This window comes from Aythya marila (genome assembly GCF_965140915.1).
Source record: "Aythya marila genome assembly, chromosome: 4".
NCBI classification, from domain to species: domain Eukaryota; kingdom Metazoa; phylum Chordata; class Aves; order Anseriformes; family Anatidae; genus Aythya; species Aythya marila.
This window is the reverse complement of record NC_139045.1, coordinates 51,723,520-51,795,608: the sequence shown is the minus strand read 5'-3', so window position 1 is coordinate 51,795,608 and position 72,089 is coordinate 51,723,520. Positions and strand designations below refer to the sequence as shown.

At 36.4% G+C, this 72,089-nt stretch overlaps 1 protein-coding gene across 1 annotated transcript; it reads left to right on the top strand.

Moving 5' to 3' along the window:
• Positions 1 to 26,537: 26,537 nt before the first annotated feature.
• GRXCR1 (glutaredoxin and cysteine rich domain containing 1) lies at positions 26,538 to 64,255 on the top strand (the record flags this gene model as incomplete). The annotated part of the gene is made up of 4 exons (XM_082758636.1): positions 26,538 to 26,984; positions 53,054 to 53,293; positions 61,099 to 61,164; positions 64,076 to 64,255. 4 exons carry the CDS (start codon positions 26,538 to 26,540, stop codon positions 64,253 to 64,255), a joined length of 933 nt encoding a protein of 310 aa, XP_082614762.1.
• Between the last annotated feature and the right edge of the window lie 7,834 nt (positions 64,256 to 72,089).

The following is a 72,089-nucleotide window of genomic DNA, read 5'->3' as shown; positions in this document are numbered from 1 at the left end:
TTCACCCTTAATTAGTGTGAATTGGAGAGAATTGGACAATTCTCTCATTGGCTTGAGATGCTGACCGCTAGAATAAGAGTCTAAGAAAAAGAAGAATGATTATAAAATAACATTTAAAGATGGTTGGAAAAAAAGCACAGTCATGAGAAAAGAGGAGATGAAGATCTGAATATGTGGCAAAGACAGAGAAGATTCACTGCTTCTGGAACAATGAAAAAAATGTTGCAAATGAGATGAAATCATCTGAAAATGACTATAATGCTCACTCTAAGGCAGTCTCCTACTAGGTAAAAATATCAAGATGAACAACTTAAAAGCATATGAGAGAAACCTGCTGTGTTTTTCATTTCAAGACACAGAACACATTCTTGTAGAAAACCCAACTGTTTTTTGTTGTTTTGTTTTGTTTTTAAATTATAATTTCATTTCCTACTGCTCTTTTGTGGCTCATATCTTCTATGCCATAGACAAACTTGTACAGCGTTCTCCTACCACTTTTGTAGACAATGAAGATGGGCAAATGATAATGTGAAAACTGGCCTAGGGATCCCATAGGGATCCCACATTAGATGACTCCACACTAAGCTGCAAGGAACATTCAGGAAGCAGGTAAATTTGCTTAAAGGTAAACTGACATCTATGAGCAGAACAGGCATGCTTTAAAAGCAAAGCTATAACTACTACCACTGACATAACTATTACCACTACTACTACCTCCTCCTTCAAAAAAAAAAAAAAAAAAAGTATATAGTAGTTATAAGCAAAAATTGTTATCGCAGTATTTTAAGGTGTCTCATTCCAAACTTAAGAATCTTTAGAAAAGAGATTCTTGTAGGTCAATGTCTAGAGGAAGAGCAGCAACAATCCCATAGGTAGATAATTAGGTAATTGTTTTCTTGGGGGAAAATCTTGTAGATCTTACTTCATAGTGCTTAGTGAGGGAAGCAGTAGCTAGAGAACTTATGGGTTATTGTTATGAAGAGTCATCTTTTTCCTGAATTTGTGCTTTTGAATCATCCCTGCCTTTGGTTATTATCATAAAAGCCTGTCCTTAATTTGGTGGCATGTGAAAGCTTTGTATATCCATCAAGGGCTTGAAAGAAAGATCATTGCCCCAATTCTTTCTGAACTCAGAATTCGTCTCCAGAACATCCACCAAAGAGTAACAGCAGAAAAAAAGATCAAATAATTTTTCTCTTGACCATGGAAGTACTGCAGATGAAGAACTGTTTTTCAATTTGAGCTTCTGTGTGGAACACACACTTTCACTGTGAGCAGTGGCTTTGAATTTTCCTGTATTTAAACACACGCACACCTTATTCATTAATCACATAGGACCCGCGGGAATGGTGTCAAGCTGAGGCAGGGGAGGTTCAGGCTAGACATCAGGAAGAGGTTCTTCACAGAGAGGGTGGTCGCACACAGGAACAGGTTCCCCAGGGAAGTTGTCACTGCACCAAGCCTGCCAGAGTTTAAGAAGCATTTGGACTGTGCACTTAGTCACATGGTCTAAAATTTTGGGTAGACCTTTGTGGTGCCAGGAGTTGGACTTGATGATCCTTAAGGGTCTCTTCCAACCCGGGATATTCTATGATTCTATGATTATGCTGCTTTCTCTTATGGAGGGGAGACATACTCAGTGATTTCTGTCCACCAGGGCTCACTCCAAGAAAGAAAAGAGATGAAAGATTCCAAAGATCACAACTTTGAAACCAAATCAGAATTCAGATTGTATTCAAATTCACAATGCATTTTTTTAAGTACACTTTTATTTACATACTTTGTAAACTGAAAAGTTTTGCGGTCATCCAAGAAATGGTACGGCAATCAATGATTCTGTGTCAACATAATCACTCGCAAAATAGTCTCCAGTGATACATTAATTTTTGCTTTATATAGCAAGAAATTTTCCACAAGAAAGACAAAACCTTCACCTTCTCTGTTATGAAGCAGCAAGAAACATTGCCTGCCCACTGTGACTGAAACAGGCAGTAAGTAGCATTGCTGTGAACAACAAACATTCTCTAATCTCATATTAGGATTGTAAGGGAAGAAGTTAAGAAGACTTTTGATGTCAGAAATTTAATTCCAGTACATTGACCTTATTTCCACAGGTTGAAACAGAGAGCCAGCAACTCTGAAATATTTGTATGAAAGAGATTATCACACTTAAAACATTTGTCCTGAGTGTCAAGAAGGCACATGCTGCATCCTCAGCTCTGTCATATTGACATTATCCTGCCTTCTATTAAATGAAACTTTTAAAAAAATGTATCAGTGGAATTTCTCAAGGGAAAAACTATATATTTTTTGTCAGTAAGCTGATGTCAATAGAACTAACCTACAATTACTCTGGCTCATGTGTGAAGATGGTGGAATTCAATAGTCATCAAATCAGTGAGACAATTTCCATTGGTTTTCATGGATTGGATCAGAACTTTTTTTTTTTTTTTTTTCCTGAATCATTCCACTTGGCCACAAACAGGCAAAAATAAAGTCAGAGAAAAGAATTAAAATGGTGTTTTATCCTTTTTCTCTGGGTTTACATTCTTCCTCTTGGGAAATAAATTGTTTTGGAATTTAAGAAAATGTTACTGAATCATGTACATTGATATTTTTGTTCATATTATCAAAATATATCACCATTACTATTTTTTTTTTTTCTGTCAAGAGTTCCAAAAAATAAAAGAGTTCCACCTTGAGCTATGTCCAGGTATTGCAGATAACTGATAGCCTGCTTAATGGTGTATGAGACATTTGAAAATTGAAAAACTATCTCAGAATTAGTGATGGTTTATAACTTGTGATGGCAAAGTGTATACTCACTGAAAGGAAAGGAAAGAAAGGTACTGCTGTTTTATTGCAATTTCACATCAGAAAAGTGTACTGTAGAATTTTTCATTTCTTCCAGTTGCCACATAAATCTTTTTTTTTATGGCAACTTTCAGCCTTGATTCTACAAAGACAGATGGGAGTGTCATATACTTTTTGCAGTCAGTGGGACTCCCCATAATGACCAAAATTATGTTTATACTTGCAGGTCTGAGCAAGCAGGTCCTTGCATTCTATCTAGGTTTATATATATATACTTTTTTTTTTTTTTTTTTTTTTTTTTTTTTTTCAGATAAGAATATATGAGTTTGATGATGGGTACAATTCACAGTAGTGGAAAAATGTAACTACAGGATGTTCTATGTCTCCTGTGGCACTAGATACTGCAGTACCGCAAAAACATAATATTGACAAGTATCCTGTCAGAGAAACAGTGTCATAAAATCTAAACATTTTGTTTGCAGGTTTGCTGTTTCTTGAGTTTGGTTTTACTTGAGTTCCCATTTTTTAAATTCTAGATATCTATTTAAATTCCTGTATTTTTAGTTATTGCTGTCGTCATAAACTAAAAATGCTTACAAAATCGGAAAAATACTGAGCAAATACTTCTCTTATAGTAGTCTTACCACATTCTTACATTTTTTTTTCTTTATGAGCATTTTCTTTCTTTCTTTCTTTCTTTCTTTCTTTCTTTCTTTCTTTCTTTCTTTCTTTCTTTCTTTCTTTCTTTCTTTCTTTCTTTCTTTCTTTCTCTCTCTCTCTCTCTCTCTTTCTCTCTTTCTCTCTCTCTTTCTCTTTCTCTTTCTCTTTCTCTCTTTCTCTCTTTCTTTCTCTCTTTCTTTCTCTCTTTCTCTCTTTCTCTCTTTCTCTCTTTCTTTCTCTTTCTCTCTTTCTATTTCTTTCTCTCTTTCTTTCTCTCTTTCTTTCCCTCTTTCCTTCCCTCTTTCTTTCTCTCTTTCTCTCTTTCCTTGTAAACTTGGCAATTTAAATTCTTTTAAATCCTTAATGTTCTTGATGTATTTTTTTTCATTACTTCTTACTTTTGTTGCTGTTGCCTTTTGTATTTTTTTTTTCTCTCTAAAATTAGATAGCCTGATAAGTTTTCTCCATTTCATTCACACTGGATATAGCAACAAAGTTTTTTTGTTTGTTTGTTTATTTGCTTGTTTTTAATTATCTCATATCATACGCACATAAAACCTGGATCCTTGACTGAATTCTAAACCGCTAAGCTGTTACTTTATGGCTTTATACGCAGTCTCAGGACACAAGGAGAATCTCAATAAAGCTTTCATTCCTGGAGTTAGATTATGATTCTCTATCTGGAGAAAAAAAAGGGGACTACAAAAACTCTAGAATTCACAAAGTAAAAAACTTCAGTGGTGTTTTAACTCAAGTTTTAAACCGGTCTGTCTAAAGGCTCAACAATTATGAAAGAGATGGGTTGCTCAACCACCATTTCTTCATGGGGAATCTCCTCATCTGTAATGTATCCGTGGGCTCTCTGGTTCCCTCTTTTGTACAGGGTTTGAGTTTTGGCTCTAAGAACTTTGTCCGTTTAACATAGATAGCAAATATATATATATATATAGCTCTGAGTTAACATGAATCCTATATTAATATTTATAATTTCTTGTGTTGTGGTTCTATATGTAATTACAACCATATTTATCACAATGATTTTACCATTAGTTTTCAAATCTGAATTACTTTTTGCAGAATTTAATAACAGAACTGAAACAATTCAGGGGTACCTGATCCCAGAATTAGGTATAATGTGCCATTTTATAAATCTGAAGGTTTGAATTAAATGCAGAAGGTGTGACGACAGTCCATAGAATAATAAGTTTGCCGTGTCCATTATATTTGGCTTGGCACCTTCTAGAAAAAATAATTCTTCCCTTTTCTTAACAGAGAAGACCAGTCACATTCTGACTATAGCTCATCTGTTTTGCTCTTTTCCTTCTTTCTCCTATTGTTGCACTTACTGCTTTCACTCCTATTTTTCAAATGATGCTGCAGTAGAGTGAGTCATTGGCCAAGGACAACTACTGCCTAATATTGGAAAAGCAAGTAAGGAAAACAAAGGCAGAAAAGAAATTATCCAATTTGTTTCCTAGCAGTGACACAAACCTTTAATAATGTTTTCATTGATTACACTCTCTTCCTCAGCATTTATGCTAACAGAACAATTATTACAGGACTTTAGCACTGATGAATGATTTACTCTGTCTATCAGCTACTTAATTAGAATTAATTCTTCATATACTTTCCCGATGAAAGACATAATTATTACAATAATCATATAGCATAGGTTGTCAGTGCTTTCTGAAATACCTTGCCTAATGGGGCTATGGAAATTACTTGTGATTTTAGTCTAGCAAAAACAGAGATTAGAAGGAAGCCTTGAAATGTGCTCTGGCAGAATTTTCTCATTGGTCTACATCAAGACAACCCAGCAGATTGCACAGCCTGGTGCCTGGCCTGGACCATCATCTCCACAGAAGTATGCGGTGAGGACAAGCCATCATTAGATGAAGCTGTGAGAGATGTGGTACATTCCTACTGAGGCTGTAGTAGGACCTCAGCAAGCACATTGTAGGACTGAAATCTGGGGAGGAGAGGAGAAGGTGAGTGCTAGCTCTATTTGCAAGCAGACCTCTGCAGACTGCTGAAGCACCAGGCAGAAATTTTTAAGAAGCTAGTGCTTTTCTAGAGAATGTCAACTGCTGCTGTCTGGTATTAACTAATGCTAGCAGATGTTAACTTGTGGGAGGCATGAAGAGGAGAGAGAGAGTAGCATGCTCTCTAAGGGAGCTCTCATGCAGCATGAGAGTTCTCAAAGTGAAAGCCCTGAAATTCCAGGCATTACACACCTGCAGGTCCACATGAGATGTCTTTGTTAAAGACAGAATATGATGATGATTATTTATTTATTTATTTATTTATTTTATTTTCTTTGGTGTTCTTTGGAGTTTCCAGTTAATTTTAAAGAGCAACCACTTATTTTGGAGTTGAATTCCTTTATTTCAGATGACAAAAAATATCTGAAACATGGTAGGACAAAAATAAGCTTGCTTGAAAAGAGTATTTTCTCTATCAGGTGCTGCCTTTCTCTTTTTCAGCTACATGCTATCATGTCAGCAGCCCCTGAAGAGAGGTAAGTGATTAGCAAATGGCACAAAGAAAATCAATTTGTAACAGCTACATAGCTGTATATATCATAGGAATTACAGAGCTATTAGCTTTAATTAGGTAATTAATAAAAAAAGATATTGTTCTCATTACACATTCAAACCTTTACTCTCTCATTGCTGAGAGGACACTGAATTTACAAAAGCTGAGTAAACAAGGCTTAAGAGCATTCATTTTAGCAATGTGCTTAAACACAAACTGGAGAGAAAAGACATGTTGACAAGAAGAAGTGAAATTTTGATGCTTTCTCACTTTCTTGTTCATGGTGATAGCTGCAGTTCCTTATGTTTACTTTTAACCAGCAAAAAAGCTTTCAGAAATCCTCTTCTGCATATTTTAAATAGCATTTCTCAATGGAGCATGCTATGGTATCTGTTGTGTCAGACTGGAAAGAAGAAAACAAGATGAGTTTGTTGGCTCACATTATATCTGGACCAGAGAAAGAGACAATGAAAGCAGGCTGGGAATGTGGCATCTTACGGATGAATTGAATTGAATTTCTGCCAAGAAATCTAAGGTCTAACTACTTATTTTATCTTGATGGTCTCTGGGTAGCTGCATCTTTAATGGGAAATATCCCAACAAAGTTGTATCTTATATTTTAGATCTACTAGATTTGTTTTCAAGCTGCCTGGAACAATCTGAGACAGGACAACCTGCATCTCTCTATTCTTGGAAATGAAGCTAAATTTACCTAACTGATGCTGTGGATTAACTGGAATCATGGGGGAGACCTCAACCTGTCTAACCAGTAAATAGTCTGAAATATTTTCTGTGTCATGACTGATGATTGCTGTCAGGTCAAGCTGATGAAGTATCTCACTTAGACACTTAGGGGTGAGATCTATTGTTCAGGCTGGGCTTCATTGGGAACAAACTCCTAGCACATAACCAGAAATCCCTGGTGAGAACAAAGTCACAGCTGGTTGCTCAGGTGATTACTAGAGTGCTGGCTATTATCTTAGTGCTATTGAGTTTGTGAAGGTAGCAGTTATCTCTCACATGACACAGAAGACACAGAAATGGAGGAAGAAGGAAGGACAGGAGAGGGTTGGGAAAGAAGGGGAAAGGAAGTGAAATGGAGCAATCCCCTTCCCTCCTCCTGAGAAGAACATGAGATACTTTGTGCAGCTAGCATTGTTCATCTGACAAAAAGCATTTAAACAAATTTGAACTTTCTGTGAAATCAGTATAAAATAGCAGTGCTTAGAATAGCACACCATTATTAATTCTGAAATTGTTTCAAAGTCCCCCTTTCCCTCCCACTCCACACATTACATAGACACAGCTACTGTTATTTTTATGCTTAACTGCCAGTATATCTGAAAATGAACAATGCAGTATGCTTATACAAGAGAACTGGGAAAAATACATACATTATTGAATTGTGCCATCAGCTACACAGATCTATAGCATGTATTGGAAAGGTGGTTTGTTAACTCTGGGCTGAAATAGGTAACAGGTATTGTTACCTATTATTGTAGGTAACAATAGCCCTTTAGCTTGTTCAGTATTTGAAAGTGTAGATATCAAAAAATAATAATAATAAAAAAAATCTACTGCCTTTCTTGCATGAAATTGTTACACTCTCATCTATCTGCTCTTCACAGAAGTGAATGTAGAGGTATAGATTTTTGTTTGAGGCTGTCAAATAATCATGGTCACCTCCTCAATGGCAAGATGTTGTTTTCATCTAAGAGCTGCAGTGCTGTGATTGATCTGTTTGTGCTACTAACACAGAGCTGGTGGGGTTTAGATATTGCTGACTTCATAAAGTACCCCAAGCTTCTAGTCCCGTCAAGGTCATCCTAACCAGAAAAATTGGTGAAGAGTGTTTGTGATGGAGTCACCACTTCAACGTGTTTATTTACTGGGATGTGTGCCCTCCTGTGGCAGAAGACATGTATTGCAATTGCTACCGAAAAAAAATAATTTGAAATCTTAAGAGACCTTTGCCAATTCCATGGCAAAATTCAACAACACAGAAATGATCTGACAGATATCTACAGGGAAGACTGGCTACAGAAGAAAGGGGAAAAAAAAACTGCTCAATAACTTTCCTGCTTCTTTCAACAAGCTTGAATAGAGTTGAATTAGGCCTTTTGGGTTATTACTTTTCCCCAGGTATTTGGGAATGATCATGATCAATCAGTCCAAACAACTCTTAGTTTCCTACAGGAAAAAAAGTATTTGCACTTATGCATGTGACTCAAATTAATTTCACTTACCGTATGAGTCAAATATGAATCATGATTGATACAAGCATAATTCCTGATCATCTTGTAATTATTTGTTCTCTCTGAAAGCCCCGTGTATATGTTTGGCTAAAAGATTTTTTTTTGGTATGTCAATATATTTTAATGTCATTACATTTTTGATCCACATTTTTTTTTTTTTTTTTGTAGTGACTATGATAGTATTTCTAATATCTTTGTTCTAAATCTGTTCATAACTCACTATATTGCTTTAAAAGCAACCTAGAACTATTTTGAGGGACTGAGGCACATTCTGGGCCTCAGCATTGATGGGACTGGGTATTGTAATAACAACATTGCAAAATATTTCAGCCACTGCTTTGAATATATATGTATTTACTTGCGCTGCATTTTGTAACATACGTTCCTTAGGAGGGAGATGGGAAAACCATGCAGTCATAAATGAATGAGGAAGAATACACTTGGTCAAAACTAGCATGGTCAACAGGTCTGGGGAGATGAAAAGCATCATAAATATGATGATTTGTGCTGCTGTTTTACAAAATTAATAGTTGACAGTAACAAGATATTTGTCTTTGTATTCTTAACCCATGACAATAGAATTCTTATTTAACTCTCATGAAATAACGTTCTGCTGGATAAATTTGTTTCCTCTATACATTTCAGAATTCTCTTTGCCATTACTGAGAAATTCATGTTTTACTGGGACTATTTACTGATCAATATATGATATAAAAATATGTCTGAAAATATTAAATTCAGGCTTGATGCAAAAGCAATAATTATAACTTTTGTTCCAAGACTCAGTGATCACACTGACATTTTTCCAGTGTGACAGGTGGTCATCGCAGATTGGGAATGGGGGGACTATGTTTTTATGAAATCATATGTCCATCTTCAGTGATGCAGGGACACATGATCACTTGTTTTAACATCCTGAATGCATCAGACACCATTCAAGCCATTATGTTTCTTTTGTCTACACCTGTACTAAGTCCAGTCACTTGGGTGATCCTGAAAGGTATTCAACTTGATTTTGGGACATTAATTTGCATTTGACTTCAATTTCTCATATCCCATGGTGTCTTTAACAAGTTACCTCACCACCTTACTTTCCAACAGCTCAGCAGAATATTGTCACTTTGAAATAATGTGGTGATGTGCCTGGTTAGTGCTCCCTGGGTTATATTTGAGCAAGCTGGCATGTGCTCATGATGTAGGGCAACCTTCTGCTGGGGTTCTAGCACAAAACCTGGGTAGGAAGACACAGAGAGAAAATAACCCTCGACCCTCACCTGGGCTTGTTTCACTGTGCAGTTGTATGACTTCCCAGTGCTAACTTAGCAAACACTGACTGGTACCCTGGCCAGTGCTGAAGCTTGTCCACATTCTTCTGTTCTAGAGCATTTCCTCCTGTTCTGAATCAGTTCTTTCCTTCTTTCCTGCACTGTACACAAACTTGCATATGAACTTTATTACCATACTTTAACACTGTGTTTATCAATACCAGATCCACTATACTTATACTCATCCAACAGTCTAGATGAATTTCTGAATTTAGTATTGTTCAGAAATATTTTTTCGTTACCATTCTGATTCTTTTGGGTGCATAGTTTGTATTATTTATTTATTTATTTATTTATTCTAGATGTAAAAAACTGCATTCAGCTGAGCTGAGCTGTGATTTTAAGGCTTTTTTTTTTTTGTGTGTTTTTTTTTTTTTTTTTTTTTTTCTTTTAAATTAGATTTGTTAGCTGTTTTTAAATCTTTTTACTATATATTTTATCCATATTGAGTAATAATGATTTGTGGTCATATTTTGTCATGTCACAAGAAGTAAAATACCTTACAGAGCTGAGGGGATTACATCTGTTCAATCAACAAAACTTCTGCTCTTAAAGGGTGCAGTTAGACTTGCTTGACAAAACTAATTTACTCCACTTACAACTGCGTTGACTGACATTCATTAGATTCCTGTAATCTTTAATCAATTGAATCTTGTACCAGCTCCTCCCTGATCAGTCTAGGGCTGATGTCATTCAAAATTATGCTCTTTTTGAATCTTTTTCTTTTTCTGTTTTGCAAACACTTCTTACCAAGAAACCAATAATAAACAGTGAATTCGTATGGAGCAGTTGGGCAGTTGAGAATGCATTAATTAGTATATTACAACAGTGGCACTTATTACTTATTATGCTATCATCAGAGTACATAATTAAGTTATTGTAGAGTTGCTATGGTTTCCAAAGGAGGTACAGTGCAGACTAATTACCTCAAGATGCCAGATGGTGCTAAATAATTCCTGAGCAAATGCCCTATCACCTCTGCCTCTCCTATGTTTGTATAGTAAACAAACCATTGATAAAATGGAGACTGAGGATGTAGTGATTTCCCTTTATAGGTCTCTGCAGGTTTCTATTTGCCCTTAGCATATTTACATTCTTCAGGCTTTATTGTTTAATTTTCTCCCATCTGTGCAAAGATCCTAATGAATGAACTGCAAACAGAAACAAGTAAGAAAACTCTGCTGCTGGACATTTTGACTGCAAATGCTGTATCTGCTCTATGCCAGCAATTTTGTGCTGTGCGTTATGGTTAACACTAGGATATGGTGGGTAGAAAGATGCCTGATTCTGTCCACACTCCAAGTAAGCTATAAGAGACATTTTTAAGCACTGTCAACACTCTAGATTTCCCTTTAGCCTAGAAAGTCACCACTTTGAGGATCACAGGGACATCCTACAGGAAGGTGATATGAATGAAAATTGGACTTTAATCCTGACCTATGGAATGCTCAAAAAATAATTTGTCTTTTAAAAAAATGAAAAGCTTAAAGAAAGTGAAGTTTGAGGCTGCGTAGTCAACAGACAAAGATTTCTTGCATATCTGTGGCTGTTTTGTCTTAATTTTTCAGGCCGATCGGTTAGTTGGGTGCTTGCAAAATCTTCTACTATACAGCCTGAGAGATAAATAAACTCCAGGTCTCTATCTGTAGGAAATATTAAAAAAATAAAAATTTTACCATCAAGGGAAACAACAAAATAAAAGGCCAGATGTCATTTGCCACTAAGAAAAATCTTTGGGGTAGCATAACACAGAGGCGTATGCCTTAGACCAGAAATTCTGTCTGTGTTGAATATCAGCCCACAACCAGCTGACCTGCAGCATCGGGTCAATAACACAAGTAGATCAGGCTCTGGGCAAAGCCTTTTATGCCCCACTTCTTCTACCAGTGTCATAGGATTGCCAACACACTACCCTAAGAAAAAGCCTTTTTATTTAGTATAGCCCCAGTTCACAGTTTAATTTAAGATTTTCAGCATGGTAGGTCTAGGAAAACAGCTGTGGAAACCAAAAGAGAAAATGTTTTCCTGTCAAATTCAGAGCTTGTCTACATACAGCTTGCACACGCTTTTCTAGATATTTGGTTTTGTCTAAACCATATTTCATCTCTGCACATCTCCTTGGGCTTTGCTTCTCTCATAGGTCCAAAATGGTGTGTCTCTAGGCTTTTTACCTTCTGTGTGGTGTTTCACAAATTCCTCTTATGGGAACTTTTACCAGCATAACTGAGACATCTAATAGATACAACAGCTTGCTCAGCAGACTCTGCACATTGTTTTAGGAGCCTGAAGACCTTCTAGATACTAAGTCTGAGATCATCAGGGAATACCTAGAAAAGAAACTTGAGGGTGTCTGCTGCTGCTAGACAACAGTGAGGTAAAGGAACCCATAAGGATTTGGGCATGAGGAAGCTTTAGTAGCTTCTAACAATGATGATCAGCTGCCCTTGACCCAGAGTGCTGCAGGTCTTTGTTACAGCTGCCTACTGATTAGTCAGTGCCATGCACCCTTTTAGCCAGTGCTTGGGAGAGGTCTACACAAGAGCTATGCCCAGAGTACATCATCCCAGAGCCAGTACGTTGCAGAGCAGGGTGTGAAGAAGGAAGCCTCAGTAGAATTCACACCACTATTAGCAGTATGGTGGTGGTGCTGCAGTACAGAGCAGTTTTCCCAGCAGGTGTTGGACCACCTCTCTGTGCTAGGATGGAGGCTTCAACACAGATAAATCTGCAGATGATGGATGCAGTCATCCAAGTCCCAGGGGTTACTGGGACCTCTGTCTGATGTCAGGAGAGATGATCCCCTGTCCTACAGGAGGTATACAGTCATGGAGGACCTATACTGCTGAATGGAGGAGTTACAGAAGGAAGTGAACACGCTGTACAGTATCAGACAAGATGAATCACAGAATGATTAAGGTTGGAAAAGACCTCCAAGATCATCTGATCCAACCATCCCCCTACCACCTAAGTCACCCACTAAACCATGTTCCTAAGCACCATGTACAACCTTTAAAGGGAGATAGATGAGATCTTCTCTGATGCAGTGGCTTGAAGAGCCTGTGACTTCAATGGAAACAGAGAAGCAGGCAGTGTCCACCCCCAGCGTTAAGAAAGTGCAGCCTCTGGAGAAATGAAGGATGAAAGCTGGTGACTTCAGGCACCAAGAGGAAGGCTCCTATCCCACCCAATGTCTTACAGTTACAAAATAGGTTCACTGCCCCTCCAAGCTGATGAGGAGCCAGAAGTGCCTTCAAGCAAAAGACCTGGTCCACCTCTGGCCCAGAGGGAGAAGTTTGGATGGAGAGAAGGTGGCGCAAGAGTGGCAAAAAGATGGGTCTGGAAATAGAATAACTTGGGATTAAGGTATAAACCAGGTAAGAAACAAAAGAGGGGGTAAATCTTCTGATACTAGTAGTGTAGATGTTTACACACATTAACAAAATTGACTGGTGAACAGGGATGCTGATCCACCCAGTGGGATGCTGGAGCAAGCTCTCTTAGACAACATGCTGAACTTACTATTTTCCTGAAATATGTAGTAACAACTGATGGACTTGCAACCTAGTGCTAGGTGATCAGGAGAGAAAAAGGTGATAAAGCTGCAATTCAATGGTAGGTGTGTGCAATTTATAGAAATCTATAGAGCTAGAGATTGATGACTAGCAACTTTAAAATTATGTGCAATAATTATGCAAAATGCTATAACTAAATCAGTAGTAGCAGTATGTTTATTAGGTTAGTTATATTATTGATTAGGTAACTATGTTATTTAAAATGCATTGCTTAATCAGCAAAAGCTTAATCACTTTTTCTTTACACCAATGATGTTTCAGGCCTGCAGGTTGGAGGGGTGAATTAGACCATGAAATAATGATGTTCAACAAATCAGTAAAGACAAATACCATCGTTTATTTTGCAATGTTGGGCCTAGGTACAAAAATAACTGTCTGCATTGTCAGATTGATTAAACTAATTTATCTTTTAAAATATTTAAACAATATGAATTGCAGTCATTGCTTCAATACAAATTCCATTTGAAAAGATCCTTTAATTTCTTATTCCTGCATAAATTTTGGGTTGTTCTTGATTCCAGCAAAGGAAATAACTAAAAAGCCTAGATCCAATGAAATATTATACTTCTCCCCTGAAAGTACTAGCTTATTGGAAACATTGAGGCAAAATTTCTTTCTCTGGTCAACAAATTGCAAAAGAAAATACTGTTAAAACATCAGCTAGTTCACTTTAGAAATATGTATGCTTCCCAAGATAACACATTCAGCAGTGCAGACAGTTTGAGAATAATAGATATAATTCTGGTATAATAAAATTATTTCATTATGAGAGTCAAAGAGGTATGAAATCACTTATTTGCACAACACAATCTATTGAGCACTCAAACTATGTGATGTGCTGTTTCAAATATGTTACGAATGACTTGGCTGAAATCCACCTTTCCCATTTCTCCTTTCGAGATGGGCAAGGACAACAAATACGGTACTAAGCAAAGAGCACAAACATACATGCACAAACATTTTGTCATGTATTTGATCAAATGCCAAAGAAGTTATAATATCAATATGTTTTATGTTTATATTGCATTTTCTAAAAAGATTGCTAACATTGTCAAATGTCTCTGAAAGCTTCAATAATACTAAAGTTAGGTGAGGCTATTCTGACCCCGGTTGATGACACTAAATGCAACTAATCTGCAACAAGGAACAGCTCTCAAATCTCATAAATCTCATATGCTGATTAGTGGACTTGTATGGAAAAAAAAAGTGTGTGTGTGTGGGGGGTTACAACTGTGCATGGAGGAAAGCATCATCCATTTCTTCCAAAAAGGAAAATAAGATGCATCCAGGCACTTCATTCCAGTGTTCAAGTACTACAGCTGTAGTACAATGAAAACTTGGATCTAAACCTCATGTTTATTACAATCTAGTATTTATCGGTATAAAACAGTACTTTTAGAGTAGGTATGTATTTTCAGAAGTACATTCATGGCTTTCTTGTAAGCTGTATTTACTCCCTGTATACTACCTATTCTGAAAAGGTCTGAAAAGATTCATTGTGGTATGAGCCATATTATATGATGACTGAAGTAAAAAACATAGAATCAGAGATATAACAATTTTTATTTTTTCCAAATATGTTTGTCTAAAGTATTGTCTATAATTATGGGGTTGGTTTATATGAAAATGGACATCTTTCTTATGTCTCAGAAAAATAATGAATCTTATAATAATAATAATATCTTATAATAATAATAATGAATCTAATAATAAACTTTCTAATAATGAAATAATACAGAGCTAGTAAAAACATGGAAAGCCAGTTTTGGAGTGTCTTTTTTTTTGTTTTGTTACAAATTTGACAGACAAATTTTGGTAACAAAATATATTTTCATGTTAATATATACTTTAAAAATACCTCTTAACATTCCTGACATGAATTTCATCCTATTTAAAAATACCTCCTAACATTCTTGACATGAACTTCATCCTATTTGTCCAAGTGAATGGTAACTCAGTTCCCTGCTGCAGCCTGTACTGCCCTTCAGTGTCAAGCTGTCTGAGGGAGGGAGAAGAAAAGGACACCTTCTAACACCTGAACTTCTTTTCTCTGTGTGTTTTAACCTGGTGGCTTACTATGGGCTGCTGATATTTTTAAAGGAGAGTAGGACTGAAACAACAAAAATAAAATTTGGCAGGAGGTCTAGAGTTCAACTTCTTTTATCGGGAAAGATTGGGAAGCTGATCTGAGGGTTAACTGTGGGCCATTTCAGGTCAAGACCCTGGACTTGCTGGCTTTGAAATACTCAGACACCTATCAGTGAGGCTCACTTCTGTCAGCAGGAGTCAGGAGCCTCAATATTGTACAAGGTCTGGGGCATGACACAACATATATAGTTGTTTTGCTGAAGATCAGAGTTTCTGCCATGGCTGCTGACATCCATATTGTATTTAGATTCACCTTCACAAATACCAACTACTGTTGTAGCAGGCAGCAAGGGATTCCCTCTGAGAAAGGTCCATAATGAAATATCAAATTACTATCACTTAAATGCTAGGTAGGACAACTAAGGCCCTGCAGACTATAGATGCTACTGTGACTGGTATCTGTAAAGAAGTTCACCCCTGAGGTCAATCCAAATCCCAAATCCTCCCACAGCGAAGGGCAGAAGTTCTTACATAGTTCTTAGAAGACTCTGGTAGCTTTACAAGGGTTAAGCAATGGGGATGACTGATGGAAAACACTTTTGCACCTCAGAAACATTGTCAAGTTATTCTACTAAAGATTAGTGAGAAGCTTATTTGTTAAGGACCCTGTAAGTACTTCCAGTAGAAATCCAAAGGGCTGAGGGATTAGAAGATGCCAGATTTTTGGGTCTTTTCTCACTGTAGTGCATAACTTTTGATGTGTGGCATAAACTGGTAAAAGATTTTGTCATTATCATACACAACTAGCTGTACTGTGGCTGAGGATGTTCAAGAGGGATGCCAAGTGCTGCATGCACCTTGAAGCACTGTGCACCCTGAGACAGATTTAGCATTCCTTGCAGTTTTTATGTGAGCATCACAATAACTGGTGTTCTTAACCAAAAAATGTGGAGATATTTGAAACACGACTGGACGTGGTCCTGGGCAAATGCAAAACAACTGAAATACAAGGATTGCATGAAAATCTCATCTTCTGTGAAAAATGAGATTAGTCTCTATGTTATTGTGGGGCAAAGTTTGAAAATAGGAGTGCAATAACAAGATCAAGATCAGAGAGGACAAGAAATATGCATGTGTTCAGATAGTACAATAGTTACTCACTCTGAAGATTTTAGGGGACTTGACTCATGATTTTTAAATGTTTAGGGAATATTGTTAGTGACTAAATTTCATTCAGGTGACTCTGGGACATGTTAAAATAGTCTGATATCTGTGCTATAGTTTAAACCACCAAAATGCTTCACTTATTTAAAAGGAATGCTCATTTGCGCAGCTGATTTGTCTCTCACCTGCATTTTTATTTCTGAAAATAAACAAAGCCTGCTGCAGAGAAGAGAATCTGCCCCAGAAAATGTAAGATGCGGAAAAACTTCAAATTATCTACCTTGGAAGAGAAGTGACAGCAGAATGGCAGAAGGGAGACTTTGAATCCAATAAATGCAAGTCTTTGGAGATTACAATAAAATGGGAGTCTAGTGACAGTGCATGTCTATGAAAATTCACTGTGGTATCAGCCCTCCCAGGTGCCTATTTTATCAGGAATCGTTATGCTGCTCAGTGTTCCAGGAACGGTTCTGGACAATGAAATAGCTTTTGCATTCAGAGAGGTGACATTTAGTCAGCAGGCATTTAGTTGCCTGACATAAAGGCCACTACTTTTGTTCAAAAAAGAGAGTGTCTATGTGTATTATTAACAGGAGACTACAGGTAAATTTCTAAATTAAATATTCAACAGTTTAGTCAATATCTTGGGCTTGACGTCAGTGATGGAGAGGTGATAGGGAGACCTGAAATCCTCTGAGCTTATTTAGACTGCCACTTACTTAGATTGCCACTGAGCCTTGCCAAAGTCTTGATTTGAAATCTTGCATTTGTGTAAACGTATTTCAGATGTAGGAATGTAATAGAGTGAGAGTGCACATTTGAATTTGCCTCTGATGAATACACATCACAGAGGAAATAATAGTCGTTTATGTACGAGTGTTCAGCTGAAGGATGTGTCCTTTGGGAACAGATGCAATTCAGCAGTCTTCTCAGCTCTGGGGAGCAGAAATAGTAAACTAACAACTACAGTAAAACTAATCAAACCAAACCAAATACAAAAGATACTCTGATCAAAACAAAACCAAAAAAATATATATATAAATTAAGGAATCTTGCATTAATGGGAAGAGTCTTGTAATTAAAAGGTGGCAGTACCACAAGGTACTAATAATGTTGTGAGGCTGGATGCATGGAACAGTTATGATGGGGGGATTCAGCACACAGCCATCTGCAGCTGACATACATGCCTGCTGGAAACACAGGGCCGAATGCTGTTGCTGTCCCTCAATTCTGACAGAGATAGAGGTAGAGTTAGAGAGAGACACAGAAATAAATAATTTTTTTTTTATTTTTAAACACCTTTAAGGCAAATAATAATAAAAAAAATGTTATTAAGAATAAAATCCAGTAGGCATGTCAGTCATTATTATTATTATTATTCACAGTGAGGGTGACGGAGCATTGGAACAGGCTGCCCAGGGAGGTTGTGGAGTCTCCTTCTCTGTAGATATTCAAGGCCTGTCTGGATGCTTACCTGGGCAGCCTGCTCTGAGGAACCTGCTTTGGCAGGGGGGTTGAACCTGATGATCTTTCGAGGTTCCTTCCAACCCCTACAGTTCTGTGATTATGTGATTCTGTGATTATTTGTCGAGATTTCACTCAGAAGCCTGTAGATAAATTCACATGCAATTTAGCATTTATTGAGAAAATAAAACATTACAAATTTCATTTTGGTTTTCTTGCCACTTTCTCTACCTGTTGGATCTTATTTTGGATTTCAGGTTTAAGAAAGTAGATTGGTGCTGCATCAGGAGCTCCTGAGGTTTTAAAACCCAGAGACTGTTTTGACATTGAGGATTCCTGTAGAGACACACTGTCTTCTCCTTTCATTTGCAGTCTGGTTAATGGGCCTGTAAATTGAATTAGCTCAGTCTAAGTGCTCAAAATCCAAGCAAAATGAAAGCAAGATTAGAATAGTGTATGGAGGTTATTTGTGTTTTGGTGTCTTTGATTTCCTGGGGAATGCAATAAGACCAACGTAATAATAATAACATGAAAAAAGGATATGTGATTGAAGACGTATGATTTGTTATAATGTACAAACCAGCATGTTACAGTGTTCAAATATCTGAGTGTTGGGTGCTCAGCTGGCAAGTCAGTGTTTCCTTCCTTCCTTCCTTCCTTCCTTCCTTCCTTCCTTCCTTCCTTCCTTCCTTCCTTCCTTCCTTCCTTCCTTCCTTCCTTCCTTCCTTCCTTCCTTCCTTCCTTCCTTCCTTCCTTCCTTCCTTCCTTCCTTCCCCCTCAGTACTCTGTTATGTGCATATGCCTTTGGACAATATCTGACATATTTTTTTAGTTTTATTTTTTAAATAGCAAATGAGTGGCCCAAGGAAGAGAGTGAAAATTAGAGCCATGAATAACTAGATTTACGATAACAGCAATGTGCTGCATCACTTATTAGCAAAGGATTTTGAAGCTATCAGTGCTAAAAGAAGTCATCTGTCCTCCCAAGCTTTTTCTTCCTCTATACATCAAAAAGTACCCATTTTTCTGCTAGCAAACAGAAGAGGAAGGCCTCCCTCCTCTGGTGGTGGTGCTCCCTAACCCATCTTACACTTACCTGGGGGTGCCCTGTGCCTGCCCTTCCCAGAGTATGGGTCCCACAGCTCCCTAACATATCTATGCTGACGTGCAGATCATTACCTCTCTTTCATTTACACAGGCTAAGCTCTGAATTTGTCAGTATAAGGCCAGGAATTTCGTTCAGCATGAGCGTGATATCATCAATCACTCCAGATAGTACTTGTAAATGTTATTTCCCTCCTTATACAAGGAGTTTTGCCTGGATCAAACTGAGTGAGGTAATCCCAGTTCAGTGGCTGAGATCTGCAGAGCCAAAATGACTTAATGATTCATCTGTCTTGCAATTAGCTCAGCCATTAAGGAAACCAATACCCCAAGCCTCTGCCCTCTGCATTCTTTCTCTGCTCACCTCTAGACTCACTAATCGGTTAGTCAGGTGGAAAAATCAAACCAGTCTCATCTGTTCTGTGTCTGTGGATGGTCCTTCTGCCTCCAGGCCTCATAAAGAATTGACTGTGGGAATTCACAGCTATTAAAATTTCCTCAGGGGCACACAAAACAAAGCTGATGTGTTCCTGTTATACTGAAGGGTATATGAAATGCTACCCTTTTCTTTCCATCCAGGATTTAATACATTTGTACATACATAAATATTTCCTTCATCACTACTGATAGGGACCATATTTATAAATTAAAAATAGCACATCAATCCAGGCATTGAGCTACATTTCTTATCAACGAGAAGCCAGATGGGAAATCACAGTGTATGCAGATCATCTTCCTTGTACAAGAGTCAGGCTACGTAGTTGAACAGCAGTGTACACTGTTGAAAACCAAACAAAACAACTTCACAAGATTTTGGAGTTGTGGAGTGTGTTTTTTTTTTTTTTTTTTTTTTTTTTTTTTCTCCTCGGAAATGATCTGGAGACATGGCAAAATAACATGTAAGGATTTATGAAGTTTTGAATAAAAGAAATCCACAGAAAGAATGTTAGTGGTAACAATAGCTAGTAATAACATACCCAAATGAAAGTCCTTTATCTTATTTTCATCACTCCTATTCCCACATGTGAAGTCAGAACTAAGTTGCATTATTATATGTTATTGTCTCCAGAGTATCTAACATCTACAATTACAGTAATGATGTGGTTTTCTAAGGAAAAAAAAAATGATAGGAGGAAAACACTGAATCTGATTTTCTCTTGTGAAAGCCAGAGATGCAAACAAAGATTCTAAATCACTATTAGTTATATTTTGGCTCAAAAATATATCTTAAAAATGCTGTATGGTGGGAAGTCTGAGAGAGGCTTGCAAGATCTGTGCTGCAAATCAGATATAAGATTTTGGTAGACATTTACATGCTCAGCAACAGAATTTCCATACAGTCTGTGAACAGTAACTGGTATATCTTTCTGCAGAAGGATAAATCTGGACAAGAAGAGGCCACTTACACATTGTTAGCATTGACTCCCTCAAAGGTGAAGTCCAAAGCCAAGTATTACTAATCAAAAACTTCATATCTGTTATACATGTGAATATGCATATATGCATTTAGGAGTCAGAAGATTGACAGAAGTGTGCTAGAATTTTTTATATTTTATTTAGGTGATATTACCCAGAGATGCTGTCTGTGAACACTGAAGTCCTTGAAAGCACACCTGGGATACTTAACAAATGGTAGTGAGTCATGTGAGAAAGAGCAGTACTACACTGAATTTCACCAGATTGTTCTTCCTGTTTTATTCTGGTGTAACAGAATGCCAGATTTTCTTATTTCTTATACTTCTTTTTTTTTTTTTTTTTTTTGTTTGTTTGTTTGTTTGTTTTAATTTAATTTAATTTAATTTAATTTTTAGAATAGGAGTTAAGATGAATAGATGTATGAGGCAGCTCAGGACAGGGTTCAGGTATTTCTGCTGTTTCCTGTGGAGCTCCGAGAATGGAAATGATGCTGTGAAATTATGATGTTGATTTTCTTTTTTTCCTCAGTGAAGAAGGACTCTGCAATCCCTGAAAATTCGCCTTGAAAAGTATGAGTGTGAGCATCATTATTCTTCCCAAGAGAAGAAGATTAAATGCTTTTATAGTCCTGGATATTTCTTAGGTTTTGAAGTCATTGATAAAATTATAAATTTATATATATATACATATATGTATATATACACATATATATATACATATAGATATAAATACAAGAGAGAATCTTCTTTCTAGTGAATCAGTGCTTCCTGTAGAAGGTTCTTCTTCCAAATATTAGCTAATTTGGTAGAATTTGGAATGTAATATTTGATGAGGAACTATCAGATTTTAGTCCAGATTTCAAAGATGTTATAAATCACACCGAAATAGAATGTTTTCATATTTGAAAGCCTAAGCAGAACTTACAATAAATATGATATATAAATATTTCCCTTTAACTGTAATGTTCTCTAATCTCTCATGTTTTCTTTTGCACCTTACCTGTAATTTCCTATATTAATGACAGTAAAGCCAATCTGAGATGGGCTCAAGCACAGCCCCTAAGGAATTTTCAGACAGAAAACTGAACTTTATGTCATATGTTTTATGGTTACTCCACAGCCCAACAACCTTTTAGTTTGAAGACAATGACTATGCTAGGTTCTGACATTCAGACCTAGCACTTTAGGTGTAAGTGGAACCTCCTTCCTGGGGAAATGCTTGTCATGATAGCTGGGAAGTGGCTTGGGAGACAGGTGCACACTGTTCTTAGTCCTACACTGAGTAGGACATGTCCTACTCAGAGAGAAAATATACCAAAGATTTTAATGAAGCTCAGCATATAAATTCAATCCTGTTCTTAACACTAAAATTTATGATCGTTAAAGACTTTGGCGTCTAACTACAAGCCAAAGCTTCTGGAGAGACAGCTAGCACATTCCATATCCAATGATGACAACTAACATGACCAAAAAAAAAAAAAAAGGAGCTACAAACAATGAACTTTGAGACTGGCTATGTAACAGAGAAAATAAATGATTCCGCCTGTTATCTGACATATGACATGGGCCAAAGCTTCCAGTCAGTGTTCTTACTACTGCAGTTAATATGCTAGAAGTATTTGCAAGCTCTCTTAAAGAAAAAAATCTGGTCTGTATCTTGTATAACTCAGATATTTAACATATTTAAGAACTGATGTTTTACTTTGTTCAGAATAAATAAACAAAATATGTTTTCAGCAGAAGTTGGACTACTTCATAAAGACAGAAACTTTTCACGAACCACTGTTTCTGCATTTAACCCAGCAGCCTGGCTCCTACAGATATATACCATGGAAAAAGCAGAAATGAAAGAACTATGCTGAAATGCCTGTCAATTTCAAATCAAGATAATTATTGAATACCTTTCCAGATACAACATAAAGTGTGTCTCCTCAAAGAGTTTGGAAATGAAAGCTTTCTGCTACCCTGGCAAAAAGGGTAGCAGAAAGATGCCATAACAGAAAGATCCTCTTTCCTCCTTGTGCATTTGTGTGCACAGCCTAGATGCATGTGTTGGTTTATTTCCTCATTCATTTAAATCCTCCATTATATAAATTGAACCAACATACCCAAACCACTATTGCCAACAGAAATATAGTCACAGAAGCCCTGTCATTCTGTCTATCAAGTGTTTAACAGAAGTTAAATAAAACTTACAAACAAAATGAAATGACACTGTAAAGCACTTGTCATATGAATAATTAGGCATTATAATAGCAACAGTCTGCTCAGCCTGCTCTAATCTGTAGTATTTTTGTTTAGCAGCTGCTATGCCTGACAAACAGATGCATGTTCTCTGGTGGGTATCTGTGTATATACTCTGTGTGTCCTTCTGAGTTTTACTAAAGTTAAAATATTACCCTTGACCTGCAGAAAAGTAGGCAGATGTTTTACAGGGCTAGCAAATGGGAATATTCCTTTATGAGCAAGTGGGAAATGCACTAAATCTGGCTCAGCTAGCAACATGTTTATCCTTTATTATCATCTACTTTTGTAATCTCTAAACCTTCCTGTTTGATGTTATTATCCACAAATACTAGTTCTTTGTAACAGAATGAACAAGTTCAGATTTTCAAACCAAGCTACCTGCTTCCCAACAATGGATGGGAAATCTTTGTCTTTTGAGTATCTGGGTGCTGATAACTGTTCTAATTATGCATTAACAGCTATAGATTGCAGTAATATGCTTCTGATTACTATCAGTGTAATAAAGTTAAAGGTAGTTGCAAACAGACTTTGTAGAGTGAAAAAAAATTAATATCACAAGACGAGTCACTGTGAATTTATGCCATCTGTCTAATGATGAATGACACCAGTGTAAATGCTATCAAATCAGCCTACAGATTTGCTATATATACTTAGTAACCTGCAAATACACAAAGGAAAATGGCCCCACTTACACTGTGCATCAAAACAGAGAGTATAACACTTTGTCACAGGGTAAATTACTCTATTAAAATTATCACATATTTAGAAATGAAAAAGACATTTGTTGTTTTCAACCTGATTTATTTCTTTTTTGGACAGCTCTTTTCTTCTAAAAGTTTTGTTTTCATGATTTAGATTCCACTTCACTGGTATTTTAAAGCTACCAACTCTGGCATCTTTTTATTACCTTGGTCTTCTATTCTACTAATGGGAATGTCATGAGGTCTATTTTTACTGTAGTTTCTGATAGTATAAGCTACATTTCTTCAGGAAAACAAAATGAAACAAATCTTTACTGCTTAATCACTTGCCTAGACTATCTTTCAAACATTTTGCTACAGTTAAATCTTGTTGATGTGTGGTCCATTTCTGAGATGAAGCTGTTAGTGCTCCAGACTTATGAGAACAAATTATGTGGGACAGATTCTCTACTTGCATAATCTGCTGAAATAAAAACATATAATATATGTGTACATATGATGAACACTGACAAGTGGATGTTGTCTAGATATTAAATAAATTGTTAGGGTTATAAATGAAACTATACCTTCTTTCTATTCTCTTTTCTTCCAGTCTGATACAGTTAGAATAGCAATTTTTGACGTAATATCATTCCTCCTTAAAAGCACTAAATAATTTGCCTCACTTGACCTAATTTCAGTAATTTAAAAGGTAAGTATTTAGGCTAAACTAGTTAGTTGGACTTTCATACTGTCTTGGAAGGAAAATACAAGAGGCTGCATACTGCATGTACCTTTCTCCGCGGAGTGTGGAAGATTCTCAGATGTCTATCTGGGAGCACTTGTTGGTCTTTTAGGCTGCACTGTACAGCACTTGTCCCATAAGCTTCCTCCAGTACAGTTATCTGAACTTCATGCCAAGAAGGAAGTCAGTAATTACCAAAATCACTGTTTTCTTTGTTCCTTTCAACTTAGCGATAAAGTTGAAGTCTGAGAATTTTACTGGAAACTATTATTTAGAAACAACGTCAAGCTAATGGTCTTTTCCAGTTCCTTGTGTCTCCTTCCTTCTCCAGACTCAAGGAATGGTTTTAGTACTTACAAAACTGTAGTACCTACACTTACAGAGTGCTTCTTTATACAGGAGAAATCTCTGTAGTGATAACTTTTTCTCCATGTGCTTTGACTTTATGCTTGCTGATCCCCTTGCCTCAAGTTAATCAAAAGTTGATGAAGAAGGAACATAAAAAACAATAGCCAAATGTTTCAAGAAAAGTCATAATTACAAGTAAGAAGTATGTCATTACTGAAATAACCTGCCACATTAATTTTAATTGATATCGCTCATTAAAAGAAATAATCATTTGAATTAATATAACTTTGTATAGAAAAACTAAGGAATGAGGAACACAAATATATCAGCTGGCAGGATGCAGCAGCAAAGTGGGTAAGTGGGGTTAGTGTCAGTGTTTATTACAGGAGTTAACAAATTTAATTCTACAGGAGAGACAGAGATGCTTAGTCAATTTTTATCCATTCTGTGTTTGTTGAGAATATGCACCCAGCAGATGGTACAAATCTGTGCATTTCAGTTCTTTGAACTCTTAGATGTCATGTCAAGAACACAATCAGTTAAGTCCTTGTAATCTGTTTCCTGCTGGTTATGTGCACTTGCCCCCAAATGTCACATGTTTGCTCAGAGAAGGTCCACAGCTGGAATATAAAGATGAAACCTTATGTGTGTAGACACCTTTGTCAAAGGGCATTCTCTAGTGTGCTTGCATGTTTTCCTTCAGATAAAATTGTCATGTAGTTTTTTGGTTTTGTTTTGTTTCTTTCTTTTAATCAGAAACAAAAATATTTTCCATTGAGTAATGGAATTGCCATGAAAATAGTGAGTTTATTTCCTACTAGTAGAGAACAAGTTGTTAACAGTATTTGAAATATTTTTAGAATGTAGTACAGTTTAATTCTGCATTTCTTCAATGCTACATTAACTTCTTAAATCACTCAGGTATCATCAGGTTCTCTGCAATACAGACATTAGGAGCTTTTCCCATTGCCTACAATGAGAATAAAATTGTTTTTATGTTAAAGAATGTATAACATTAATTGGAGGAGATTAAAAATATAGTGAAAGTGTGAAAAATATTTTTGTTATAGGAGCTCATCTTTCTTAAACAGTAACAATTCATTGCAAAACACTAGGATTTTATTTAATTAAAAATATTAAAAATAATTTAATTACTGCAGATTTCTGAGGAGATCACTCAGATATCATGGCATGTAAAGATATAGTTAACTTTGGAGTAGGCAATCTGTTAAGTGATTTCTTTAGGTGCCTTCTAGCCCTATTTAGATAATTTCAGAAGCTGTAAAGAGTGTGTATGGAACATTTTTGCTTCTCCTGTTGTGTAATCCATCTTATCCTACATTTCTTTTGTTTGACACATATTGCCCCAATTAATTAGCTTTCTCCTATTCTTCTGTTCAGTTTCCCTTATTCCAGTCCACTGAAAACCCAAAACAGAACAGAGACCATAGTTGCTGTCTGATGACAGCAGTGGCTAAATTTTGTTTAATATCACCTTGTTATTCTGCAACAAATTGAGACTAATTGCTTCTCCACTGCTCTGTTAGTTTATGTAAATGCCAGCAACTCCAAGTACTGTCATAGCTCCCCTCCTAATCTCTGTAAGCTTATACAGAAAGGAAACTGGCAAATGAGGTCTGACTGGTAGGTGAATGAAATATCATGATGAAAGATGTGCCCATCATTGACTCCTCTTCGATATTGAAATTCGTGATTTTCACCTCAGGTGTCATGTACATGAGCAGTTGTGACTCTATAAATCTCGTGGAAAGCTCTTTCTTCCTTTTTGCCCTCCTCAGCAAACAAAAATTACATTTATATAAACTCATGTAATGTCTGTTATTGGGTTTATCATGGGTAGGTTTGAATTTTTATTCAATTAATATAATTTCTCCCTTTCTTCTTTAGTGCTAAAAACTACACAATGGCTCTTTAATATTTAATTGAAGATATCGTTTTACGGGTTTTAGTTTAAAGGTAACCATAGCACAAACACATCCATTATTAACTGCCGAACAGCAGTGTAGGTTCTTGGGGATCCTCTTTGGCTTAATATGAGAACCCCTGTCAGCAGGAAACAGTGCTGGTATTGTTGGTAAGCGTGACAAACTGGCAGATCCAATGGGCACTACAGTGGAACAATGCAAACTGCTTATATCGGTAGAAGAGAAGATGTTTAAGAGCGAGGTGAAGGCGGAAGGCGAGAGACTGTCGAGGAAGGTTCGGTTCCGTGTGGCATCCTCTCACAGCGGGAGGGTGCTGAAGGAGGTCTATGCTGATGGGGAGGCCACTGACTCGCTGGACTCTGAATATGCCAGTAGCTCGGAGACCGACCAGACCAGCCGTCTGAGTGAGGTGGAAGGGCAGCAGAATGGACACGTCGGGTCTGAGTGTGATGAGAATGAAAACGAGCAGGATGACTTGCTTATTTTAGTCAGAGCTGCTAAAGAGAAGGGTTTTGGTACAAAGCGAGTCAACATTCTCAGCAAAAATGGCACTGTCAGAGGTGTCAAGCACAAAGTCAGCGCTGGTCAAGCCCTCTTTGACAATCTGTCAAAAGTATTTCAGGTAAGTGATGCAGTACAGCTGGCTCTAGGCCCAGTATCTGTCCCTTTTACTGTTGCACGTTATTCTGTTCCTTTGTCCAGATCTCTCTCTTTGACAATTTCTCAGGCTCTGGATTCAATTCTGCCTCCTCCCCTTTGTTGGCTGCTGGCTGCTCTTTCTCAGCACAGTCTCATTCCTCTTTTTGGCTCCACCCTCCAAGCTGACTGTGATATTTTTCTGTCAAAATTGACCTAAAATTTGCTTACGAGCACTGGGTATACTGTGCTTCTCACGTCAAGACCAGGAAAGAAACAAAATAGAGGAATTAACTGGGACTTTACCAAAGATCTGTATAGGGGATATGTACAAGGATGTGTCATGTTTCCACCTCTCTTGTATTAGTTCTAATGAGTTTGCAATGCTATCTACTGTCCCCTACATGTAAATATGTATACTTTTAAATTCCATTGTGTTTAATCTGCAAAGTAGATCAAATTAAATGCAGGATGGCAGCAATGACTGTTTTCCCACATGAAAATTTCAGAGGAATGAAATCTTAGTCACATTTATTAATTTATTAGTCTCTTTTATTAATGTCTGTTTTCCATTCATTTTATTGAAGGAGTAGAATATCTGTATTTGAAACAGTATGTGATATGCTGACCCCTTAGGCAGAGAAATACAGGCCTCAGAAAATTCAAGATAAAGTTCTAAAAAATTTAGTTCATATATATAATTTATCTACATAATTATTCAGGTCTTTCAGTCATTAATATTCAAACAAAGGAACAGGTATGCAACCAAACTCTCTCTAAAGTTTGTTAGAACCCAGAATTATGATGCCTATTTAAATTAGCCTATAGTGCCTTCAGTGCCTTCTTTTAAAATAATTTATGCAGCTTTAAATCATGGGGAATTTGATATTAGTAACAACGGCTTTTTGTATTAAAATTAAATATTCTAAAAGTTCTTTGTTACTCTGAAGCTAAGTCATTTCATAATATTTTAGGAATGGCTGTGGACTAGCATTCTCTTGCTTCTGAATACGAACTCACCCCTTATGCTGTACCTATTTTTTTTGTCAGTACTGATGTTTCTGTGTGAGATGACTCTTTCTTCAATGATGAATCATCTGTAATGTCTGTGTTTTGTTCTTTATATCACAGAGCACTCAGAGAAAGCACTGCTTTCTTTCAAGCTACTCACCAAAAACTTTGCTCTTGAGTTCCCCGCTCTGACAAACTCACTGGGGACTTTTTCTAATCCAATATGAGTTAAGAAGTGTTAGCCGGGACTTGTCTGTGTTCTTCTCCCACCTTGATTCCAGACCCTGCTCCATGTTATTTTCCTACAAGATCCTGTTTCCTTAGAGATAAAGTTTGAAGTGTAGTGAAAATGGGTGGTTGTTTGCATATCTTTTATGTCATATTGTGATACAATTTTCTGTGCTACTTGGTGAGCACAGAGAAGAGCTAAACAGAGAAGTTGTCTTTGGGGCTGATTTGGAATGGCCTGATCCTGATTTGAAATAAGATCATACTCTGTCTAGCTACAAATGGAGTATAATTTTTTAGGATAACATTGTAAGATAATTTCTAGTTTTCTGTAAGTATGTTCCAGACATTGTATGTCTACATGGTATTGTGCAGCAATACCATGTAGAGAGCAACAACCATTCTGGATTCAAAAATATATTAAGATAGAAATATGTCACTGTAAAAAGATATAACTCAAAATCCCTTGATCTGAGCACTTTCCTAAGTTCACTTGATTGATGTGAGAACATCTACAATTACATGTTTTGCTTCCCTTGGGTAAGCAACAGCAGATGTATAACAACAGCTAAAATGTATATGGAATCTCTTATCCTTGATGAGAGCCTGTTTCTGCCCCTTTGTTGATTCAGCAGTAGATGACCTCATCATACAATTCTCAGAATCAGTGTCAAATCAGCTATTTGTAATCTCAAAGTATGTTCATGACCTCTTGACAGTCCTAAACTGAATACTGATAAATTCTTGAATGCAAACATTTATTATTTAGTTTTAATAGATCACTTATTAACTAAAATATGTATGCAAGAAGTCAAATACTGTGTATTTGCGAGTGTCCTGTGACCGTGAAAGTACTTTTTTGTTTTTCTGCAGTGTCTGTCCTTTGATTCTTCAGACTACACCTGCACATCTCTATTACCCTATTATCCTGAATTGAATGGGATAGGAGAGAATAGGATAGGATAGGATAGGATAGGATAGGATAGGATAGGATAGGATAGAATAGAATAGAATAGAATAGAATAGAATAGAATAGAATAGAATAGAATAGAATAGAATAGAATAGTTCAGTTGGAAGGGACCCGCAAAGATCCTCAAGTCCAACTGTCCTTTAAAATAAGTCACTTTGTTCAGATATTCTAAGGGTAAACAGGGATTCATTAAATGGTCCTTAAGTCACACAGTAAAGGTCTTTGATGTATGATGTTCAGAAAAACTTCTGGTATGCCTGTGATGAAAGCATTCCTACGTATTTTTGATATTCCATTGAATACTTGACTTTTTGACTAATTTTTCCTCATTTACTAACTACAGCCTTTCTACAGAATTGGTTTAGACAGCTCCTTCCCACAACAGTCTCATGCAGAAACCTTACATCTTCTGGAGCTTTTGGGAATGTGAATACTGTGAGACATACAGGCAGTATTTGTAGAGGAAAAAAAAAAATATTGTTATTGTATGATACAAGATTGGCTTGAGAATATATATATACCACCAAATAGACGTGCAGCCCCAGCTACATCTTCCTGCAACCACATGCCAAGCACTTCCATCACCAGCACAGCCACCAAATTCCAATTTCAGGCATTTCTTAAAATGAACTAGGTCCCATGCATTAGCCTGGCCAATGACTGTCCCTGGACACGAGCTGCTGCGGCATAGTGACAGTAGGAGCTGCATCTCCCTTCCCCCTGGGAGGAGCCTGGGGAGCCCAGCAGGAGCGTCCATGCACAGCTGTGGGGCAGAGGTGTGGGGCAGAGGTGTGGGGCAGAGAAGCATGTGCTTAGGGTAGCATCTCTGCTCCATGGCAGGAAGTGTTAGGGACAAAAATGCAGGAAGACACCAGCCCCGTTTATGGGGAATGGTGTCTTCCCATAGAAGACCTTCCCCAGGTCTTCAATCCCTCCAGCCTTTTTCTTCCAGGGGTGATGCCACAAGGAGAACATTCCCATAGCAACCATCTCCTGGAGCAAGTAGGCTTCTGGGGCTCCCCTGTGTCCAGTCTGTCCCACCACTATGTCCATCCTGTCCCACCACCATGCCCATTCAGCAGCCAAATCCACCTCACTTGGGACCTGAGGGGTGGCCTCAAGTTCATTTGTACAGGCTGACACTACAGTGGTCAGATAGTCAGAAATATTTTATCCGTGAGAAATGTGCATGGTTCAAAACCCTGAAAGGACCATGAGCTCTTGGTATTCCTGGTCATCCACCTTCTCAGAATGAGTGAAATTATCTTAATTGAAATATTAAATCTGACCACACTGGCAGTTCCAGAGCTAAGTAAGTGACCTTCTGATTACACAGGGGCATAAGCTCTTTTCTGAATATATAAAGTAATTATTTTCTTCATGTAACTAAAGTGTTTGTTTTCTAATACTGAAACCTGGACATTGTTAAAATATGAATAGGTTTGAATGCATCCTATATTTTCCCATATGAAACAGAACAGAAATTATTATTGTTTCCTTGAAATAAAATTAATTCTTTTCATAATTACTTTGCGTGTGTGTATGTGTGTCTGGGTGTCTGAACAGGCTGTCCCTGTGATGGCTTCCAGGCGATGCAGAGCAAAAATCCTCGGGTTGCCCAGTATATTGCTAAGTAGTGCAATGTTTGTTTCATGTGAGACTTTGCTGTGCACAGCAATGGAGCTCAGTCAGAGCTTTCACACAGGTCTCCTCTCATTCCCAGTTTCATCACGGGTCCTTTCCTCTAATCCCAAACTTACACACTACACTGGCCTTCCAATATGCTCTGAGAGGTCACTTTCTGTTAAATTAGCTACAGATCTCATTCTCAGGCAGGGCCTGCTGACATCTATTATGGCAGGGCAGGCCTGGTTAACAGACCTGATTAATGCCTTTCTGAACATTGCATGAGAATGGATATGGGTGAAGAGGGACATAATGTGTTTGGTCTTAATGATATTTTCCAGTGCAGTATCACAGGTAGAGCTAGCATTTAACATTACAAAGTGCAAGTCAATATTCAGCCAGATAAAGAATTAGCTTATTAATATTTAGAGGGAGAGATGGGAAGGAAGAATCAGATAGAGTTAAGAATCAGATAGAGTTTGTTAAGAGAATGAAAGCTTCTAGGGTGGTTAGATTCATTGCCATCTCTGTTTGTTAGTGATCTGGAGAAGTGAACACACTGCAAGACATGCAGATCTCACAAAACCAGAAGGGATGGCTAATACCAAGCCACAGAGAAAATAAAATGAAAGACAGCGACAAAAGCAACAGTCTTCCAAAGAAGGCAGATGCTGAAAAGTACTGGTAAGAATGTTTCTGGTGTAACAGTAAAAGCAAAGGCCTTAGATTGGGTGGCACACTGTATATCAGTCCATCCTCTGAAGTGTAGCACTGCAATCCCCAAAACTATGGGCAGAAGAGAGAGGAAGAGGTCTGTGGTTTTACTGGAGAAGTCATGATGTAACATCATTCCCCTCCATGCTTCTTTGGTGGATGGTCAGTGTTGGTTGTGCTCCTGATTCTCCAGCATCATTGGACTCTCTGAACTCAAAAACTTATGCCAGGAATGGACTAAGTTTGTTAGAGGCCTCCTGAGCTTTCTCTTCATATTCTTATCCATAGACACTGTCCTGTGACTCCCAAACAGGCATAGTTCGCAGAAGGAATTGACATGCTGGATTCCCAGTACCTGTCTATAGCAATGGCAGGGAAACCTGCTCATAACCTAAAGCCACAGTTTTTTCCACCCCAGTGAGTTACCTTCTCTGAGATATAAAGTTCAAATGTTTGTTCTTAGTATTCATGAATCTGGAAAACTAAGTATTGAGCAGCATAGCACTGAAATCCACCTAAGAATAGGAAAAGTTATAATTACAGAGAGTCAAATGACTAAAAAAAAAGGTGTTTTTTACAGAAAATTAGTGTTAACAGGTCATCTGGATCACTACTGGAATGGTCAAACTGTCTTTTCACCTCCTCCTTTGTACCTTCCTATGTACTTTTATCTTCAACCACAACACGTGGGACAGTGATTCAATTAATTCAGTTGATTACGTGATGGCTAAAAATGGTTGTTTCCAGAGCTGGTTGCTGAACAGCCACACTGATTCAAAAAGACAAACGTTCAGGTCTGTCAGTTTTTAACAGGAACCTGGGGTTGGTTTGTACTTAGGATATTAATATTGTTATTACATTGTCCTATAAATCAGCTCTCATATTCTCCTATAAATCAGCTATAAAGCACCAAACAAAGGATCCTTAAAAGAAGTCTGTATTCTTGAGACACTCAGAGCAGAGGCAAACCCCATAGACAGTTCAGACAATTAAATCTTTCTGCTCAGTGTAAATATATGGTTCTGCTTCAGATAAGCATGTACTTTGCTTCTGAAATCACACTTACATTTGCAGTTGAGTGCAATATGTTATAAAACTGAACTGGCATTTCCCCACTGGTTGTACTGTTTTTATTAATTTAGCACAGGTAGACAGGATCACAAAATGCAAGGCAACCGAGAACCAGCCTTTGTGCATTTTGCATCAGAAGTCAGGCATCAGTGATGTGAGTGGTGCAGTTTTGAACCTCAACAGGCTTATCTGTGCACACCAGCCCTCCCTGAAACAGAGACTGTATTGACACTTCCTAGCACTGGTCTGTGAACACCCTTGACACTTGAGTCTCATGTACAGCCAGACTCTGGCAGGAGCAGGATGGGAGCAGCAGTGGGGAGATCATTTTGCACTTTGTTTTCACCCTCTCCCTTCTGCTGATAGAAAGCAACTACTAAGAACTAACTGGTACTGAATAGAGATGTCTCAGACTCACCCCAGCTGGGGTCTAAGTACCCGTGGTCCAAGCAGATTGAGCAGCCTGTATGAAAAAGCAGAGCTGTTGCCCTGGGCTGTGAGGGAGAACACAATTACATTTTTCTCTCTGTGAAGTCTACACCATGTGGCTACTTTCCCAAGCAGAGTGATTTATTAATAAGTCTCACCCTCTGGCTTTATCCTTTGCATAACAAAGGGCAGAGCAAAGAAGATATGCTTATACTGCAGTGAATACTTATATATGGAATACATATAAGTAGTATTAGAGTGAACCAAGACTTTAGGTATAGATTCAAAAAAAGATAGGCTTCTGAATAAGGACTTACAACTAAATTGATTTTCCAAACCCCTCTTTTGTTGCCACCTTGTGTCAAAGGCAAAAAAAAAAAAAAAAAAAAACAACTTTTATTAATGAAAATTTGACTAATGATCTGCCTTGGCCATGTGCCTCATTATCTTGGTATTGACAGGACGTGACAGGTACCTCCTACTCATGTCCTGTGGGAACCACAAAATAGGCGTTCCTTTGCTTGTCTCAACTTCAGGGCTTGATGCAGTAGGTGTCCTCTGAGCATGCCTGGTGGATCGGATCCTACACAAAATATACATAAGCAGATGCTGCTTTGTTACAAAACGTGTCTGCAGGAGGCAGTGGTGGGAGTAGTACTTTCAGTTAAGCAGTCATAAGACAGCATGAATAAGTTGCTGGAGTGTGAGTGGGGGACAGGCTTGCTGAGTCCCAACTTGTCATCCCAAATACTATACTTGACTTGCATTTCTCTCTCTCTCTCTCTCCAGTCTTACACATTATAAGGTGATGGCATTACTACAGCAATAAAGTGTCCTAGAAAAGCTTGGAACCTGTGACTTACTTGTCAGGGACAGGAGGTAGAGAGCAGACTGAATCCAGGTAGACACGACCTGAGAGACTGCAAGTAACCATGTTCTGCCACTCTCTGCCTCCCTTTAAATCTGAAAAAAACAACCAAACAAACAAATAAACAAACAAAAAAAACAAAAACAAAAACATTTACTTTCTTTTTGAAAGAAAGAACTAATGTGCTTGTTCTCAGGCAATGAACACAAATGCCAAATGGAAAAAAGTGCCTCCTGGTTGTAGGAAGTAGTATTCCTAAAAATATTGCCCTCAGGAAATTCTCTGAGCTGAAAAGGATCATAAACTTAGAGAGTATTAGGGGGAAATACCATATATATTTTCTATATATATTAATTATCTTAATTATCTCTCTTAATTATCTGTCTGGTAGATGACCTGGAATACTAGATGAACACTTGTGCTGAGCCCAGTTGCGGCTCTAGTATTCTTACATAATGTCACTTTGCAGAGCTGCTCAAGAAGGTGCTCAGCCTTTGAATGAATGTGGAAAATGCCTCTTCTTCCTTTAAGCTGACCTTATTGGTGATTGAAAAAGAGTAATGTTAAGTAAACTGCTTATCAAAAAATTCTTAGGATATTAGTGCAGAAGTTCTTTCTGCTTATTATAACAGTATGATTATTTTTTTTTTTTTCTGAGAGTTGGCCTCTTACAACAGAGATAAAATGATGAACTGGTTAAACTTAAATGTTAATCAGCAGCAATAACTTTTTTTTTTTTTTTTTTTTTTTTTTTTGTTGTGTGTCTATGAAGCTCAAATTGGTAACTCAGGAGGACAATTAGGAAAAAATGACTTTCAAAGTATTCTTAAAACTAGGACCATCAAGAAGAATTTAGGTTATTCTCTCTTCTTAGATATGGTACAACATGCTGCCTGCTAGCTCATTTGCTCTGTCCTCTTGCCAATAGATATCTTCATCCCTTTGACACAGGACAAATGAAGTCTGTGGAACACTTAAAGCTGAAAGTTGAAATACAGTTGTCTACAAATACGAACCATCCTATATGCTTAGTTACTAGCATCAGTCTTGTTTATTTAGATCTAATGATTATGTTCAAATAAACCACCTTGCAACAAGACATTTAAGGGTCCTCGTTGTACGTCTTAGGTGATGTATATTTTAGTTACATTTGCAAACATGGAAGCAAATATTTTAGGGCTACTAAGATGATTAAAGGACTGGAGCACCTGTTGTATGAGGACAAGATGAGAGAACTGGGCCTGTATAACCTGCAAAAGAGAAGACTAAGGGGAGACCTCATCAATCTGCATAAATATATGAGGGGAGGGTGTCGAGCCTGTCTTTTTTCTGTTGTGCCCTGTGACAGGACAAGAGGCAATGGGCACAGACTGAAGCACAGGAGGTTCTGGCTGAATATGAGAGGGCACTTCTCTACTGTGAGGGTGAGAGAGCACTGGAACAGGCTGCCCAGAGAGGTTGTGGAGTCTCCTTCTCTGGAGAGATTCAAAACCCATCTGGATGCCATCCTGTGCAATGTGCTCTAGGTGATCCTGCTCAGTAGGGGGGTTGGACTGATGACCTTTAAGAGGTCACTTCCAACCTTCATTCTGTGATTCTGTGATTTTGCTAGAACAGGCCAATTTGTCATTAGTTTGCACAGCAGTACAGTTGTGCAATTGTAAAAATATATTAATGATGAGGATAGAGCTCATTTATTTCAAATAATTTTAGCTTCAAAGAGTTAGAATTTTTCTTCACCTTAGCAGTATGGTTCTCCAGGTGTGTACTGATGTTTTTCATTTCATGCCATAAAAGACATTAACAAAAATACTTATTAACAAGTTAATTACATTATGATTCCATGTAATTTACAGATCTCAGAACTACTTCAGATCTGAATTAGGATTTACAAACCCTTTGAAATACCAGTATTTGCAAAGACTAGCTAGTCGACATTAAATGTACACATGCTTTATTGGTACTCTGTTACAATGACCCAAGTAAAGTGTATTTTAGTAGTTGACCAAAAACACATTTCAGGAGTCACCTGCTGCCAATTTAATTGTCATGTATGTGTCATCTCATTTCTTAAGAGAGAAGAAGTGAAGCCATGTTTCTTTGCAGATAATGCTTGCTAGACTGTTCTGGTCTGTCAGCAGCCTGCTCTGACATTTGTCTAGTACTGTTGACAGTTTATTACACACTACACCAACACAAGGTTTGTGATTAACAGTTTGAAAGAAAGAAGTGGTTATAGAGATACCTCTCTTTTTGGCTGGAGCTTTAGCCTGTGGCTGTAATGTTCAGCAGCATCATAAGTTTGTAGCTAAAGAGCAATAAAATATGCTTAAGAATGTAATTTGCAGCCAGAGAGAAAAAGGTTTGACTTTCAGGCATGAAAACCTTCTTCATTGCAACATCCAGTGCTACTTATTACAAAGCATAAAAGTTAAATCTTGCTAAAATTTTCCACATCTTATAAGGTAAATAGTAATTAGGATAACATCCCTAGCCTGTTGATTTTGAAAAGGAGTAGGAAAAATATAGCTTCCCAACCAAAGAGGCAGTCTTGTGCTTTTGCTTGGAACGGTTAGTCATATTGTAGAGTGTTGGCCACAGTACAGGTTTTTACAACCTCCGTCATACAAAGCAACAGAAATGGTCACAGATGAGCAACTGAAGTCAGTGAGGTAAAGACGTATTTCACACATGACAAGAAAGATGACAGAAAAGCCATCTATATTGCTAGTATGAATTGTGGAAAACATTTTAACAACTTTAGCACAATTTTGCTTTGGAACTATATCTAGAGACACCATCCATCAATAATGTCAGAGAAGTATGTCTTCCATACTACAGAAATGCCACATGAAAACTCACTCTTCCTTCCCTTGTCACAAAGAAATATGGGAAAGCTTACTGGCCAATAACTGCACAAGTTGATAACAAAATGCAGTGTTATCTTCCGCACTGACAAATCAGACAATACTGGTGCAAAGGCAAAAAAATATTTGTTTGAGATTGACCCTGGTAAGATTTTTGGAATGCCACTGATTGCTAATATTTTAATGAATTTTAACAGTTGTACAATATTATTTAATAAATAAGTATTTCCCCATGCAACTTGTGCATGTACATCAGAAAGTGGACAGTTTCTAAACCTGCATACACAATTGCAGATTTTAAAAGAAAATATGTTCTTTTCCTGCCCAGCTGCTCACATCCTGCTCTTGATGTAGTGCACCTAAATGCAAAGGACTCTCCCTTCCCACACAGGCATCAGTGAAGCATTTCATTGGTATTCAAGTGCAGAATGCCACAAGAGACAGGAAACATCCTTTCCTGATTAAAGAAGGGAATAATGAGTGATTTAACCATTACTGCTAGAGCTCATTCCATCTATTGCAGATCTTAATCTGCATCTTGAGAACTTCCCTTTCCAGGTGTTGGCTGATATTTTCAATCAGATTTCCAAATGTGTAATGGAGAAGTCATTTGTTCTTCTAAATCCCACCATCGTCCAACAATATAAGCAGTTCCATCCAACAGGCAGTTTTATCTCAGCTGCTCTTGCAGCTCTCTTTTAAAGTCACAACAGATAAAGGCAAGAATTGACAAAGAAAAGATGTCAAGTGAACTTTCTGACCATTCTTTCATTCAGTATCAATTATCATATTAGTAGAAAAGTATGTAGCAAACAGAAATATAATCAGTATGGAGTTTCAACATTGCTTGAAGATATGATACGATATTAGAATAAATGTTCTTACTGTGTTTTTTATTTATTTATTTATTTATTTATTTATTTATTTATTTATTTAGGGGATTAAATAATACCTATGCAAAGAAGACAGGGAAATGTTGCTCTAAAAGAAAAGCAAATAGCTAACTTAAATAACTCCAGCATCTCCATTTTTATTCATATTCTTTGACCACAACACATTTAACTACATGACATGATATAGATTATATCCCTATTATAAGTACATTATTATAGGAAAATATAATTTTAAGAATAAAAATGTATATTTTATTTTAAAACTATACATCTCTGGACCAAATCCTGCTTTTGACTAGAGCATAAAGCTGCTTAAACTGTCCCCATTAAAAAATTTTCACCAACTACAGATGTGATATACAGAACAATTACATTGGCAGCTATTTTGCTAACAGGTTGGGGTATTCATTTGAAGCATACAACCTGTTACATTCTGATTTTCAGACATTTTATCTATTTAGTTAAAAAAAGGACAAAAAAATAAAAAGCCTACAATTTATTTATTTATTTTTTTTTGTCCAACAAGAAACCTATAACTGTTCTGCACTGAGATATAATCTACTTTTCTCACACAAAAATGATGGATGAGTCATCTGTACCTCTTTACATCAAAGCTAGGAATAACAGTATGGGTTATTCCAGGGCTGAGCTAGTATATTTATGCTGTCTAGGAGTTGCATCCTCCTTGTCTACATAAAAATCTCCATCTCTGCCTTTGGTTTTGGAATCCATTCAATAAGAAAAGGAATGATGCACCTTATGTGTTCAATGCACATGGCTCTTTAATTTAAAGAAACAAAGATTGAGTGTGTAATGAGTAATTAACTACTCAGAGTTTGAAGATGAAAGTACCAAAGTTCTAGATATTATTAAGTAATGAAGATATAGCTGAAAGCATAGTTCCAATTATGTTAGGTAATTTAGCAGGGAAACAGGGTCCTTTATCTCTCAGTGTTAATACAGAACTAAGTAGTGCTATAACTTGAAAACATTCCTGTTCATCACTTCCGTGTATTGAGTGATAAGGCTCTCTGTTGTTGCGGAGCAAGGACCGAGTCAGCACTTCATCAGCATTTTGTCAAGCTAAGCATTGCTCAACTTTGCTCTTTGTCTCATTCAGAGACTTGTGGAACATTCATTAGCAGAAGCAGAGTGTTTTGTGGTCCTGGGGGTGAGTATGCTCACTGCACACCTGAAAAAATTATTTGCATTTTCTTTGACTGTGAAGTACAAATGACAACTTCAACTCATTACAGAATAGCCTGTTTTTATCTCAACCCAGATGAGTAATATCTTCAGGTAGTATTTAAATAGTATAGAACAGTGGGAAAGAAAAAGGGAATCATTTTCCACATAAGTGGCAGAAGTTTGGAAATGAAAGTTATACATGCCAGGAGGGTGCTGGTTTCCCAGTTTTGCTCAACACTTCTTGTGAGTTTCAAGATGCCAGTGCATATCATTCCAGTTGCCATTCACAGGAATAAAGTAAAAGATTAAATTACTTTTGACAGGTAGCTTATTATCTGCCAAGCATAAAAACTCCAGGGTATATCCCAAATCAAAGTAATATTCATTCAAATTTTTCCTCTGGTTTTCATAGAATAATTTAGATTGGAAAAGACCCATAAGATCATCAAGTCCAGCCATTTGATAGAATAGGAAGGTAAATTGTGAAGAATGGATTACAATTTAGAATTTTCTCTACTGCTGCTACTTGCAGTTCAGAAGTGGCACCAGCAACTTAATCCGTTTATGCTATTGCTTTTTTTCAGCTGTTCTGAGTGAGCAGTAGTTCTATTGTGTAAGACAGACTGATTTTTGGTCAGTCTGTAATTTTCATAATTAAAGGTAAGTTATCACCTGACTTAAATCTAACTGATAAGCGCTTTCCTTGATATTGGTTTGTACTTACACAGTATCTTTAACACTAGAAAAATTAACCTTTTCAGCACTAGTGCAATGTCATGGACTATTGCGTTGTTTCCTGATTTTTATTTTTTTGTGTGTGATATACTCAAGGCAAGTCTTAGGAAAACAGAACCATTCACCACACACAGCATAGGTTGACCAAGAAGACAGAAGCATATAATATCATGACCAGGTTCCCACCTGATAAACAGTTTGTTCTGCAGTCAGCAGTGTGATGAATTACATTTGTAAGAAGCTCAACAGGCTAGAGTTCATTTTCATAGAGCAGTAATGCCTTTTAATTAAACAAACTGTAACTGACATTTGGGAACTGCTGGAAGAATCACTATGTGAGCAAACTGCACCTGGATGTGTTTAAATGTAAAATGATTGTCAGAGATCCATGTATGCTTTATTACACTATTATTAGCATCTATCAATCTCTCCAGCAGTGTAAGGTTACAAAGGGGATATTTTAGAAAGGATGAGTGAGGGACTGGTGAAAGACTGGAGAAAGCAGAAAGAGTGATTATTTATTCAAGCAGAAATCAACCTGCCAAAATAGGAAGGAGTAGCAACCTTTTCTTTTAAAATTCATCTGCCTGCCAAAGAACAATAAACAGGGTTTTCCAAAGCTGCTGCCAAAAAGAAATGGGCTGGAGTAGACACGGTCATTTTCATGACAGCAATTTGCTGCTGATCAACACAACCCTGAAGTATGAAATGTTCCACCGGGGGAAGCAGCAGTGATTACAGACAGATGGGACCAGCATGCTCAAACCAGGACTCAGAGCCATGCTGTTTGCTGACTTTTTCACATGATCTGTGCTCTAAAACAGCTTAATCTTTATCTGCCCACCCTCAGAAAGTCTTGCTTTGCTTCACTTCTGGCTAAGGCCATCCTTACTTATAGGATATTCTCAAACAGGACACAAGCTGTACAATGGAGAGACATGCTCTACATGGAGAGACAACTCAATATTCAAATATCTTGAACAGTGTGATAAACATAAGCAAGAATAAAAGCTGTTTTATTTCTGAAGATAGGATTTGAGACCTAAACCTGTTTAAGACAATTAAATTGTGCTTTTATTTTTTGTTTGTTTGTTTTGTTAGTAATTCAGGGTGACATCATGGGAAGTGTAAATAAACCTTAGAATTAACCCCAGCATTTGAATAATTAGCAGAACAAGATGCTTCTACTCATGACAGGTAATCATATTTGAAAAATCATACTCATGTTATCAGAAAGCAAGGCCCAAAGGAACTTTACTGAGAGTAATATAACATGCAAGAAAAATAATTAGCAATTCTAAATATTTTGTGAACACAGACAAATATAATCAACTCTAGGTAAGTTTAACATTTCTGTTTGGGCAAGTGGTGAAACACTAAAGACTAGTCACAACTCTTTCAAGTTGACCTATATGCTCTCTTTTATTTTCAGCCCATCTTCTTGTTTTGACTAGAACCAGAAAAAAAAAAGAAAGGCTCAGAAAAAATAAGCACATAAAATCAGAGTGTTTTTTAACTTGAGAAAAATTGCATTTTATTGAAACTCCATTCTCATTTTAATCTGTACCTCCCTGTTCCCAGTGATAAGGAGATAAAGGTGAAATAAAGAGAGAACAAATGTTGAATAATAATTCTTTTCCATACTTCTAGATATAACTTTTAGTACCAAGTAGTGTCCTATAAACGTTAAGCAATAGGAAATTAAATGGTGTAATCTAGGTCAAATCTTCTTCTAAGAATAAAGACTAATTCTTAGATATCCAGGACTTGTAAATTTTTTAGAATTTCATAATTAATATTAACATTATTTTCATGATCCATCTGTGATCCATTGTTTGAGTTCTCTGGTCTTCCACATTATTTACAGAGGTATCTTTCGGTAGGCAGATGCTATGCAGCTCCAGTCATACATTCATACATTTTTCATTTACGGATGGCAACATTTCTCTAAGTGATATGCAGTAGAGCAGTAGACTTTTTTTTTTTTTTTTTTTTTTTTTTTTTTTTTTTTTTTTCCTCTCTTACAGTAATTAATTTCTGTTTCCAAGATGCTTTAGAGACGTAGCAATGATCTTCCAATTTGCCTGTTCTCTGTTGTCTGTCAGCAGACACAGAAAATTGGTAGGAATGATATGTTGTGAACCACCATTTCTGTTTTCACACTTTATTTGATTTCCCAATTTTCCAGATATTTAGAAATGTTTATATCTTTTGCATGTCAAACGAATGTTGCGTAAACCGTTATGCTGTTCTGCCTCTCTTTGAAGTAATAAAATCATAAGCCATCACCAAGATAACTTAATACAGTGAAAGTTCATGCTAAAAGACTTCCAAATGATTCATGAAGCAAAATAATGTTATACAATTTTGTAGGCATTAGGGCTGTATACAGGCATGTCACAACACAAGCTATGTCTTCCAGAAATAATGTTCTTGTAGAAACAGGAGGTTTACAGCTTAAAAATACCCATATTTTATCCTCCTCTATGGGGAGTTTTCTTCCTAACTTTGTTGTATCTAGAAAAAACTCTAGAATAATTTTCAACTAGGACTTCAGTCTGACAACAAGAGAATTTGAGGTTTTGGAAAAATTTTGCAGCTACTACATTTTAATTTTACTATTTTTTTTTTTTTTTCTCCTCAGAATTTCTCTGGCACAGCCTACTTCTTAAGACATACTACTCAAATTTAATTATTATTTCTTTTATAGAATAACAACAATGTGAGATATATATGCATATGTATATTTATGTTATGTATCTCCAGAAGCAAACCAGAGAGCTTATATCTCCTGTAAGACTGTAACATAATTTTGTAGAACTATAGATTTCAATTTCCTGATCCAGCAAATACATCAAAGAGAAGTTGTTTATAATGCCACTCAGACTGTTCAGCTGAAAGCCATTTATCAAACATAGCAGATGATCAAATGTTAGTAAAATTAGCTTATAACTCTTCTACCACTGCACCTGTAGAGAACAATTATTTCCCTGGTTGTATGTAAGGTTACAGTTAACTACAATAAATCTTTCAACATAAAATAGGCACATAAAGGAACATGACATATCTTATTGCCAAAGAAAATTATTGTTAGGACAGGTGTTGCTCTCTGCATGATGTGTTCTGTATAGGTTAACGCAGGTATTAAACATGTTCTTGTTAAACATACTCTAAAACATATATTAGAAGTAAAACCTATTTTGGAAATTGTAGCATTTCCCCACTGAAATTTTGTTTTGCTGGAAGAAAAATCTTTTAGAAGTTAGTGCTGCTCATTGTCTCAAAAGATCCACTTTGTAAATATTATATTTGTAAGTAAAATAATACCACCACTTTTGTATAGGAAATCTTGGTCCTCTGAAATGATTGATCAGGAAAGGTAAGGTGAAGAAAGTTTAAAATAGGTGATTTAAGTGAGAGAAGTTTTAAACTTTCTTTACTTTCACGTTCCCAAACAGTTCATTTCAGAGATGATGTTACAGTTATTTAGTTAACAAATGACAGAACAAAACCGTACTATACAATGGCACAGCTATAGAAAGTTGAGAAGCTATCGAGCTCTTAGCGAAGATGAAGATCAACATCAGAAAAAACAAGTGTACCTTCCATTTGCTTTGAGGCCACTTTGTTCAGCCAACAAGCAAACACTGTATATAGTAAAATAAACACACTGAGAAACTGTCATGGAGCTTCACTCAGGTGAAGTCACTTCATGGATATGCACTGAAGAAAATGATGGTCCTAGGGTTGCAAAATCATTCTATGAGACTTGTTTCCAATCAAGTGATAAATATTTCTCCTTATCATAATGAATTCTAGGAACTACTGCAGTTTTATTCAGTTTATAATTTGAATGTCTTTCACTTGGTGCACAGCATTCTTTCCACCATGTCTCCTCATACTGACATGAATCCTGGTTGTCAGTTTGGACTGGCTAAAAAACTCCAAATGTATCTATATCATTAATAAAGCAAATTGATATAAAATAATCATCCCAGAATGATGCTTTGTGTGGTTTATGATAATTGATATACTCAAAGAAACTAAAGTGATCAGACAACACTTAAACTCTGATTTTAAGTACTACTTAATTCTGGAAACATCTGTCACTAGAAAATCATTTTGTAGGTGAGATCATAGTAAGTGTGAAAGGTTTCAGGTATCTGTTTTTGTGTAAGATCCCATAGCACACTTTGTAAATAAAGGGGAAAGTGTTTCTATACCTTGCTGAAACTTGGTTTGGATATTACCTGACTACTGACTTAAAATTGCAATAGAAGTTCTTGGCTATAAATAAACATTATTTTTGAATGGTGACTGTATTGGTTGATAACAATTTTCTGATATTAAGTTCTGTGGATACTGCTGTATCTTAATAGATAGTGCTGTAACTTAACAGATTGCACTGTCTGGAGTTAAGTGCCAGATGTTTCCACTGTGGATGCAGTCATAAAGACTTTGTACTGGCAGTGGAAGTTTCAAAATAATTAGCAGTCTAAAGTCAGTACAGGCCAACTGTAGCAAGGTTACTTGTGGGACAATTTGTCTAGCTCTACTACTTTATTATTTCTCTTGTGCATTCTAACACTGTATTTATCTTGGTGTCTTTATTATGTTGATGAGCGGAGAAGGAGATGCTAAGAAACAATCACAGAGATCTCTGCAACAGCTTATATATATATATATATATATATATATATATATATATATATGTATATATATATATATATTTATATATATATATATAAAGATAAGATCTACCAGGCTGATGAAATCTGTAAGGTGCAGAAGATAGAAACACTCATCTAGTGTAAACAACTAAACTATTACCTGTTCTAACCTGTCCCATACCCCAGACTACCTAAAAGCAGCTGCTACAAGACAATCTAGGTACAATTTTTCTGTCTTCAGGCCTCTTTCACCAAAGCCAAGAACATTTAAAAGCATTGTATGATGTTAAATTATTGTTGGACACTGCTACCAAAGAACCTTTTTCAAACAACTTCTAGTGCCTCGTGTAAACTACTGAGGGCAAAACTATTTTTGGCTTCTTTTGCTTCTTCCCTTTCAATATTTGTGGGCAGTGAAACTGTGTGACAATGAAATCCTTTTCTTTTCTTGCAAACCCATTCAACATTTCCAAGTGAGACTTCCCAGAAACTCTCTCCCTGTTCTTCTGGAAGGATTTCTTGGAGATATCGAATTGGTAAGCATGAAGAGAGAGAAATAAAGAGTGAGTGAGCAAAAGAGGAAAACAAGCATTATGTCACAGTGAGGTTTCTTCCAGGGAGAATTCCAGGATAGATTAGAATTACTCACAGAAATTATTATTATTATTATTTTTTCTAATTTTCAAAGGCCTCATTTATTCCTATCGTATGCAAAAAGGAATAAATACATTAATAAGAAAATACTGATAGGCATCCCAAAGTATGATAAATAACATCCAATTAGGCATGGACAGACACTGCTCTTTTTTTTTTTTTTTTTCCTACAGATTTGAACACTCTATTAAATTTTGCACTGGCTGACTTCCTTAAGTAAATCAAATTATATTTTATATATTCAAATATATATTCAAAATATATTTTATATATTCAAATTTCATTTATTTATTTATTTATTTATTTTTAAACCAGAGTCAGTGCAATGCAGTTTTGGCTTTAGAAAGTACATGCAAACAGAGGCATCAGGGTATAGCAGAAACCATGAACCTGAGGGAGATAACTTGTTCTGTTAGCTGGAGTAGGGTCACCTGAGAGCAGGCTGTATGAGTGTGTGCAGGAAGAATGGTAACAGGAACATTGGGAGGTGAGCTCAGATGTAGTCTTTGTACTTCATGAACCCTTCATGAACTTCATGAATAGCTGAAGCATTACAAAGAGTTGGGAGAAGCAGGGTCACACCCTGTACTCCACTGCTGTGATATTGCAATTATTTTTTCTGGTTTGAAGTGAAAACTCTGACACCTCCTGCACAGCAGTCTGTGCTGGAGAGTATGTGGGAAAGCCTACAGTGGCAGAAAAAATACTATGTCGTGTTATTTGAGGAACAGAAAGGGTCACAATGCACTTATACATGGTGTGAGAGGTTGGACAGGCCTCCTTTTGTTTTCTGAGTACTCAGTCAACTGACTTTTTTTTTTGTCTTTTTTTTTTTTTTTTTTCCCCATAAAATGAGGCTTGGGATTCTTTTGGAAGAAAGGAACTATATAAAAATCACATGTAACTTTATTACTATTTTTGTTATTTTCATCTGAAATCACAATATTGACATATGATCTGAGAAGTAAAAATGAATTACAGACATCTGTAAAGAAACTATACATATGCCTTAAGCATAATGAAATCCTGTATCTATTTTATATTGCTGTTGATGAGCAATTTTGAAGATGCCAGCTTTAGGGAGGTAAAAATGTGCTATTTTACAGTCTGCACTATATGGTGGATGTATAGGCAAGAGAGACAAGAATTGCCCGGGAGCTGGAAGATCAAATAATTCAGTTTCCTGCTGGATCTCAGCCTTTCTCTGTAACTGTGACCAGCTCCTCAGAATTAACTAGCCCTAAAACTGAAACAAATAAAAAATTAGATGCTTCATGCCAGTTTTGGAACATGTAGTCAAGCAGAAGAACAGGTTCTTCTGTACCGCTTTTGGAAATGGACATATTCCTAGGGCTGCTGTTTGTGGAGGAGCAGAATGCCAGAAAGTAGGCAGACAAAAGGCACACAAGTACTTGTGCTATTTTGAAAACTGAGATAAACAGGGACTGAACCAATTTCTTGAACACAACAAAACTACTGTCTGTGTTTGAGACTGTTCCGGTCTCTCTGTCTACCTAGTTTAGAGGTGCAGCTCTTGATGCTGTCATTTGTAAATTGGTATTGATACATCTTTTCAGCTTTCTCATGGTTATGAGTATGATAACTGGTGATATAATTTCACTGTTGCAATGACAAGGTGTCACAAACTCCAAGTCCTACAGTTATGGTCCCTGCAAGTACCAAACCAGATAAGAAAAAGTGTAGTGCTATCAAAGTGATACTTTTAAGAGAAGGTCAGGACATGATTTGATTCAAGTATATGACCTGCTATGTTTCAGAAAATTAGTCTTTATTTTACAGTGCACTACTAAAATGCATAGATTCTTGTATTTAATAAAGTTTGAGTTCTGAATTTTCCCAAATGTTGACATAGTGCCAGGTCCTTGAAGACAATGTAAACAGAACTACCAGCCTTAACATAATAGAGCACTTTAGAGAGTGCTTAAATTAAAAAATAAGTGAACGCTGTGCTTTTGCTGCATGAGCCTATGGAGGGTTTGAACTACAAACAGTGAAATGGAACAGAATGTGATTTTGTACTGAGAGTGCACACCGTGACTGTTTGCAATTCCTTCAGTATGCATAAACAGACCTTACCTGCCAAGGAAAAATATGTTATTTTGGAACATGAGATCCATTCATTGCAAGAGGTCTTATGTCCTGGGAATCAATGCTTTCTGAAAAATGCCATTACATCTTTAATTTGAAATAGACAACCAACAATGACAGACCAAAGGGACTAGTTCACAACTCTATTAGCACTGTACAATGCTGTAGAGTTTTCACTAGACCACAAGTCTTCAGTCTCCAGCCATCTCTTTCAAAGAATGTTACACATCTTCATCTAAAGAGTTTCCTGGTGTCTTTCATTAAATACTATGCATTTTGGAAAACACGTATGCCCTGAGGAAATGTCATGTAAAAAACAAATAAACAAACAAACAAAAAAAGCAAACAAAAAACATTTTGGTGATTGTTTTTTATGTTAACTTTTCAGAAAGAACACATTTATATTAGTACACATTTAGTATAGATTTTGGAAATCTTTTAAAAGTCAAAAGACAGTACAAACTTTTCAATCTTGAAGAAATTAAATGTTTATTTTGTTTTTCTGCTAAATTTCTTCAACAGTCAGTCATAGTTGCCATCCCTTCTGAGTGTAAAATAAAAATGAAAATCCAAAACAAATCATCATTAGAAAACTACTGTTAGACCACAACTTTTCTTGCCAATTTTTGATACTGATTCAAGCCCTAAGTTATGCAATAACAGTTTTGAATTGAACAGCTTAATTTAAAACTTGTAGATATGCAAACATATATAAATATATATGTGCATGCATTCATGCATACATATATCTATATATACATCTTTTCTCTTGTACAACATTTTCTTTAGGTCATGAATGTTGCATTTACTCATTGAAGCATCTTTTGGTGCAGGGTTTGTAATGTACTTTAGATTCCTTTTTCAGCCAACTTAGTGGATAAGAGATACTTTGCTGGTCTGATAGTATCTAATTGCAAAGCCAAGAGGTGCATATTTCAGTAGAACACTGTGAGATGTTGAAAGACGATATTTTGAGACAGAGAAGGGCATATCAGCCATTGATTTAGGTCAATGAAGCAATTCACTATTGCATGAATAAGATTAGTTGAATGTTATACCTGAACATAGTAAAAATCTTTTAAAATCTCTTATGTGATAAAGGCTGGCATTAAAATTTGGGCTTTTGACAAAGTATTATACAAGCCCATTAATCTTACCAGAAAAAGATTCTGTTTTTACTAGAATTGAGTTGCTCATATAAAGTAAAATAGAGCTGGTTTTCTTTGCTTGCTTGTTTTTTTTGTCATTGGAAACAAGTACTTTAAAAGTGCAAATTTGCAGGTGACACCACCATTGAAATAAATTATATATGAGTATGAATATAAATAGATATTCTTTTCACACCAATGAGATTAAAATACGCATTTATACTTCTGTCCAGAGGGAAGATTATAAAAAACAAACAAACAAACAACAACAACAACAACAAAAAACCAAAAACATCCCCTGATGACTTTCAAAATGTTGCTGTCACAGTTTTCTTTTACAAGCAAATGAAAATGAGGCTAACAACATGGATTCTTCTCCCTGCTAAGTTTGTCTACTCGCTTGTACACATGGTCATATACAAAGGCTTTCGAAAAAAAAAAAAAAAAAAAGGAATTATAACTGCTTAAGAACAACCCCAAGGTCTACCAGTGGTCCTTACACAAGTAGAAAACTGTCAGCTTGGACCACTTCCTCTGCTCTGAATTTGACCAGATCCCAACTGTGCTGCAAAAATATCCATGATATGAATTTTGGTCCAAAGAACCACTCAAAGTCAGCAAGGCAGACATAAAAATGTCATAAAAGATATTAAAATCTTAGCCTTGGGAAAACAATTTATGACAAATATGCTGAAGAAATAATCTAGTATTATTATTCCATAATTCATTTTATATTTTTCCCTCACAAATAGGATTGTGAGTGCTATCTACACAGACTGGAGTAGTGGTCAGGGCCAGCATAGATATGTGATAAGCAGAGGAAACGGACTTTTTTTGCTGCTACTTCAGTTGCAATGGGATTTTGAAGCTAGGTTTAAGATACATTGGGGCAGATCTGAGCCCACAGACATCTACGGAAATTTTACAATGTATGAATTTAAAATACTTTCAGAAGTACCATGGAAACTCCTGGCTGTTACGCAATATTTTCAGAGCTATTGAGATGTCTGTTATTATTGTTGTGGCAGCTGTTGTATAGAAAAAGTAAATTCTCAAATAAATTTTGAGTGTGAGTCCCAAATATTTCATGATATTTGTGCAGCTCCAGCAATATGCCTTGCTTAAAAAAAAAACAAACAAACAAAACCAAAGTTTTTGTTTGAAACAACTTGGAGATTTGTATATTCCATAACATATTTGCTGTTGAGTACTTTCATTGGCTACCAGGATTTCTGTTTAAAAAAAAGGTTCAAAATGTCATATATTAGTGACCTTGTCTCTGCTTTATTGTTTACTACATTTTGTTTCACTGTCTGTATTTTCTGTCATATTTCTTGCATTATGATTTCTACATTTAGTTTGTACTGCTCGAAATTTGTTGGTACCCAACAAATTGTTTTTTGCTTTATCTTTTTTTTTTCTGTTGTTATTTCTGTCTTTTCATCTCTTTTTTCAGTCTCCTACATCCCTTCTTTTTGCTCTTTTTTTTTTTTTTTTTTTTTTTCTTCTTTTTGTTCTGAGAAATAAAAAAGAAAAAAAAAAAAGGCATAGAAAAGGCAGCAGTTCCTCAATCACTTAGTGGCATCTGTGTCATTAAGTCATGTAGATTATGTTGCTGCTGTTGCTGTCTACTAGATGGTCCCAAGTCAAATTTAAGCTGTTCAGACTGACACAATAAAACATCCAATGACTTTGTATGCTTCTTTGGATGTTGGTAGCACAGTGTTATTAACTTATGAGCTGTAAATGATGCAGAGCACTGAAACTAAAGCAGGTTTATTTCCATCTGCAGCCTTAAATCTCTTCCTTGACAGTCTTTCTCTATGGACACCTTCTCTGAAACACACTCTTGGCCCATGTGCAAGAGACTTTCTTAATTTGTTACAAAAAGTTGCTGCCTCTGGCCAAATGGTTTTCATAAGCTACAGGTTTCAAGGAGAATCCTAGTTAAGTATAAGAGAATGGTCAATGTAAGTCACTCCAAATCTTTTGGTTTGTACATCTGTCCAACATCCACAGCCTAAGCAAAATTTTGTCATGCCCATTAACATGAGAATTACCTTCTGTTTAAATTCAGCTCAAATTTTCTATGCAAGTATGAGTCATACAAGATGATTTTAATTTGAAGTTTGTTATATTAAATTGTAATATTCATTTTAAAGATTGCCTTTCTATTCATTTGCTTACTTTGCTTGCCATTTATTATGTTTTTGCAACAGTTCCAGCCTAGGAAGTTCCTTTTCCTAGGAAGGAAAAGCAGAGGATTCAAACATTATTCTGCTGATTTATTTCAAGAGCATATTCTATCAATTAAACGTTACAGGCTTTAGCTGTTGAATAGGATAGAAAAATAGAAATTAACATAGATTCTCATTAAGGAAAAAAAACACACATGTAAATCCCTCTAATTATCTTTATTATTATTATTTTTTTATTAATTACCAATGTGGTTCAGGAAAGGTGAGAGGAAGGATTTTCTCTGGTATAATAAAGTCCTGCCAAGGATAAATTATGTGCATTTTTAGCAATGAAAACAAGGTATTTAATAAAATTTCCCTAAAGAATTTTTTAATCATCAATGCCCTTGATATTTCTTCGCAGAGCAAACAAGAGCTATTCTTCACTGCCACATCAGGGAAAAATAATGGAATAAGTGTAAAAGTGACTCTGTGTACACACCTTCCACTTGATATCTTTCCAGATTACTTTACAACTTTCCATTTTTCCATGTCTTCAGCTGCTTGTTTGTATGCTACAGGGACACCACAGCCCTGATGCTTTGCTAGATAATGACTGTCTGTATCTCTTCTGCCAGCCCCTGCTGTCTGGGAACAAACAGCATTAAAGATTAGAGCTATGAAGCAACACGAATTTCCATCCTGTTGAATGGTTTTCCACTTCAAAATGTATTTTCACTCCAAAGAGGAGAAAACAATGAGTATGTGAAATTATCTTGTGAAAGAATATTTTAAGACCTCCTTTTGGTTACTTCTGCAAAGGATGAACTCATCTTCCTTCCATGCACAGTTACTACAATATTCGGCAGTGTCTAAGTAGATTACTTGTCTTTTAAGCAGAGGACAAGCTAATCCTTTCACTTGGGATGTGTGAATAATATTCTGGAGAAGAGTCAATTTGCAGTAGAGATATAACAGATTTTCAGCACAGAAAAAAGACTAGAGAAAAGTAGCTCTCTTTTTGTAACATTATTTATAACATTTATTTTTTTTTCCTAAAATGAAAGCTCTGAATTCTATTCAAAGAGAAATAAATACTGACGTACGACAACATGCTTCTTTCCTAGGATGGCAGATGGAAAATAGGTAAATTACATATATCTGCAAATAAACTTCCAGTGATCTGTAAGTGATCTATAAAACTCACGTGTTCTTCTGAGAATTCTTTGCTGTACATTGAACCATGTAGAAATCTTTTTAAATAGAATATGCTTTCAAAGAAACATTTTTCTTCAATTTAAATAGTAAGATAAATCATGACCATATTATTTGACAAAATCTCCAGTGGCTTCTACCCAGTTTTGTCTTTACAATTATTACATGACATGGTTCAAAAGTATCCATACACCCATCAAGCTTTGCTTTGCATAGATTGCTACAGTGCATTATAGGTATCTTTACTTATTATTTTCTAACTTGTGGTTTTACTCCTGGAATAGCACTGAAATAATGAAATTTCCATTGCAATATAGTATAGATAACCTTGGGAATGTCATACTAACTTTTAGAAAAGCAAGGATTTCAGCTATTCATTAGTACATAGTGTCTTTGATTAGAGCAAAGATTCTCAGGATTTTTTTTAAATATACTGTTCTCTCTTGGACAAAATAACCCCTGTAGTATTTACACTCCATATTTTTCTTCATCGTAGAAATGAAATATGAGGTATAAACTTATACCTATGAAGAATTGGCCTGCATATTACGGGCCAATATTACTTATTACAGTCAATGGAACTGTGTCTCCTAACTGCAGTGAACTTTGATTTGGAGACTGAGTACACACAAAATACACTTTTTAATGTTGGCTGGATTTTAGAATGATTTTTTAGGTCCCCACTAAAAAATTAGTGATAAATCTGTCCTCTCTCCAATCCAGATCTAGCTCAGCATGGAGATAAATTATTCTATGTCAGCGTTGGTTCATGGATGTGATAGAGCTTTTAGCATTGGTTCTTTCTTGAAGGTTCTTTAGCATTGACCTTGCTGAAAGGAGGCTGTTAACACCTTAGCTATCAAGTCTGGACTTCATCTGGATACTACAGATTGTGTTTGTATAAACGCAAGGAGTCACTGTTGTAACAGAATCAGGCAGTTTTAAAAACAGTGGGGAACCCTGCATTCAAGTTTCTGTTGTTTCTTTGAAGAATTTGTGCTTTTGCAAATGAAATGGGTTTAACCCAAAGCATTGTGTCTTACAGCTTGGGGAAGGTTGGTGGATCTGTATACAGTACAACAACAAAAGAGTGATGACTTACTCAAGTTTGGAAGCCCACCAGTTCTAAAATATGTCTGTTTCTTGAAAATGTTGTACTTGATTAACTATCTCCAAAGCTTTCCAAAAGAAGTAAAGTTTGCACCTTACTTTGATAAGCAGTTTAAATTGCCTTAAGGTGGTGATTACAAACACTTAGTTCCTCACACTCCATCTTTACATTTCAATAAAGTACAGAAAAGATTGTGTTTCTCTTTTTTGCTTAAATAATATTTTTAATGAAATTATTCAGTATGTGGATGTTACAGCAGCCAGAAAAAAAAGAAAAAAAAGAAAAAAAGAAACAAAAAATCTTTTAACACTTCATATACTTAACACTTCATATACTGCAAGTGGAACTTTTTTTTTTGTTTCCTTTCCAGGTGTCTTCAGTGCCAGAATTTGGCCGTATAATAATTTATACTACCAGCCTTCGTGTGGTGAGAACCACTTTTGAAAGATGTGAACTGGTTAGAAAGATCTTTCAAAACCACAGAGTTAAATTTGAAGAAAAAAATATTGCTCTTAACAGTGATTACGGAAAAGAACTAGATGAGAGATGCAGGAAGGTGTGTGAAGTTCCCTCCCTCCCTGTTGTGTTTATTGATGGCCATTACCTTGGGGTAAGTAAAACATGAGACTATGAAGTCTGTAAGAACAGAAGAAAGTCATTATGTTTTTATGAAATCGTTTGCAATGCTGGAATGATGGGAACAAAGACAGAGGCCCCTTTGTGGGATGTGTTGTACCCATCCACACTGGTAAGTTTGTTGTAAAGACACAACAGAGCTGGAGAGAGGCTTTCAGGAGGGGAGTAAGATGTAGTAATGCAATGGAAGTGATGCTGTGTTTCTAAGAAAAGAATTCATCTTTGTAGTTGAAACCATGGAAATCTAGAGAAATAGAGTTTTTTTCCTCATGAAAACCTATGTGTATTATTGACCCAGGAAAATTAACACACAAAACATACCTGTCACTTAGTAATAACTCTTTTGGATATTAGAATGTCTAACAGCTTCAAGTTTAAGAACTTAAACATGCACTGAATTTTATATAATGTAGTCTGTATTGGGCAACTATAATCAGTGGAACATTGTTTTAGGTACAGGATTGGTTAATACTTAAAATCTAGCAATAAAACCAGCCTAACTCTGCTCTGTTGTGAGACATAACTCCAAGTAGAAAATTATAATAAAAATTTGTACATTGGTACTCTGTGTCTAAAACTGCACCTTTGTATTAGGGACAACCTGTTCTTTAGAAATGTGTCTTTCATAAACTGAAAAATCAGAGTTTAAAAGCAAATAGGTTGGGATCTCAGAAAAGGTATTTGTCTCAAGTGTTGAAGAATTAGCAATTAACACCAACTGCAAGACCATGATTTGTGGAGGCAAACTGTATTTAAACACAGCAGGGTTATTTTGTTGGTATTGCCTAACGCTTTCATTTTTATAAAAGATTTAAGTAATGGAATAAAATGCAATCAACAAACAGCATATAATTGATGCTGGGGCTGCAAAGACACTCAAGCACACATTCTTCCCTTCCTTTCGTGGCACTGGCAGGACTCTGTCAAACTCTTAATGCTCTGCTTAGGGCTGGTTTCTCTGAGCAGTCCACTTCACCAGACAACACTAGTACTTGCAGAATGGGCCATGCGCAGGGTATTAGCAGACAGAGAAATTTAGTTCAACATAGAGACTGCTTTTATCAAATCCAGGAAACAGAGATGTCTCCAACCAGCCAACAACAGAAGTCCTTCTTCTAGAAAAGCCTAAAATTCACCAGGATTCAGACTAAGATTTGCTTACCCAACTGTCATGTTAAAGAAAATAATAATTAAAAAAACAACACAATGAGTTATGACCAAGTCCAAGAAAATCTCACTGTGATCAATTTTGTCAAAATAAATCATGTAAAATACTGAAATGTATTGACTAAATTATTTGCTAAGCTCTAGCTGATGCCCAATTACAGTCACTTTGGTGTGATGGATGGCCCATTAATTCACTGCCACTTTTTTTTTTAGAAGACCATACGAAACTTGTCTTTAACAGATGAGCAACAGTGTAACAAGCAATACAATTTTATTAAAACTATTTAATTATTTTATGAGATATTTAACAGACATATAGGAAGGAAGGAAAGTGAATTAGGAAGCTAAATAAATGTGGGAGAGATATCAAACTGTCAAACTACCTGCTGACACCATTGGTTAAAAATTGAAGAAAGAATGTAGTGTTCTGGTCTACACACATTTATTACAGCATGGAAGCTCCATTCATATTGTTTAAGACAAGAAAAAGTATCTGTTGATCTGGTAAAAAACAAAATTGGCCAAAATCAAATCACTGTGGAAGAGAAATAAGTTGGAGGACAGTTTGCATATAAGGAAGGTTACAAATGTTTTACCAGTCTTTCAGGATCTGGCCATGAAGCAATCACTCCCCAGCTATTTCTATGCCTCATGGATGTGACATCTTAAGAAAACAACTTGTCAGGGACTCACAGGGCAGCAAGCTGGCTGCATCTTTCACTGGGCTTGTGTTTCAGCAAAATGTGATTGAGAACTCACACAGAATTTGGTCTCACTGGTAACAGTGGACATTTCTGTAATGGCTTTTATGATAATTATATTCTGATATGCAATCATAAAACAGAAATCCACAAGGCTGGTGTGTCAGTAAATTAAACATGCAATATTTTCTCTCTCTTGCTCTCTCTCTCTTTTTAATTTTGAATATTTATTTCCTGGCAAATCCCTCGCTAAAGGAGATCGCATGTAGCAATACAAAAGAGAATCTCTATTGAGCCAGGAACCTTTCAATGTGTCATAGGATAAAAAAACATCCTAATTAAAATATGAAGAGTTTTGAAAAGGGACAAGATTATTTTTAATGAGATAAATGTAACAAAAGCACCAGAACACAGCATATGTGCATGTGACATAGTACACAGTATTCGAGCTGCTCAGAAATCCTGACAGGGTTGCTAGAGTACTGCAAGCTGTGTGGATAAATCTTCACAATACTGTGGAATTTATCATTGCCTACACAGGGGGAATGAGACAAATCAACTACTTGGGCAAAAGCAATAGAAAAATCATATTTAGTCCCTGTCAAGTAAAGTCCAGTGTGCTGTAGTACAGAAAGTTTTTTAATCTTTTCATTTCTTTCAGGATTGAATAATTGTATTTTTGACACACGCTGTCTAAATATCAGTCTTTCAGGAAATGTCAGGTTCTTTCTGCAACATGTTCCTTCCCATTTGATACAATACCACCCCCACCCCCCCCCCCCCTTTTCACCTGAGGCTGTCTCCATCTCTCCATCTGAAATGGAATTATGCCATCTGCTGGGGCGCCAAAGCAGAATAAAAAATAATTTCCAGAAAGCAGAATGCAATGCAGAAATAAATAAATAAATAAATAAAAAAGGAACATTCTCTTACTCGTACAAAGGAACCCAGGATTGCTAGAGATTTATGTTATGTAAAAGCCCACCTTACTGGAAAAGAGATGCAGATAAAAAAGACAGAGCCATCCCTAATATACATATTAGCTCATTATAGATATTAATACATAATGCACTATATTTTAAAAATACATTTGTTTATGTATCACTTTAAGCACATGAGTAAATTCCAGTATTCAGCTGCCTTTCACAGAATCTCAGAATGGCCAAGGTTTGAAGGGACCTCTGAAGATCCTCTAGTCCAACCCCCCTGCCAAGCTGGATCACCTAAAGTGCATTGCACAGGATGGCATCCAGGCAGGTTTTGAATATCCCCAGAGAAGGAGACTCCACAAACTCTCTGGGCAACTTGTCCCAGTGCTCTGTCACCCTCACTGTAAAGTGACCCCTCTCATATTCAGCCAGAACCTCCTGTGATTCAGTTTGTGTCCATTGCCTCTTGTCCTGTCACTGGGAACAACTGAGAAGAGACTGGATCCATCCTCTTGACACCCTCCCCTCATATATTTATGCACATTGAGTGGTCTCCCCTCAGTCTTCTCTTTTGCAGGCTAAACAGGCCCAGTTCTCTCATCCTGTCCTTGTATGACGGGTGCTGCAGTCCCCTAATTATCTTCAAAGCTCTCCTCTGGACTCACTCCAGTAGTTCCATGTCCCTCTGGTACTGAGGAGCCCAGAACTGGACACAATACTCCAGGTGTGGCCTCACCAGGCCTGAGTAGAGGGGGCGGGAATCACCTGCCTTGACCTGCTGGCAACACTTTTCCTAATTCACCCCAGAATACTGTTCTTCTTGTCCACAAGGGCACACTGCTGGCTCATGGTCAGCCTGCTGTCCCCCAGGACTCCCAGATCCCTCTCTGCAGAGCAGCACTCCAGCAGGCCAGCCCCCAGCCTGTACTGGTGCTTGGGGTTATTCCTCCTTAGGTGCAAGACCCTGTACTTTCCCTTGTTGAACTCCATGAGGTTCCTCTTGGCCCAACTCTCCAGCCTGTCCAGGTCCTTCTGAATGGCAGCACAGACGTCTGGGGCATCAGCCATTCCTCCTTTCAAACTTAGTCAAAACATTTTCAAATATGTACATTGTTTTACATGAAGAAACAACTTCCTACTTAGTCTTGTAATGAATCTACAATGGCATGAATTTTACAGTCAAAATATTCTGACTCATTGGTTATGACCATTTACTAAGAATGATAAAGTTATTTTTGTAATTAACTTTAGAAAATACCTGTGTAAATTCTGTTTCTTTATTAAAATATTAACAGTTTCCTTTTTGCCTTTTTTCCAGTGGTCAATTATGATTAGTAGTTCTCCATTGCCTTATTGTTTTGCTAGAGTAAAAGCATTTTCCTGACCTTCACTTGATGGGGTAAATATCTGCTCTGTGGCAATAAAGCTATGATATAATTATTTCATTCAGTCATCTGCTTCCTCTGTTTTGCAGTTTAACATTTCAGGAACAGCAGGGTTTAATTGCATGTCCTCTTAATACAAAATCTGATAGCTCTTTGCATATCAAATCTAACATTTCTTATGCTACAGTCACACTTTTATCAGTTTATTGGCAGATTTCCAGGCATTTAATCAAATTCCTTACAAGTCCACAACAGATACTTGGGTTTGTCTATTTCCTGCAAACCTAACTCTCTCACATGGTGGTCAAGGTTGGTTTCCAGCCCACTCTCATTTAACATTTCAGTGCTGTATTAATTTTTCTCTGAATGTAGGAAATAATGCAAAAGAGAGTCTGCTACCCCAAATCAGCAGGCAGTCTAGTACAGCCAAATGCAGAACATTTGCATACAAATGTGTACATCTAGGTGCATTCCTTGATGAGGAATTACATCATGAAAATAGTAACAGGTTACATTCATGGTGGATTATCAACAAGCTGGTTCACTAACAAGACAGAGCTGGAGCAGTAGAAAATTTACTGGACTTGTCCTAATTCTGCAGATAGTGGGACCATGCCTGAAATATGATGCTAATTGCTAAATATCTCAAGGGAAAATTGGGAAATATTTTGAAGCAAAAAAATAGTTTAGAAAACCTGTTGAATGATTTAGCAAAGTCTGTAGCATTAACAGGTGGGTGCTTTGAACCTTAACCTGGTTAACAAAATGTTTGTGTTTGGAGGGACAGATTCTTAACTTTTTCACATCCTTTTATGGGTAATTGTGGACAGAACACAATCTAAGAATAAAAAGAAAGGTGTCAATTTTTGGTCAGAGAGCAGCTATTGGACATATTTTACAGGTGCTTTCATTATTCTATTAATTGCAGGCACTGAGAATTAAGATTCACAGATCTAAAGGGTAGATTAACCTCTGCAAAGTATATTTTATTCAAATTTCAGTTGAGGCAGACATTAATCACAGAAGACATACAGAAACACTTAAAAATGTTGATAGACATTTAGAACTTTGGTTTTTAATTTTAAAGCTATAATAATAAGACTTTCCACTTTGGAAATAACACAGCTAGCTGATGAATGTCATCTGAAATATAAATCCTTTGAAATATCAATCTATAATGGGAAACCTGTCAGATTTTTAATTACAGGGCTGCAAAAGCCAGTCAGCATTACAGTACAGTACCATTGTATCACAGAACAGAAGTCACAGGAATGCTTTTTGCCAGCTGTTGCCACGGAGAAGAGATCCCTGTCTAAATGAGGGCAAATCATGGTTTGTCCAGATTAGGGAATTTGCAGTGCCACAATTACATCAATAAAGCTCCAGATACTTAATGTTTTTGCCTAGCACAGGCAGTACAAGCTCTGTCTTAAGCAACTGCAGAGCATTCAAGACCAGAGCTAATACCCTGTGGTTCCTGGCAAACCCTTGCTTTTCTGTGCCAGTCACTCCTGTTACCCATTCTGTGTGAAAATAGAGAAATATTAGAGGGCAAGCGTGAAGGAGGTCAACTGCTAAAAGCTTCTCTTCTGGGGACACAGAGGGATGCAATGCATATGCTGAAGCTGGTATACACTGAACCTGTGATATATAATAGATTTCAACAGAGGAAGACTCAGCACAAGCAATGCTAGCTGATCTGAATATCCTGTCATCTTCCACATAATTAAACACAAATAATTACACAAATAATTACATTGTAAATACTTATAATAATAATAATAATAATAATAATTATTATTATTATTATTTAATCTCTTTGAAAGTGTAGCACTGAAGGAGTAGCATTCACTGCAGAAGTTACACTCACATCCACTAAAATATTAATACCTTGCTTTTTAAGAGAAATGCAATGCTGTGATTACAAACATCTCTGAACAAGAAACATGAACATGGTAAAGAAGTCAGCAAGGGGCCTATTTAGTATATCACCATACACAGAGTCAAAAGTCTTTGTAGAAAGCCACAGCTAAAAGACCTTGCAGAGGGAAACCAACCTCCCTAGGGTGTCATGCAAAATCCCTTGCAACATTTCTGTGCCCCTTGGCTGACATTTGTGTTACACACTGAAGTGGTTCTGTACCCTGTGCTCAGCTATTGGTAGAGCTGTGGGCTTCTTCCCTTCTCCCTGCTGTGCACCTTGGTAGAAGCTCCATCCGAATGCTAGCTGTGTGTGTGTGTTGGGTCCCTGGGTCCCTCTGGGGTTGGTCTGTGACCATGGCTTTACAAGACAAAAAAGGGATACTGGAAAGATGATGCAGCATAGGAAGTCTCTAGCAAGGCACTCGTCTGACACTAGCACATATGTTACTGATGTATATGCTCCCTGGCATCCCTTCCTGTACCTCCACATGATGGGGAGAATGGTGCTGGTGAGGAGCAGGAGCTGAGAGCCCCTCAGGGCCCTGCAGATGGCCATGTCTTAGTAGACATGAGCCGGCTCAAGTCTTAGTAGTTTGCCAGCATTCCACTTCCAGCATCCCACCACACCTCCCAGCTCATGTGGAGTCTACAAAAGATGAATTTTAGCAGTCTGGGCATTCAGTTACCTGAAAAATGGGACAATGAGTGTCATGGAACCACCACTTGTGGCCAATTTTCCACAGCAGTGAGTAAGCACAAGACAGTGAGGTGAGAACATAGGTCTTATCTGAGCTCTGCTGTAAGCTGGCTTCAAGACTGTGCAATTCCTTCTGTCTATGCCTCAGTTTCCTTACCTTTTGTAAATTTTTTCTGAACCACTGATTAAAAGTACTTGTAAGCATTCAGGAATATTTAGTAATCAGTATATTTGGCTATATAACTGAAGCATAAGCATTCAAATATGTTCCTCTAACTACAGAGGGAGAAGAAATTAAATTAATTAAAGAAAAGGGAAAAAGAGATTTACATCATCTTTGACAGTTTTGTTTTGTCTGCAATAATCTCTCAGCCTTTACTTTCAGAGGGAAAAAGAACTACTTGAGTGCTGTCTTGGTTCAGATCACAGAACCCCTCAGAGGCCTAATGTACTCAGACTAAATTATTATTATTCATTGTTGTGTCTGACTTTAATGTTGTTATGGTATTTTCATTACCCTTTTTTTCCTTCTGTTATACATTAGGCATATTATATCTCAATTCAATGCTAAACTGCTATAATACTTGAAATAAAATGTCCTCCTCTCATTTAGTTGCAGTCTCTGATGTGTTTTATATTTATATAATTGTGATTTTTGACATAGTAACTAGACATATTTTGTATTCTGTCAGGAACCACACCCTGTAAAATAAAGTGAACACAACCAGAATTTCCGAGCCATGTCACCTTTTACAAAGGGGAAATGCAATATGACATCTGGTGACTAACCTCAAACAGTTCTACCACAACAATGATTAGATTCTTTCCTTCTAGCTTTCCTAATGTTGACCTAATTACAAAATGCTTAATGTGAGTCAAATTTGTCCTCAGCTTGTTTAAATTTCAAGGACAAATCTTCTAAACATCTCTACTTTTCACGTTAAACTGGCTGACCTTTTTCTTCTTCTTACTAATAGGGTGCTGAGAAAATTTTACTAATGAATGAATCTGGGGAACTGCAGGATCTCTTAACCAAAATTGAGGTAACTATTTCTGCAAATAATCACAGTGAATGTACATTGAATACTTGCAATTGAGAACATTTTTCTGAATGGATTCCCTTTCTTCTGTTATCTTTCTTGTTATCTGTCTTCTTCCTTTTCTTCTTTCTTCTTTCTTCTTTCTTCTTTCTTCTTTCTCCTTTCTCCTTTCTTCTTTCTTCTTCTTTCTTCTCTATTCCTTCTCTTTATTCTCTTTATTCTTCGTTTATTTCTCTTTATTCTTTGTTTATTTCTCTTTATTCTTTTCTTTATTATTTCTTCTCTATTAGTTCTTCCTCTGTTATTCTTTCTTCTGTTATATAATGATCCCAAATGCTGGTTTGTTTTTTGCTCTTTGAATGAATGATATCACAGTATCACAGCCTATTAAGTTTGAGAAAACTCAGTGATAACATGAAACCCAAATGTCCACCTACTATATTTTTTCTTATTTGCCACAGCGAGAAAGGCAGGTAATTTTCACGTTCCTAGAACTTTTGACAACACCTTTGATATTTAATCTTCACCATGTCCCAAAGGATTCAAGCCTCTTGTGTGGATGCTGACCCACTTTCTCTGTGCCACAGTGAACATGCTGTTCATGCACATCTCCTGCATTCTGGTTAGACCTGAAAGTGGACATCTAGAAAATCTGAGCAAAGTTGGAAGTTTTCAGTCACACCAATTTACACAAAATTACACAGACCTCACATTACAGATTGTTATGCCTTTCTCCAGCTCTTAGTTTGCCTTGTTAGTTCAAGTACTTTGGGGCTTATTTGTCTTTAGTTTTGAACATTTGATATACTCTCCCTGAGGACTCGGTCTCAGTGCAAGACTGCTCCAACTTGTGCATTCTTAGCTATCTTACTTAGCTTTCTACATGAAAAGGTTGCTATTTATAAGCATAAGAAGTAATAACGAGTTGAATTATTACAATATTATCTTAAAAAGTTGAGATTAATTACAATAATGTCCAATGAAGTAAACTTCCATCTTAAATTATGAATGACGTGCACTCCCAAGATAGAAGAGAACAAAAACATTACATTATATTCTTCTAAACATTGTCCCTGGAGAAGTTAACAGTAAAAGGAGTTGTATGTCCAGTGAAGAAGAATGGCAAATTTATGAACTACAGTACAAAACAAACAAACAAACAATAATAATAAAAAATCCGATACTATTATACTGCATTTCTATTTGTTTTGTCCCTCAAAAATTTCCCATATAACTTTGATCTTCGTTTGACAGATGTATATATCGCATAATCTGTTAGTCATGCTGTGTCTTCTGCTAACCTATAAGGATAAGCTAATGGACAAACATGCCAAGCACATGGCAAGAAAGATTAACGGAAATGTTTTGCAAATCTATTAAGAAAAAATCTATCTTAGAGAGATTTGCACTACAGCTCCTGTGCAGCAGCCCAAATACTGTTGTAGCAACAGTACTGACAAGTGAAATAAGTAGAAAGCTACTTCTACATTACAATAAAGATTCAGAACAGAAAGATACACCAACATGACAGCAGCAGCAAGTATGATGCTGCAGGTGCATCATACCTCTGTTAGAGCCTATACTATCCTTACTACAACAACCCACAAGCCCTGCTGGGCGTAATGTGCACTTTGAAATCTGCATTTCACCTAATCAAACCCATGTGAAAATAAGTTTTTGTAGATTATGAGTCAGATTTTCTACTACATCAAACTGACATGGACTTCAAAGCAGCTGAAATGACTTACATCAGCTAAGACTCTTTCCTTTCATCTTATACTCTTTTTTTTTTTTTTTTTTTTTCCCTAATGTTTATCTAAGTTGTCAACAGATGAATGCTGGTTTTAATAACTTTGCAGCAATCTCTTCAGTTTTCTCAATGATGCTTAAAAAAGGGCTATGTTAGTTCTACATATTTTAGTATGCTTTGGTAACATTTTTTGACTAATATTTTCAGTGGTGTATGATTCCTCAGAGCAACGCTAACAGGAATTTTATGGATTACCCTTCTTCCTTTATAAATAAATCTACAAAGACTTTACTCAACAGCACAATATTAAAGCTAAATATCTGTGCTGTGGTAACTACTGGTCTACTTTTCATTTATTTGGTACAGAACTTTCAAGCAACCACTAAATAAATTAGCAATATTTTCAGTAACTGTAACTTAAAAATGTCTTCAAAATATCTTCCTGTGTTCTCAATCATCTTTAATCCATCACAAAGTAGAGTTAAACTACTGTTTTACTCATGAAATAAGAAAATTGAGGGAGCCCAAGTATTTCCTGCAGCAGTTTTCTCCAGGTATAACTGCTGAATGTTAATGATCTTTCTCTTTCCTACTTAAAGCTTCAGCATTCTACACCCGTAAATTTGAATACCTCACTTATTTCCTAAAGCACTCCTTGTCAGAAACTATGATTTGCTTTTTTTGATATGATCAGCTCTAACTGTAATAGGAACAACATATTCATCATGAGCATGTACAAATGATAAAAGTACTCATATCTTAACATATAACATAGAAAAATGTAACATCAACATAAACTGCCTGGAGTTCAGAATCAATCAATTGCAATACCTGTTAGAATTGATCTAGGTCTAAGACTACATCAGTGTAATGTATGCAAGGATCACTTAGCCAGCTCTTTTGACAACTATCAACACAGGCTTCTGAGGTGTAATGTGACTGATGATCCCACAGTGAGCATTTCTAACCATTGCATGTGGGTCCATACAGAGGCAGACGTATGGGTCATCTGTGATGGTATACCACGGGGTGGGGAAGTGGATGTTTCTCACGACAGAAACCTAAATGTGTTTCTGAGAAGCTGTCCTGGAACCTTCTTTGTCCTAGAGATATGACTGTTGAGGAGGTAACATTGTGATCTTTCTTACTTTCTTCTTTGAGCAGAGAGTCCAGCACCCTCATGAGTGCCTCTCTTGCGGGGGCTTTGGATTCCTTCCGTGCTCAGTGTGCCATGGGAGCAAGATGTCTGTGTTTCGGAACTGCTTTACGGACTCATTCAAAGCCCTCAAGTGTACTGCTTGCAATGAGAATGGGCTACAGCGCTGCAGGAGCTGTGCAGGCTAAGAATGGCATTTCCACATGTGCAAACTCATTTTACTGTACTGCAGCAGTTTGTAATATGATTTTTTTTTTTTAAATGAATCTGTTTATCTAACTCAGTCAATAAAAATCAATTTATAGTATACTTCTGCTGGTTTGATTATTGAAGCCATTTAAACATGACCGTATCATGAATCTTGAAGTGTATGTTTCTACAGTCTTTATAGAGAGATTTGTTGTCTACTGAACGTAGGGTATTATCAGCCACTTGGGTGTGAATTCTTCCTTTTTTTTTACATACAGAACAATGAATAATAGTGATCTAGTGAGAACACATGATAGCTTTATAAATTGCATGGAAATTTCTGATCAGGCTGCTGTTATGTTTCAAGGGCTGGTCTATGCCCTAAGTATGGCTTGCAAAAAATTCTCTTCTGAAACTTTGTTTCTTGATTTCCCTTATCTGAATCAACAAAAAAAGAACTTTTCCTCCACTTTCATTCCACTTACTATATCTAGAGGTAGTAGTTAGTGATGAGCTGGAGAAGTTGGACTAATATATTTTTGAACTTTTGAATATAGAAGGCTTATGTGTATTCTATGAGATATTAAATGTGCAGGCTTGAAAGTGCTATAAGAACCTACTGCTCTTCTAGCTTCTATAGTGAGGCTCAGAGGGAGCATCTGGATCTTCTGCATAACATGAGAGAGATTATATTTTCTAAAGAGAACATCCAAAAAACTTGGCAACACCACAGCTATAAAACTGAATTGTGGATGTGTTTAACTGAGTGTATGTGGAAGAAATTAAAAAAAAAAAAAAAAAAAAAAAAGAAAGAAAGAAAGAAAGAAAAGAAAATACGGTTCCCTTTACAGTTCCCTTCTTGTGTTTAATACCATCCTGTAACCTTTATTTCTGGCAAATATTGCAGTCCACACTGGTGTAGTAGGGAATGAAATATAACACAAAGAAGAATACTGATTCTTAGAACCATCATTTCTCTTGCACGAAACCTTATTTTTTTAAGATGTTAACATATTGTGGCTCTAGGGGGTGAGAGTATTCATGGTAGCTAATACCAGACCTCACATGACATAAACAAATGTGTTCTTGAGGGAAATTATTTTTGAAGAGAATGCTAGTGTATTTGTGATTTTTTAATTCCACAGTCTTTATCCTGGATAGACATTTACCTGATGGCATAAATCATGTCACCATTCTTCCACTGAAGTACTACATGGCTAAATTGTTATAACAGATAAGAGTATGGTTAAAATTTTCATTGAAACTAAATTCTTCATCACTCTGGAGTAAGGGTTTGAAGCTGTTTTCCTCACCTCTCAGGGGATGAGAGAATTCATTCTCTTAAGAGTGAGATGAATAAATTAAATCCAGTTCATTCCATGGCCCAGGGGGCATGTAAGAAACCTAGAGAGACTATCCAAGCCTAGGCATTACTGTTAGAAGTAACAGAGACATTTCACTCCTACAAGCAAAGATGAGATAGAACTATTATGGATTTTTGAAGAAGAAATGATGAAAGCAAAATGTCATGTTTTTTAGAATATTTTTAAGAAACTAGAAGATAACATTATAAAACCACAGGACAAGTAATGATCATAAGTAGAGAATTCCTCAGGCACTATTTTTTCAAGAAGCCTATGAAAATTTTCCAGTACTAGAAACACTCTTGTGTTTTGTTTTGTTTTGTTTTCTTTTCTTTTCTTTTGTCATCAGATGAATTACCAGCCTTTTCTCTCCAGCTATATTTTCCTTGTAACAGCCTGCATGAAAACCAAAACCAGATAATAATTTGTTGCAAGAGGATGCTTTTACTACATGGTTTGCTGTCTTTGCTAGAGCTTTAGGTCTGGTTCCTCAGCTCACTCCAATCAACCTAGAAGCACTGAGGTCAATGAAGACAAGATTTCCAAGATTTCCAAGGCAAGTCCAGGAGCCAGAAAAAGTCAACAGCAAGAGCATCATTTCAGGGGTATGATACTTTCTGGTGTAAGAGATGTATTGGGCAGCTAGTAATATGACTTTTATGCCAGTATGAGAATAGAGAAGGAGTGTATTTCTGTTGTGATTAGAATTAGCATAGCATCTTTGATTCCAAGGAGTTAACAGTAGTCTCCTCTGATATAACAAATAAGACTCAGTTGCATCTTTGCACAAGAAATTTTCTTTTTTAAAACACGTCAAGCTTGTTTCTGGCCCCCTGCTACACTGAGGTAAGGAACCATGTAGATGTTCTTTGGCTGACAGCTCAGCATATTAACATATATGAGAGCAAGTAACAGAATAAGGTAATCCCTAGGCTGTCTGTATTGCAAAAATAATCTTTTTTAATCCTGAGAAAGATAAAGGTTTGGAGTTCTCAGTCCTGTAGCCTCCATCATGTTTTTCAGTGGCTTTGCATCCCTCATACTGATATGCTACAGCCATCAGGTGGCCTGGCTTTATCAGGATTCATGCCACAACATAATGTAAATCATTGATTTTACTATAAAATTAATTTCTCATTTCCCTATTTCATGAGCTCTGGTTACTCTTTCTTGTCATGAAAATTAAACAAAAAACAGAAATTGAAATGCTGCAGGGAGATGGCTTCCACACTAGAACCACTTGAAATCTCACATTCCCAAACTTCATGGATAAACTAAAGCTGTCCCATGGCAAAGGCTCCTACTGACTGAAATATAAAGGTATTGTTTCAGATATGAGCAACAAAGACTCTGCCACTACTGCTTTGGAGATTGTATATATCATTCTAAGTAATTGGCCTGACAAATATGATGTTGCAGTATACATACATATATACAGTATATATAAATTGACCATCAGATTACACACATTTTTGTGGCTTCAGGACATTTTTAAAAGAAGAAAAATTTTGAACTAATTGCCTAAATAAAGAAACTTAAAAAGAAATAAAAAGGGGTGCTTAGAAGAGAGGGGAAAACAAAACAGAGCTGACCTATGTTCCCATTTCTAAAGTTTGCTGACCCCAAACACAGTTCTCTCAAATTAATTAAAATTATTCTAGTGATTTAAACACCTGTTTGATTGGGTCTAGCTTATCCTTTACTAGTGAAACACTGCAAGAAACTGAATTACCAAATTAACTCCGTACAGTACATAGTATAAATGTCTCTTAAAATAATGCATTGTATCTTGAAGCCCTCCATGTTGTTCACTCTGTGAGTTAAATTTTTGCATGCAGGAAATCATACTTATGCATGAAAGGAGTCTGATAGGTCTTTGTACTGGGTCTGGCTGGGATGGAGTTAACTTTCCCTGCATCAGTCCATACTGTGCTGTTCTCTGCACTTGTAGCTAGAACAGCACTGGTATCACACCAGTGTTGTGTCTATTGCTGAGCAATACTGACACAGCATCAGGATTCCCTCTAATACCCCCAGAGCCAGCAGGCTGGTGGGGAGCAAGAGGTGAGGAAAGAACACCCACAGGCAGCTGACCTAGACCAACCAATGGGATATTCTATACCATGTGGCATCACACTCAGTCATAAAAGGTGGAAAAAGGAAGAAAAGGTGTGTGTGGGGGTGAACTCCTGTGAAAATGTCTGTCCTCCTGAACTATGTTGAGGCCCTGTTTCAAGGATGTGGTCAAATATTGCTTGTTGGTGGGAAGTAGACAGTAATTCCTTTCCTCTGCACTTTCATGCAGCCTTTGTTTGACCTTTTTCCTTTCCCTCTTTCCTTTGTTCCTTTAGTTAAATTATTTAATTAATGATAAATTTCCCTTAATAGTTATTTTTCCTTTAATTAAATTATCCTTATCTCAACCCATGAGTTGTTCTTTTCCTTTTCTTCTTCCCCTTCTCTTCTGAGGAGAGGGAGTGAGGGGTTGTGATGGAGTGATGGAGTTCAGCTGCCCATCTGGGTTAAATCACAACAATCTTGAAACGTGAGAAACTAATTCTGCTGTAAGTAAACTTGTATTTGAAGAAAGCTTTCTACTTTTGATGTCAGTGACACATGAAAAAACAATCAACAAATTCCTGAGAGGTTTGTGTTTTTATTAATGAAAGTAAGAAATGAATTTTACTGAGTTGGTTTTCACAGTTTTTGTGAGAAAATTCATAATGGTAGACACTTTGGTTACCTTTTCCAGCTATTGCCTTTTTATTATTGCATTAAATTTAACTTTATTCACTTAGCCTTAGATACATTATTTGATCACAAAAGCATTCAACAGGGAACATTTATGCCCTAAATAATTTATGAAGGAGAAGAATTTAGATTGCTTAGCTTACTTTAAATAATTTAGAGATGATAGTAAAAGACATAGTAATCCAACAATAATTTAAAAAGTAGAAATTATTAGAAATAAATCTTTTTATTTAATCCAATTTTTCTTCCTTCTTCCATTAATTTGCTTAGGGGTGATGAATCAGGAAATAATTACGTTAGACGGAAAGGGCTGTAAAAAAAACTTGCAGATTAAGCTTCTTCTAGCTTATCAACTCTACTTTGAAAAATTGCTTTAGAATGTGTTAGAAGAATTATGAAATCCAATAAGTTCTCCACTCAAGAAGATCCACACTATAATACAACATATAATGCCTGCCATTTTTCTCTTTGAGGTCTCCTAATTTTTCCCCTGAAGGAAGGATCATCTTTTTGAAAGCAAAGGTTTATTTAAAAAAAAAAAAAGATTAGACATTAAGTACAAGAAAAGTTATTATAGTTTACTGACCTGAAATTTGAAAGTATATATAAAATAAATATTTTTCAGGGCAATGCCCTCTAGTAGGTGACAAAGAGTTATACTTTGATATGGAGGAAAAAAGCAGTTGTGAGTTCTCAAAATGAGCAAGGATTTTATGATCACTCAGAAAGGCTGACTGTAGCTGTTATTTTTATTATTGATCACGATCTGTTCAAAATAAACAAATAATGATCAGTAGAAAATCATCAAATCATCATTTAAATGTCAACATTCATAAAACTATCACTTAAAATTTGCTGGTTTATCACATTAAATCTGGGGGATACCCTCTTGACTGTCAAATACAAAAGAAATTCCCTTCTAATCTCAGTTCAGTTAAATTATGAATGTGTGAGGATGACAAATCTATGAAGCATCATCTAAATCTGAGTACTTTGTTTTATTCTAGCTTCAAGACAACTGGACTTTAAAGTTCTTTAGTCTTACCACAAAAGTTCATTTGTGCATTAGTTTTCCTCATCCAAAGACAACTGGGAATAGCACAGTAAGAGAGAGATATTATACTTCAACAAAATCCACCAGATCTGTGGGATGATATATTTATGCTAAAGTTTATGCATCAATAGGGCTGAACTGGCAACTTGCGCTTTCTACTGCCTCAGGGGTCTAGTCAGACAGACAGGACATAAAATCAATACCTCAGTCTGCACATTTATAGGACTCAGCAAAAACTTGTCTTTTTATTTTTTTTATTTTTAAATATAAGCACAAATATAATAAGCAGTCATCGTCATTACTCATGTCTTTGGGATATTGCAATCATTGCATTTAGTATTATAGGAAAATCATGCTGCCTCTCATTGCAGACTGATGGTAATATACAGTAAGTTTTGCCTGTCATCATAATCACAAAAAAATTTCCATGTATGCTATCAAACAATAAAACTGCATTTTTAAACATAAGTAGAATATTATTATTGTTATTCCATACATTGTTAAGATCTCAGGAATACTGACAAAGAGAAATATGTCAGAAGATTTAGGCTATAGTTCTCTTCCCTAGTGTTTTGAGACACCTGTGCAGAATTTTGCAACAGGCGTCCTTGATGTTTGATAGAGTCCTCTTCCAATATCTCCTGGCAATGCACACAGTGCACCCAGACAGCTGGTGTTATGCTTTCTTTTTCCATGTCTCATGTTCTTTTACCAGTTTGGGACATAATGAGCCTAAACTTGTCATTTTTTTCTCACATTATCAACTAAATGTTCACATCCTGTGTCAAAAAAGAACTAGCAATAAAATTCTCTCCTCTCTTTATAGCCACTATAGCTGGTCTTCCAGCACATACTTTGTGAGCAATATGGTTTGAAAAACCCTATAATATTTTTCTGTATTTATTCTCCCCTCTTTTATCTGGTCTATGATGGTAATAACTCTTTCCTATTGCAGCTTGTGCATCTTACAGAGCATCTTGTGTTCAATAATGTCAAATATGTCACACTGCACTTTGCACTTACCTACAGCCAACTCAGTATAGCTACTTATTATATGATTTATAGCCTCAGAGTATAGCCACAAATCCTATTGTCCCATCTTGGAGCTTTCCTACCACCTGCCTATGCTGTTCTATAACTTATGGTGCAGAATATTTTACTATACCATAACTCAGTTTTACAGTTTGATCCCACATTCACACATTTCATCTTCTCTTCCTCAGACGGCTTGTTCATCCTGTTTAATAGAAATAGTTTATTCCATCCTGTTATGCCAAATTCACAACTGGTGTCAGGCTTTGTCCTCCACTCATCCTGACTTTGGTAGGGGTATTAACCAGTATTAACCTCTTCTAACCAACTGTCTATCCAGTGTACACCTGCAGAGCAAAAGTGCTCAAGAGTGGAGAAGATCCCTTTTTCCCTTTCCCTTTCCCTTTCCCTTTCCCTTTCCCTTTCCCTTTCCCTTTCCCTTTCCCTTTCCCTTTCCCTTTCCCTTTCCCTTTCCCTTTCCCTTTCCCTTTCCCTCTCCTCTCCTCTCCTCTCCTCTCCTCCCCAGCTTAACTTCATAGCAGGATTTATTTTCAAGAGTTTTATCAAAATGACTTTTTTTTTTTTTTTTTCCATTATGGAATTTCATATTGATAACAGTAACAATTACTAACTGATAACGGAATTCCTGTCTGTGGATCTGAAAGTATTTCATAAACAGTGAAAATCATCACAGCAATTCTGAATGAAGAGTGAGATTTAGTATCCCTGTTTTAGCATCCTGGCTTGCCTCAGAGGCAATGAGGGAGAAAAAATTAATCTGAATCGCCAGACAAAAGCAATCTTTGCTAATGCTCATATTCATGTAGAGGTTATTAGGCAGAAATTGTAATACACTAAGTCTTCTGTCCCCTAAATAGTTCCTTTGAAGGATTCAGCTACCCCTCCCCCCCTCCCCATCCTTTTTTTTTTTTTTTAAAAAAAAAAAAAAGAGTATAGAGCTTGCCAAAAGTTTGCTATCTGAAAAGCTAGAAGTTTCTGAGTTTTCTAATTTCCTTCCTCAGTTCATGCTGTTAGATACCCGGAAATGCCATGCTCTTAGATACCTGGAAATAATTAAATTGTTAAAAATATCTATAGCACGACTGTCTTAACATTTAAAATCTGATTGTGTACAAAAAATCATATATATTGTAAATTGAAAAGCTTTGTGTTGTAAGTGTGCTACCTAACTCTGATCAGGCAATTCACCATGTCATCACTGTTCATTAGAAACAGACATCAATTGTAATTTACTGGTAGCAAGTTTGGTAATGTTTTCTCATATTTATGGGTATTTGATTCTTTCTATTACTATTAATATTTTCAGCAGTCATTACACTCAGTGTTTTATATGGCAGTACAAAAGGATCATATCATGTCTGCAGAAACAAGGATTCATGCTTCATACTGAGAGAAGTCACAAGAAGTTTTTGGAAAGCTTTTTTGTTTCTGAACATTTGTGATTGTGATTAATAATCTGCAGTTGAAATAGGATAGTTGACTATGGATTTTTTTCTTTTTGTAATTTATCACATATATATAAGAATTTTTAAACACTGTTTCTATGGACAAAATATGGAAAAATGTCTTATCCACAAAGAACAACTACTACACTAATTGCAAAAGAAAAAG